The sequence below is a fragment of the Pelobates fuscus genome, chromosome 2 (genome assembly GCF_036172605.1).
Source record: "Pelobates fuscus isolate aPelFus1 chromosome 2, aPelFus1.pri, whole genome shotgun sequence".
Taxonomy (NCBI): domain Eukaryota; kingdom Metazoa; phylum Chordata; class Amphibia; order Anura; family Pelobatidae; genus Pelobates; species Pelobates fuscus.
Genome location: NC_086318.1, coordinates 3,088,428 through 3,160,516, shown reverse-complemented (window position 1 = coordinate 3,160,516; position 72,089 = coordinate 3,088,428). Strand labels below are relative to the sequence as shown.

Here is a 72,089-nt window from a genome sequence, read left to right as displayed (position 1 = left end):
GACAATAAAGTCCATGGCCAAACAGGACCATGGTTTTTCTGGAACCTCCAAGGGTTGCAGGAATCCACATGGAAGCGTATGGGGTTGTTTGGTTTTAGTACAAACTTCACATGCAGCGATGAACTCCTCAATGTCCCTCCGTAAAGCAGGCCACCAGAAGTCCTTAGAGATCAACGCGTAAGTTTTGCGGATACCAGGATGTCCCGCCATCTTGCTATTATGTAAACACTGTAAAAGTTCCAGTTGAAGAGCAGGAGGAACGAAATGACGGCCCGCAGGAGTCTGTTTAGGTGCTAGATGTTGCAACTTAATGATCTCGGCCAGTAATGGAGAATGAATCCTGAGATTCGTATTAGCAATGATATTGCATTTCGGAACTATAGAAGAAAGAACTGGTTCAGGTACAGTAGAAGGTTCATATTGGCGAGATAATGCATCGGCTTTAGAGTTTTTAGAACCAGGTCTGTAAGTCAGTACATAATTAAAGTGAGTCAGGAATAAGGACCAACGAGCTTGTCTAGAGGATAAGCGCTTAGCCTCCCCAATATAGGACAAGTTTTTGTGGTCCGTCAAAATCGTAATAGGGTGTAGGGTCCCCTCCAACAAATGTCTCCACTCCTTTAAGGCTTTAATGACTGCTAACAGTTCCCTTTCCCCGATGTCATATCTGCTCTCAGGCCCAGAAAATTTCTTAGAGAAGAAACCACAAGGGTGTAACGGTTTATCCACCCCTAACCTTTGAGACAGAACAGCCCCAACTGCTGTCTCAGAGGCATCGACCTCGAGCAAGAAAGGCAGAGTCGTATCAGGATGGACTAGAATGGGAGCCGAGGCAAAAAGTTCCTTGAGAGTCTTGAAAGCACCCAGAGCTTCCTTAGACCAGAACTTAGTATCAGCCCCTTGTTTGGTCATATTGGTAATAGGCGCAATGATAGAGGAGTATCCTTTAATGAAGCGCCTATAGTAGTTGGAAAAACCAATAAACCTTTGGATAGCCTTGAGTCCTTTGGGCAAGGGCCAGTCTAAAATAGATTGAAGTTTTACAGGATCCATTTTAAAACCCTCCCCAGAAATCACGTATCCAAGAAAGTCTACCTGAGACTGATCAAAACTGCACTTCTCCAATTTGCAATATAGACCATGTTGCAGCAGCTTGTGTAATACCTTTCTGACCTGTCTATGGTGAGTCTCAATCTCCTTAGAGTGTATTAGTATGTCGTCCAGGTAAACAATAACACAATCATGCTGAAACTCCCTAAGTACCTCATTAATCAAATCTTGAAATACTGCAGGAGCATTGCATAGTCCAAATGGCATAACAGTGTATTCGTAATGGCCATACCGGGTATTGAATGCCGTCATCCACTCGTGACCTTGCTGGATTCTCACCAAATTGTAAGCCCCTCTGAGATCTAACTTGGTGAAGATTTTGGAGCCCTTAAGACGATCAAATAACTCGGTAATCAGTGGGATAGGATAGGCATTTCTGACAGTTATTTTATTCAAGCCTCGGTAATCGATACAAGGTCTCAGCGTGCCATCCTTCTTCTTAATGAAAAAGAACCCAGCCCCGGCCGGAGAAGAAGACCTCCTGATGAATCCCTTTTCTAAATTCTCCCGAATATACTCCTCTAGAACCGAGTTTTCCTGAACAGACAAAGGATATACATGGCCCCTCGGAGGCATAGTGCCGGGTAGAAGCTTAATCTTACAGTCAAATGACCTGTGTGGAGGCAAAGAATCGGCATTCTTCTTGTCAAACACTGCCCTTAAGTCTAGGTAAAGGTCTGGTATTTGTCTTTCTGTGGACTGAGTAGGATTCTCCGGTATGTTAATATTAGCTAATGGAGAAACCTTGCACAAACACCGATCCTGGCAGCCCTGGCCCCACGAGAGTATCTCTCCTAACTCCCAATCGATAATAGGGTTATGTTTTTTCAACCATGGGTACCCCAGAACTATGGGAACGGAAGGAGACGAAATGAGCAGAAGAGATAAATTCTCCACGTGTAGGATACCCACATTTAAATTAATGGGTATGGTCTCACGAAAGATAACAGGGTCTAGTAGTGGTCTACCATCTATGGCCTCAATGGCCAAAGGTGTCTCCCTTAGCTGGGATGGGAAATTGTTCTTACTAGCAAAGGCTTGGTCGATAAAATTCTCAGCAGCACCGGAATCTATCAATGCCATAGCCCTTACTACTTCCTTCCCCCAAGTTAAGGAAACTGGTAGCAGAAGCCTGTGATCTTTATAATCAGGAGTAGAGGACAAAATAGAAACACCCAAGGCCTGTCCTCTAGAGAGACTTAGGTGCGAGCGTTTCCCGGGCGGTTAGAACAGTTCGAGAGTAAATGACCCTTGGCTCCACAATACATACACAAACCCTCTCTTCTCCTGTGCTGTCTTTCCTCCTCAGAGAGGCGGGTATACCCTATCTGCATAGGTTCAGTAAGCAAAGATATCGTGGAGTCAGGACTTGGAACAGCGGGAGCTAACCTAAAAGAAGGTCTCTGGTTCCCCTCTCGAGTGTTCTGTCTCTCTCTTAGACGTTCATCTATACGAGAGATGAACGAAATTAAATCCTCTAAATTCTCAGGGAGTTCTCTGGTAGCAACCTCATCAAGGATTACATCAGATAGGCCATTCAAAAATACATCCATATACGCCTGCTCATTCCACTTGATTTCTGCCGCCAGAGACCTGAACTCTAGTGCATAATCCACCAGTGTTCGGTTCTCCTGTCTCAGGCGCAACAGTAATCTGGCTGCATTAACCTTTCTACCTGGAGGGTCAAATGTTCTTCTAAAAGCAGCTACAAATGCGTTATAGTTATAAACTAATGGATTATCGTTCTCCCATAGTGGGTTGGCCCATCTCAGAGCTTTCTCAATGAGTAGGGTGATAATAAATCCTACTTTTGCCCTATCTGTAGGATAAGAGCGAGGTTGCAATTCAAAGTGGATACTAATTTGGTTTAAAAAACCACGACACTTCTCAGGAGCCCCACCATAGCGTACTGGGGGGGTAATGTGAGAAGAAGCACCCACTGTGGCTACCTCTAGACCTGAACCGACAGGAGAAACAGGGGTATTACGTATCTCCTCTGGTGGTTTATTGGCACAAGCTAATAGAGCCTGTAGCGCAAGAGCCATCTGATCCATTCTGTGATCCATGGCCTCAAACCTAGGATCAGGAGCAGCCAGCTGACTGTTTGTACTTGCAGGATCCATTGGCCCTGTCGTAATGTCAGGATCGGGACAGGGATCCAACACGCAGAGTACAAACAGTAGCCAGATACGTATACCGGACCTTAGAATGGCCGGACTAACGTAAGTAGTACAGTATAGAATGGTCAAAGACAAGCCGAGGTCGAGGGTAACAGAAGACAGGTAAGCGAGAGACAAGCCGAATCAAGGGTAACAGAGATAAGCAGAGTAAGGTAAACAAGCCGGGTCAAAACCAAAAGGGATAATAGAATACACAAGCACTGAGTGACTAGAACAAGCTAGAACCACGACAGGGCAATGAGCTAATGAAGGAAGCTCTGTTAAATACCCTGTTCAGAGCAGTAACCACGCCCCCAAGACGTCCTGATTGGTCCTGCAGCCATTGACTGACAGGTTGTTCCGGGGGAGTGTCCTGATGACTACTTCCTGCCTAGATGCTGTAAAAGGCAGTCACTCCCTCGCGGCCGGCCTAGCATGACCGGATAGACCGCGGGGAAGGGAGCCATCAGACCGTCTGGATGGAGGAACAGCTAAGTCTCTACCTCTTTCGGAGGTAGAGACCACAGGTACCCTGACAATACTTGAATGTAAGTCATTAAATTATATTTTTTATTATCCTCTGGAAGTGCACTACATTTTTGTATATATTCTTCTCTTTTGAGACATATATACATATTCGCTGATGAATATGTGAGGAGGGACAACATATTGAACACTGAAGGAAAATATACCACTCAAGGCTGTTTTAACTCTACAAATTTGTGAGTGACCAATTGTGATTGCATATCAGTGCCAGTCCCCACACAGTTATACGCTGTGGCGAAACCGACCTCGCCACGTGTCCTTGGAGGGGGCTGATTGCCCGCCTCTTGCCTTTGGACTATGGACCAGACTTTATGGGAATGTGATACCCCAGATAGCCATACCATGGAGCCTATTCATATAATGAAAGACTATGGGAAAGACTTTAGCTCCATGGCAATTGTACTGTGTGAGTAGGATCTGCGCGCTATTCGGTAGTTTTGTGCGCGCAGATCCCAGCTATCTGGGGATAGGTGAAATGTCTGTGTGTTATGTATAAATGTGACTTTATGTATTTTAAAGTGTTTTATGTCGTTTTGCAACCATGTGGTTAATGGAGTCTGCCTCTAGTCCTGGATAATTGGATTACTTCTCCAATTAACTCCAGGGCAGAAGGGAGGAAACCAGGGTGCATTGTGGGGATGTTTTTCTGCCAGACAGGAGGGACAAAAGATACTTTTAGTAACTTTTGAACCCCTGGTCGGATTCATGCCATTTTTTAATATGTTGTTCCCCTGAATGGATTGATTGTGGATATGTATTTTTATGTGAATGTGATGTATGGTTTTAAAGTTATGAAAGTTGTGTAAAAGTATATTTTACACTGTATGCATAATGGGATTATGTGTCACACTAAGGGGAGGGGATGTGTGGGAGGTAACATCTATGTCATTGGTTCTTTTATGCCTCCCCCTGGGTGTGGCCTGTATGTGTGAGTTGGAAATAAAAGCCAGGCTGGATGAGCCAGTCCAGAGTTCCTGTTTTACCCTCAAAGTGATGTGTCGTCTCATTATTGGGGGGAAGGATTTATTGCATGCTGTTCCAGTTGACTGCTAGGAGTACAAGCCTATTCGTATGGTTCCTATTCAATGGTCTACAGCATTCATATGCTTGGGAGAATTTAAAAGGTTTCTCGGATCCAGTGTTCGTGTGTCTCCAGTCGGGAGAGTGGTGTTTGCAGTAGCTGCCTGTGCATCTGGAAAGGGGGATATCGCCTAAACTGGGTTTTATCCTCTTGTAAGTGAAACGGTCCGTTACAATTGGTGGCAGCGGTGGGATCGTTCCTACAACCAGAGGGACAGCTACAGACAACACCATTCCTGGATTACAAAGTGAGGGCAACGCCAGTACCCGTACAGCGACCCTATCTACGAAGGATTTTGGGAAAATGGGCAACACGCACACCTGGGCAACACACACACCTGAGGAAGAGAGTGAATTAGAATGGAGAGATAATGCCCGGATAGAATTATGGTATGATGCCCTGGAAGAAGTCCAGTATCAACGGCAGCAGCGCTTTCCTGGTGCCGCATACCAGTTGGAGGAACAAATGGCCTGGCGGATGCCGCTTCTGGGGGACCAACCTGGAGGGGAGCGGGTAAGACAACTTGAGTACCTCGTGGAAAGGGAACTGAGCCTGGACGTCTCATACCGGGCACTGTGGTGGTGCACTGTCCAGCCAGAGACGTGGAGGGCAGAGGGCATCCAGCCGGAGGGGGATCACTACACTAGCCCTGGCCTGTTGTGGAAGGCCCTAACAGAAGACGTCGACTTCGGCAGTCCAGCAGAGTCACGGTACTGGGCTATCGTGCATTACCGGAGTGAGATGTTACAGGGCCCAAGATCTATTGGACTGGGACAAGACCTCCGCCGTTTCGCTGGCATGGAACAAGGGCTGGAGATGGACTATGTAGAACTATTAAATTCCGGCCAGCCGCAGAGCAGGGACGCAGACCGGGAAAACTGGGTGGCAGACCCAGACCTGCTAGCCTACAGCTGGGAAAATGGGGCCGAGGTACCTCCTGCTTCACTACCAGCTGCAGAAGTGGGGGACCTCATGGACTGGCCCTGGAGAGACCCACAGATGGCCGGGGGAGATGGGACCGAGATCTCTTTACCGGCCCTACAGGGATGCTGGGCAGTCGGCCCAGATCCCCAGCGGCAGTGTGTGTCCCAGGTAGCAGAAAGTGCAGTCCTTCCTCCCCAGCGGCAGTGTGTACCCCAGGGAGCTGATGGTGTCGTCCATCCTCCCCAGCGGCAGTGTGTGCTCCAGGGAGCAGAAGGTGCAGTCCTTCCTCCCCAGCGGCAGTGTGTACCCCAGGGAGCTGATGGTGTCGTCCATCCTCCCCAGCGGCAGTGTGTGTCCCAGGGAGCAGAAGGTGCCGTCCTTCCTCCCCAGCGGCAGTGTGTACCCCAGGGAGCTGATGGTGTCGTCCATCCTCCCCAGCGGCAGTGTGTGCCCCAGGGAGCAGAAGGTGCAGTCCTTCCTCCCCAGCGGCAGTGTGTACCCCAGGAAGCTGATGGTGTCGTCCATCCTCCCCAGCGGCAGTGTGTAACCCAGGGAGCGGATGGTGTCGTCCTCCCTCCCCAGCGGCAGGCTGAGTTACAGGGGGCAGAGGTTGTTGTTCCTGCCCCCCAGCAGCAAAGTGATATGCCAGGAAGGCAGTGTGAAGTGAAGGGAGAGGAGAGCAGCGTCCTCCCTCCCCAGCGGCAGGGGTGTCCCAGGGAGCAGAAGGTGCCGTCCTTCCTCCCCAGCGGCCGTGTGTACCCCAGGGAGCTGATGGTGTCGTCCATCCTCCCCAGCGGCAGTGTGTCCTGCAGGGAGCAGAGACAGTCAGTCTCACACCCCAGCAGCAGGACAAGAGAAGGAAAGGGGAGACAGCTGGTCTCCCTTTCCACCAGCAGAGAGAATGGCAGGGAGAGGAGCCTGCTAGCCTCTCTCCCCAGCGGCAGTTTACCGTCCCGAGAGAGGAGCTTGTAACACCCTCTCTCCAGCGGCAGCCTAACCCACCAAGGGGAGATGTTAAGCCCCGCATCCGTGCAGATGGTCCTGTCCCCCAGCCACAGAGCGATATATCCAAAGTGGAGACAGTCAATCTCCAGCAACCAGGCTCCAACAAGGCTACTCCCGGGGTAGTGCTGGCACCAGGACAGAGTACCGCTGGTCTCTGCACCCTCAGCAACCCACCAAGGCAGCCTACCAGTCCCCCACACAGCCGTGGTAAGGCACCTGGACATGGACAAGATTCTCCCTTACCCAGGTGTAGTAATGGTTTATTGTGGGTGGGCTGTACTGCTGTTTCTGTCTTGTGGGTGGGCTGCTGGACTAACAAGGGCACTGACCGGCAGGAGGTCAAGTACCCTGTTAGTCTGGGGGGTAAAGGGGAGAAGTGTGGCGAAACCGACCTCGCCACGTGTCCTTGGAGGGGGCTGATTGCCCGCCTCTTGCCTTTGGACTATGGACCAGACTTTATGGGAATGTGATACCCCAGATAGCCATACCATGGAGCCTATTCATATAATGAAAGACTATGGGAAAGACTTTAGCTCCATGGCAATTGTACTGTGTGAGTAGGATCTGCGCGCTATTCGGTAGTTTTGTGCGCGCAGATCCCAGCTATCTGGGGATAGGTGAAATGTCTGTGTGTTATGTATAAATGTGACTTTATGTATTTTAAAGTGTTTTATGTCGTTTTGCAACCATGTGGTTAATGGAGTCTGCCTCTAGTCCTGGATAATTGGATTACTTCTCCAATTAACTCCAGGGCAGAAGGGAGGAAACCAGGGTGCATTGTGGGGATGTTTTTCTGCCAGACAGGAGGGACAAAAGATACTTTTAGTAACTTTTGAACCCCTGGTCGGATTCATGCCATTTTTTAATATGTTGTTCCCCTGAATGGATTGATTGTGGATATGTATTTTTATGTGAATGTGATGTATGGTTTTAAAGTTATGAAAGTTGTGTAAAAGTATATTTTACACTGTATGCATAATGGGATTATGTGTCACACTAAGGGGAGGGGATGTGTGGGAGGTAACATCTATGTCATTGGTTCTTTTATGCCTCCCCCTGGGTGTGGCCTGTATGTGTGAGTTGGAAATAAAAGCCAGGCTGGATGAGCCAGTCCAGAGTTCCTGTTTTACCCTCAAAGTGATGTGTCGTCTCATTATTGGGGGGAAGGATTTATTGCATGCTGTTCCAGTTGACTGCTAGGAGTACAAGCCTATTCGTATGGTTCCTATTCAATGGTCTACAGCATTCATATGCTTGGGAGAATTTAAAAGGTTTCTCGGATCCAGTGTTCGTGTGTCTCCAGTCGGGAGAGTGGTGTTTGCAGTAGCTGCCTGTGCATCTGGAAAGGGGGATATCGCCTAAACTGGGTTTTATCCTCTTGTAAGTGAAACGGTCCGTTACATACGCTATGTTTTTTTTAATTTCATTTGTATTTAGCAGATTGTCCCCTTTTCTATTCGTATATCTGCATCAACTATGTAATTTTCCATGGGAGTTTTGCCATGGATCCCCCTCCGGCATGCCACAGTCCAGGTGTTAGTCCCCTTGAAACAACTTTTCCATCACTATTGTGGCCAGAAAGAGTCCCTGTGGGTTTTAAAATTCGCCTGCCTATTGAAGTCTATGGCGGTTCGCCGGGTTCGCCCGTTCGCGAACATTTGTGGAAGTTCGCGTTCGCTGATTGCGAACGGAAAATGTTATGTTCGCGACATCACTAATTACAATCTCTGTCTGGAAATGAGACCCGCAAGCTTAACGTCTGTGGTTGGGAAAGGATTTGAAGGGTCGTTAGACAGGGGCAGATCCAAAGCTCGCCCTGATGGCTGAGCATATGTGACTTTCAGTTCTGAAATCCCTGGGGTTCAGCCTCTTAGGCTATCCTCCCTGTTCCAGAAATATTAAATTAAAACCCCTTATCGCCATCAATATTTAGAGGCGAAGGTGGAAAACCAGATCATTTAATACATTTTATTAAAAATAGAGCATAGATACATTACACTAAGGGGAGTATATGTGCCCCCTATAAACACTAATTGTTCCCCCCCCCCCATATCACAGAGCAGCAGGCAGCAGTGAGCTCACTAGGGAATTACCTCCGCTCGCACTTTGGGTGCCGGTGCCTGGAGTTACCAGTCTGGAAGACTTTGTACAGAATCGTGGATGGAGTCTGCTTCAATTCTGCTTTACGTCGCTTTCTGCTAAGCTGGTGGCTGCTTTTCAGAATCCCTGGGATGTTTGGTCACATATTCCTCAACTATGGCTTAGTGCAGGACTAGGCAACCATCAGCACTACATCTCACATAATGCTCCAATAATGCTGGGACACCATCAAGCATTGCCTACCCCTGGGGGACACTGTGACATTCATCGATTCTTCTTTTTAAAACAAGCTAGGAGGCAATGCTGTATATATTACATGGAATAAACAAAGAATGACAACAAAAAGTGTCCCTTAATATTTATTTTAACATTCATAGATTTCTATAAAATGTTGTCAAAGTGACCATTAAAACAGAATCAGGCACGGATACAGTGGAAGACAATGTACACAAACATTTCAATAGAATTCAAAATGGAATTCCATTCAGATAGAATAAGTGATCCAACAATATCCACACACCATAACCACCTACCGCACCTGCCCTAATAATAATAGTAATCGGGAATCAGATATTAAAAACATGAAAAACGTCTTTCTTTCACCAAAAAGATTGAATGAAAACTCATTATATCCCAGTGAAACTGTGCAGAATAAAATGGGATGCATTATAAAATATCCATGGGAATGAGCCTGTGATTGGCTGCCTGGTAACATGTTTGGATCAATCCTCTTCCATCAAGACTACAAATGTTACGTGTTACGTGTTACGTGTTACGTGTTCCATTTGTATTTTTTAGAAGGATTCTTTCATTGCATTCTTTGCCTCGCTACTATTAGTGGGAGTGAGAGAGGTAGGGGCGTATTTTAGGGGTGCCTTCAGTAGAATGGGAATCTCCTGGCCCTGAGCGGGCTGATTGAGTCGTTCCTATAATAGGATTCCCCATTTTTTACCGGCTATTTTCCCAGCGCTGGGTTTACTTACTGCTTACTCTGACACGTGATAGTAAACCTGACTTCCATGTGTTAGAGCTTTTAGTAGCCGCTCGGCTCTTTCTGTTGTCTAGTAAATCCAGGTGTCTTATTGTTCCAAATAAATGGAAAGATAAGTCGATATGAGTTTGGGGAAATCGAAATCGAGAATCTGAAGCGCAGTAGAACTAATCATGGGGGAGTCGATGTAGCTTGCATTATTATCATTATTATTATTATTATTATTATTATTATTATTATTGGTATTATTATTATTATTATTATTATTGGTATTATTATTATTATTATTGGTATTATTATTATTGGTATTATTATTATTATTGGTATTATTATTATTATTATTATTATTATTGGTATTGGTATTATTATTATTATTATTATTATTATTGGTATTATTATTATTATTGGTATTATTATTATTATTATTATTATTGGTATTATTATTATTGGTATTGGTATTGGTATTATTATTATTATTATTATTGGTATTATTATTATTATTATTATTATTATTAGTATTGGTATTGGTATTATTATTGGTATTATTATTATTATTGGTATTATTATTATTATTGGTATTATTATTATTATTATTGGTATTATTATTATTGGTATTATTATTATTGGTATTGGTATTGTTATTATTATTATTATTATTATTATTATTATTGGTATTATTATTATTATTATTGGTATTATTATTGGTATTATTATTATTATTATTGGTATTATTATTATTGGTATTATTATTATTATTATTGGTATTATTATTATTATTGGTATTGGTATTATTATTATTATTATTATTATTATTATTATTGGCATTATTATTATTGGTATTATTATTGGTATTATTATTATTATTATTATTGGTATTATTATTATTGGTATTATTATTATTATTATTGGTATTATTATTATTATTGGCATTATTATTGGTATTATTATTGGTATTATTATTGGTATTATTATTATTATTATTGGCATTATTATTATTATTATTATTATTATTATTGGTATTATTATTATTATTGGTATTATTATTATTATTATTATTGGTATTATTATTATTATTGGTATTATTATTATTATTATTATTATTATTATTATTGGCATTATTATTATTATTGGCATTATTATTATTATTATTATTATTATTATTATTATTATTGGCATTATTATTATTATTATTATTATTATTATTATTATTATTATTATTATTGGCATTATTATTATTATTATTATTATTATTATTATTATTATTATTATTATTATTATTATTATCATTATTATTATTGGTATTATTGGTATTTAGAAAGTTCCAGCATTTCCCCCAGCGCTTTACAATTGGCGAAAAGTGTAACATACACAGACCGACACACAAGGTAAAGAAGGCACTGCCGGTGAGCTGAGAGCTAGCTACTAAATATCTTTATACAAAGTAGCCCAGGAGCTTACAATCTACAAGTTTAAAGCGTTCCCCTGTTTAGAAGTGTACCTAGATAACTAATCTAGCCTTCACTTAAATGCTATATTATCAAGAGCTGTTTCAAAGTGAAATGAAAGTGTTATTCAGCTCACACCCTGAGAGGGAGACAGGGAGACAGGGAGGGAGGGAGGGATTGGCAGACATTCCTTTGTGTCCCAGAGCTGACAGTTTGTGTACAGTTACTAAGTAACTCAGGAAGAGGAACTGAGAGGACAGCTTGTTAAATCATCTCTATAGCACCGACATTATCTGGATCTGGTAATATGAAATCCCTAGAAATAGAGTTACTCAGGGACACATTGATGGGCAGCACATTGTGTATGAGATTAGACAGTATATGCATTATACATACTGCAGGGCAGAACCATTAATACCATTTCAGAAATATAATAAAATGATATCGTTCCCTGAAAACATGGGGGTTCTGATCACCTGCATGTAAAAAATTAGGTTTCTATGGTTCTTACTCAATCAGCTTCAATCTAGAGTTAATGGCAACATTACTGAATATCCAGAGCACAATGTGATCTCATCGACTCTAATATCGAATAATATTACATGCACCGTAATAGCTTATATTACATACTGTGTGATATTAACTGTTATTACATGCACCGTAATAGCTTATATTACATACTGTGTGATATGAGCTATTATTACGTGCACCGTAATATCTTATATTACATACTGTGTGGTATTAGCTATTATTACATGCACCGTAATAGCTTATATTGCATACTGTGTGATATTAACTATTATTACATGCACCGTAATATCTTATATTACATACGGTGTGATATTAACTATTATTACATGCACCGTAATAGCTTATATTGCATACTGTGTGATATTAACTACTATTACATGCACCGTAATATCTTATATTACATACTGTGTGATATTAACTATTATTACATGCACCGTAATATCTTATATTACATACTGTGTGATATTAGCTATTATTACATGCACCGTAATAGCTTATATTGCATACTGTGTGATATTAACTATTATTACATGCACCATAATAGCTTATATTACATACTGTGTGATATTAGCTATTATTACAGGCACCGTAATAGCTTATATTACATACTGTGTGATATTAGCTATTATTACATGCACCATAATAGCTTATATTACATACTGTGATATTAGCTGTTATTATTACATGCACCGTAATAGCTTATATTGCATACTGTGTGATATTAGCTATTATTACAGGCACCGTAATAGCTTATATTACATACTGTGTGATATTAGCTATTATTACATGCACCATAATAGCTTATATTACATACTGTGATATTAGCTGTTATTATTACATGCACCGTAATAGCTTATATTGCATACTGTGTGATATTAACTATTATTACATGCACCATAATAGCTTATATTACATACTGTGATATTAGCTGTTATTATTACATGCACCGTAATAGCTTATATTGCATACTGTGTGATATTAACTATTATTACATGCACCATAATAGCTTATATTACATACTGTGTGATATTAGCTATTATTACATGCACCATAATAGCTTATATTACATACTGTGATATTAGCTGTTATTATTACATGCACCGTAATAGCTTATATTGCATACTGTGTGATATTAACTATTATTACATGCACCATAATAGCGTATATTACATACTGTGTGATATTAGCTATTATTACATACACCATATTATCTCATATTACATACTGTGTGATATTAGCTATTATTACATGCACCATAATAGCTTATATTACATACTGTGATATTAGCTGTTATTATTACATGCACCGTAATAGCTTATATTGCATACTGTGTGATATTAACTATTATTACATGCACTGTAATATCTTATATTACATACTGTGTGATATGAGCTATTATTACATGCACCGTAACATCTTATATTACATACTGTGTGATATTAACTATTATTACATGCGCCGTAATATCTTATATTACATACTGTGTGGTATTAGCTATTATTACATGCGCCGTAATAGCTTATATTACATACTGTGTGGTATTAACTACTATTACATGCACCGTAATATCTTATATTACATACTGTGTGATATTAGCTATTATTACATGCACCGTAATATCTTATATTACATACTGTGTGAAATGAGCTATTATTACATGCACCGTAATATCTTATATTACATACTGTGTGGTATTAGCTATTATTACATGCACCGTAATAGCTTATATTACATACTGTGTGATATTAGCTATTATTACATGCACCGTAATATCTTATATTAAATACTGTGTGGTATTAGTTGTTATTACCGTTTCAGCATAAAAGGGGAAAAATCCGTTTAGGCGATAATCACCTTTTCACAAAAAGGCACAGCTACTATAAAAGCACCAAAACTCACGAATTCGGATATAAATGAATGCACCAAACTCCCGAACTGCATACAAGGGAATAAGGTAGCACTCCAGCTGGAACCTCACGAATAGCTGCTAGCAGATGAATAGGAAAAGCAGATATCAGCTTACACTCCTAGCAATCGATCTCCAACAGCATACAGTGAATCCCCCCAAGAACGAGACAAGGCTCCGTGTTGAAGGTCAAGCAGTGGTCTGTTTATTCAGGGCTACCTGCCCCTGTATTTATGCAGGTCTCCCACCTGGTGGACACTCCCCTAGGGGACCAGATGGAAGACTGAAACAGCAGACAGACATGTATCAGATTAGTACATACAGCCACAATACTGTCCCATAATGCATCTTGGTTTCCTCCTCCCTGCCCTGGAGATAATTAATGAAGTAATTCAATTATCTCCTAAGACAAAGGCCAGACTCCATTATGCACATGGTGACACAGAAACAGACTATCACTTTAAAATACATACAGACACATTTTATACATAAAACACAGACATGTAACATATCCCCAGATAGCTCAGGTCTGGGTGCACATTATTAGGTGAATGGCACCCAGACCACACAAATACATTTTAATTGCCATGGAGCCAAAGTCTTTAATTATACGAACAGGCTCCATGGCATTGCTATCTGGGTTAAAGCATTCACATAAAACATAAAATACAGAATTTCCCTGCATTCACCAAATCCATACGAATTAGAACCAGGGGCTGGAGGTTCAGCGGTGCCTGTACGTAAAAGTGTCCGATTTTGGTGCATGAAAGCCGGGCAGAAAAGTGCTGGCTGCTCGGGGAGCTCCAGAACAGCGCCACCTAGCGGCCGCTAAGTGTAACAGCGGCCACACAGTTAACAGGCAATTAAGCTGCGGTTAACCACAGCTTCAGGGAGGTAAATTGGCAGCACACTCCAGCTTCTGGGTGGCCAATTAACAACGCCGGCCGGCTTCCCACGGCTCTGGGGAGGTTGGTGAACGGCTGTTTGTTCGGTAGATGAAATCTACCGAACTGCTGTGCAGAAAGGGAGAAATAAATCCTTCTACACAGTAAAATTAACCCTTTAGCTGCCGGTCCATAGTCCAGAGGCAGCAGGAGGGCAACCAGGCTCCTCCAATACAATGTGGCGAGATTGGTTTCGTCACATTGCATACTGTGTGATATTAACTATTATTACATGCACCGTAATATTTTATATTAAATACTGTGTGGTATTAGTTGTTATTACATGTACCGTAATATCTTATATTACATACTGTGTGCTATTAGCAGTTATTACATGCTCCATAAAATTTTTATTACATACTCTGTGATATTAGCTATTATTACATGTATCGTAATATCTTATATTACATACTGTGTGGTATTAGCTGTTAGTACATGCAACGTAATATTTTTATTACATACTGTGTGATATGAGCTATTATTACATGCACCGTAATATCTTATATCACATACTGTGTGTTATTAACAATTATTACATGCCTGTAATAGCTTATATTACATACTATGTGATATTAACTATTATTACATGCACCGTAATATCTTATATTACATACTGTGTGGTATTAGCTGTTATTACATGCACCGTAATATCTTATATCACATACTGTGTGATATTAACTATTATTACATGCACCGTAATATCTTATATTACATACTGTGTGATATAAGTTATTACGGTGCATGTAATAATAGCTACTATTACATACTGTGTGATATTAGCTATTATTACATGCACCGTAATAGCTCATATGACATACTGTGTGGTATTACTTGTTATTAAATGCACCGTGATATTTTTATTACATGCTATGTGATATTAGCTATTATTACATGCACCGTAATATCTTATATTACATACTGTGTGCTATTAACTATTATTACATACACCATATTATCTTATATTACATACTGTGTGATATTAGCTATTATTACATGTACCGTGATAGCTTATATTGCATACTGTGTGCTATTAACTATTATTACATACACCATATTATCTTATATTACATACTGTAATATTAGCTGTTATTAATACATACACCGTAATATCTTATATTACATACTGTGTGGTATTAGCTGTTATTACATGCATCGTAATATCTTATATTACATACTGTGTGGTATTAGCTATTATTACATGCACCGTAATATTTTTATTACATACTGTTTGATATTAACTATTATTACATGCATTGTAATATCTTATATTACATACTGTTTGAAATTAACTATTATTACATACAACATATTATCTTATATTACATACTGTGTGATATTAGCTATTATTACATGCTCCGTAATAGCTTATAATACATACTGTGTGGTATTAGCTATTATTAAATGCACCGTCATATTTTTATTGCATACTGTGTGATATTACCTATTATTACATACACTGTAATAGCTGATATTACATACTGTGTGCTATTAACTATTATTACATACACCATATTATCTCATATTACATACTGTGTGATATTAGCTATTATTACATGCACCGTAATAGCTTATATTACATACTGTGTGGTATTTTTTTTTTTTGTTTAATATCTTTTTATTGTTTTCATCAAAGATCAGAATGAAAAGGGGTACAGAATAAAAATAGGGATAATCACAAGTATAACATAGTGGGGATCGGTAACATGCCATTTAACATTTAAACCTTACAAGTCCTTCGGTATTACCGTATTGTGTTACCAATGCTGCACTTGTGGCTTAAGGTTCTGGATAGGAGTGGTAGGACAGGGAGGTATAGAGGAAGGCGGGAGGGGGTGGGGGGGGGGGTTGTCCTGCTGTATACTAAGTCGTGTGGAAATTGATCTCCTTCAGCGGAGACATTAAGAATACTCTCATGGCTATATACGGTTGTCTTATGTTCCTTAAGTTCGGTTGACCAAGGGTGGTATTCCCCATGTGGGGGTTTTCCAGAAATCGAGCCATGGGTCCCAGGTCTTGAGATATCTATCCCTCTTCCCCAGAGTCGACCAGTGGATCTCCTCTAGTTCCCTCGTCCTTTCTACCCTCTGCACCCATTGTTCCCTATATGGTACACTGGTTTGTCTCCAGTACATAGGGATGAGGGCATTGGCTTCCCCCATGAGTGTGTTCAGGAGTTGCTGTTTGGAAGTTTCTTTGAATGTAGCACCTGGGAGGGGGACGGCCGCGATGACATAAGCATTATGTTTTAAATGTCTGTCAATATTTGCGTCCAGTAGGGCGCAATGAACCTACAACCCCACCAAATGTGCTCCATGTCCCCCCGTGCTTCCTCACATCCCCAGCAGGAGTCACTGACTGTAGGCCAGTAGGTGTGTAGCTGTTCTGGAGTTCTATACCATCTAGTGGCTCTCTTGTAAAAGGTCTCTTTGCGAGCTATGCTAATCGGGGTTTTCATCCCTGAGGTCATAATGTGTGACCAATCCTCATTGGTCATGTGAATCTGGAGACCTCTCATCCACTTGCGTTGGAATGAGGGTCTAGGTTTTTTCCCCGTGTCTGCCTGTAGAATGGCATAAATGGTAGATAATGGTCGTTTGGTAGTGTTTCCCTGTGAGCATAGTTGTTCAAACGGAGTCTTGTCTCTCTTGCGCCAAATCGGGACGACTAAATGGGTCAGGAAGTTGGTCAGTTGTGCCTTGCCCATAGTGTCTAGGAGTGTCTCCTGTCTATTTGGGGAAGGCTTTTAATTTTGGTGGGATGTCCTCTGTTGTGATTTCCGCAATTGCAGGGCTGGGGGTCCCAAACAATCGGGCTAGGATGGTGCTACCCTGTCCATGTTGGAAGTCTGGATTGTCCGCTATTGGGAAGTACGGAGACACACCAGGGGACAAGCCCCGGTCCTCCTTGTGCCTTCTCCAGATTCAAAGTATGTTGTGTATGAATGGGTGATGTGTGGGGGAGATCTTGTTAATTTGGCACGTCTGCCAGGGTAGGGTGCGGAGTGGCACTGTTGCGAAGTTCTTTTCTAGGCCATACCATGACTTTGTCTTAACCGACCCCGTCCATTCCTTAATGCGTGTGAATAGAACCGCAGCATAATACTTGTATAGGTGGGGTAGACCCAGCCCTCCCATCCCAGGTGTGGACGTTAGGGTGGAATAAGCTAGTCTCGCATGTTTATGGCCCCATATGTAGTTCGTTATCATGGATTTCATGCGTCTGAAAAATTCTTCCAGGAGGGGGACAGGTAGTGCTTGGAATAAGTACAACACTCTCGGTAGTACCATCATTTTTATTATATTAACCCGGCCCATTAGGGAGAACTTGGGTAGGTCCCATTTTTGGAGGTCCCGACCAATATGTTCAACGAGGGACGGGTAATTCCGAGTGTATAGGCCTTTGAGTGTGGAGGTTAGGCGAGTCTCTAAGTATGTTAGTCCCGTCTTTGTCCAGGTGAATTTGTGGAGCTGTCGAATGCGAGCCTGTAATGAGGGGGGGGGGGGGTTGGAGATCCCCAGGATCTCGCATTTCCCAGTATTAATTTTGAAGTTTGATAAGGCTCCAAAGGTCTCAATTTCCTCCTGTATGTGAGGGAGTGTGTGGAGTGGGTCCGTAATAGAGAAGAGGACATCATCCGCAAATGCAGAGATTTTTACCTCACCTCCAGGGTGTTGGTGGCCTCTAATTTTGGAATTACCTCGGACTGCTGTTAGGAATAGCTCTACCGCCAGAACAAATAAGAGGGGCGATAACGGGCAGCCTTGTCTGGTTCCATTGCTTATTTGGAAGGGGGCAGATGAGTAGCCGTTTACCCTGACGGTGGCTGTGGGTCCTCTATACAGTGTGTGTATCCAATTCCTGAGTTCGGGGCCAAATCCCAGACCTTCCAGCACTCTGAATAGATAGGTCCAATCTACCCTATCAAATGCTTTTTCAGCATCTATGCCTAGCAGCAGCAGCAGTAATGTCATTTATTATTCTTGTGGTATTGTCCCTGGTCTCGCGGCCGGGCACAAAGCCTGCCTGGTCTGGGTGGATCATATCTGGCAGTAGGGGTTTGATGCGGTTGGTGATTAGTTTGGCTATCAATTTTAGGTCAAGATTGATAAGGGATATGGGCCTGTAGTTGCCGCATGCCCCAGGGTCCTTTCCCGGTTTGGGGATAATAGTGATTGATGCTTGTAGCATGGGGGGGGGGGGGGGGGAGGGGGGGTAAGGGGGAGTTTTGTCCCAATTCATTTAGCATTTTAAGAAAATGTGGTTCTAATTCCCCTGATAGTGTCTGATAATACCTTGCTGTCAGTCCGTCTGGGCCGGGGCTCTTGCCTTTTGCCTTTTGGCATTGTTTTAATCGCCAAGGTGAACTCCTCATAGGAGAATGGCTCATCCATGGTATGTGCGGTCTCTTCTGTGATTTTGGAGGTGAGATTGGTGGTCAGGTATTCTTGGATGTTAAGGGGAGTTCGTTCTGGAGGTGGAAGATTATAGAGAGTATGATAGAATTTGCGGAATGCTTCGGCTATCTTGTTAGTGGTGTTACATTGTTTCCCCGTGTTGTCCGTTATATTGGCTAGAAAGGATTTTTGCAATTTGGCTTTCAGCGCACGTGCCAACAGCTTCCCACTCTTATTACCATGCGCGTAAAAGGAGCTTCTCGTCAATTGGGCCGATCTATGTGCTTTCAGGGACAACAGGGACTTGAGCTCGACTTTGAGGGCTGTCAGTTTTCGGAAAGTTTCCTGGGTGGGATTTTGTTTGTGTAGGGTTTCCTGCACGTGTATGGCGTTAGATAAAGTGACCTGTCTATGTAAACGTTCTTTCTTAATTCTAGAGCCCCATTTTATCAGGATCCCTCTAATAACGCCTTTGTGCACTTCCCAAACCCAGGGGTCTGAGATGTCAGCTGTGGCATTGTCAATGAAATAGTCATGTAGCGTCTTCTTTAGGTCCTCAACCACTCTGGGATCATCCAGAAGGGTCTCATTGAATCTCCAATGTGTTCTGTGTTCAGCGGCGTTCGTTAGTGTTATAGTCAGAAATATTGGGGCGTGGTCAGACCAGGTGACATTGCCTATGGATGCGTCTTGTAGCATAGGGAGATGTCTATGGCTCATGAATAACATGTCAATTCTAGAGTAGCTTTTTGCAACCGGGGAGTAATAGGTGTAGTCCCTATCTTGTGGATGTGCCAGACGCCAGCAGTCCATGAGCTGGTGGGAGAAGAGTGCATTCGCCAGCATGGTACGTTGGTGGCGCCTAGCGTCTGTGGTGTGGGATGAACTGTCTACTGAGTGGTCGAGTACCATGTTCCAATCCCCCTCCTACAATCACTATTCCCTCAGCAAAGCTCTCCAATTTGCTCAGACAGGACCGAGCAAAGGATCCTTGATCTGAGTTCGGTGCATATATGTTAGCGAGCGTTAGCAGGAATCCTTGACAATTCCCCTTAACAAATATAAATCTCCGCCCCGCGTCTGTTTTAACGCTAGTATTTGTGAGGGCGGCCTGTGAGATAAGTAATATCGCTACTCCTCTGGATTTGCTCTTACCGTAATTGCTGTAATATGTGTGTTGGATATGTCGAGACCTGAGTTTTGGTCGGAAATCACCTCTGTAGTGCGTCTCCTGAATGAATGTAATGTCGGCTCTCTGTCTATCAATTTCCTGCGCTAGTATATTACGTTTTTCTGGGGTGTTGAGGCCCCTCACATTTAGGGACATTATTTTAATATGTGCCATCATCGGTTGGTCGTATGTCTTGCCGCTGAAGAGAATGGTGGTGCTGCAGGACTTTGCAGGCAAGAACTGGGGGGGGGGGGTATGGGTAGGTAAAAACTATGTACATGTATATGATGCAAGGGCGTCATATAGGCAGTGAGTTGGCGCTGCACTTGCAGGAGACTAAGTCGTGTCCCCAAGTAATTTACTAAGCGCCTCTCTGGTGGGGGGGGGGGGGGGGGGAGGTGGAGGTCGGTCTGCTGTGACAGGGCCCTAGTGGGTTAGTTTAATGGATGAATAGATCGCGGTACTGTAATTCTTTAAAGGGTGCTTCCTGTAGTGGGGTCTATAATAGTGTCCCGGTGGGTGGACCCAATACCGGGTTGTCTAAAGACCCTTAAATCTAAGTTGAGGATTATTACATCAGAATATGAGGGCCGTGGGAGCCCGGTTGGCATTTGTTCAAATGCCAACCGGCAATTCGAATAGGTGGCCACTAAGCCTAATATAGTGCAGTAAGGTAATACATCCCTTATATGCCCTCCACAGATCAGTTCTTCAAGACCAGTTGGTCACGGTCAAGTGACCACATCGCGAAGTACAAGGGCTGTAAAGAACCATTCGGCCCATCTAGTCTGTCCAGTCTTCTAAATACTTTCATTAGTCCCTGGCCTTATCTTATAGTTAGGATAGCCTTATGCCTATCCCACGCATGCTTAAACTCATTTACTGTGTTAACCTCTACCACTTCAGCTAGAAGGCTATTCCATGCATCCACTACCCTCTCAGTAAAGTAATACTTCCTGATATAATTTTTAAACCTTTGCCCCTCTAATTTAAGACTATGTCCTCTTGTTGTGGTAGTTTTTCTTCTTTTAAATATAGTCTCCTCCTTTACTGTGTTGATTCCCTTTATGTATTTAAATGTTTCTATCATATCCCCCCTGTCTCGTCTTTCCTCCAAGCTATACATGTTAAGATCCTTTAACCTTTCCTGGTAAGTTTTACATACTGTGATATTAGCTGTTATTAATACATACATCATAATATCTTACATTACATACTGTGTCATATTAGCTGTTATTGCATGCACCGTAATATCTTATATTACATACTGTGTGATTTTAGCTGTTATTAATACATACATCGTAATATATTACATTACATACTGTGTGATATTAGCTATTATTACATGCACCGTAATAGCTTATATTATATACTGTGTGATATTAGCTGTTATTACATGCACCGTAACAGCTTATATTACATACTGTGTGGTATTAGCTGTTATTAAATGCACCATAATATTTTTATTACATACTGTGTGATATTAACTATTATTACATGCATCGTAATATCTTATGTTACATACTGTTTGATATTACCTTTTATTATTACATACACCGTAAAATGTTATATTACATACTGCGTAATACTAGCTGATATTACTACATACATTGTAATATCTTATATCATATTCTGTGTGATATAACTGATATTATTACATACACTGTAATATCTTATTCTGTATTCTTTGTGATATTAGCTGATATTATTACATACATTACATTATCTTATATTACATACTGTAGATATTAGATGATATTATTAGATACTCCGAATTGTCTTATATTACATACTGTGTGATATTAGCTCATATTATTACATACAACTTAATATCTTACATTACATACTGTGTGATATTAGCTGATTTTATTACATATACTTAATTATCTTATATTACATACTGCATGATATTAGCCAAATGAGCCAACATAACCCCAATTGAGACTCTCATAAGTACAAGTTAATGACCCCCACTAATAACAGTATATACCTCGACTCACTGACACTCCCACTATAAATACCCATATAATACCAGCATGTACCTCGACTCACTGACACTCCCACTATAAATACCCATATAATACCAGCATGCACCTCGACTCAGTGACACTCCCACTATAAATACCCATATAATACCAGCATATACCTCGACTCAGTGACACTCCCTCTATAAATACCCATATAATACCAGCATGCACCTCGACTCACTGACACTCCCACTATAAATACCCATATAATACCAGCATGTACCTCGACTCACTGACACTCCCACTATAAATACCCATATAATACCAGCATGTACCTCGACTCACTGACACTCCCACTATAAATACCCATATAATACCAGCATGTACCTCGACTCAGTGACACTCCCACTATAAATACCCATATAATACCAGCATGTACCTGGACTCACTGACACTCCCACTATAAATACCCATATAATACCAGCATGTACCTCGACTCAGTGACACTCCCACTATAAATACCCATATAATACCAGCATGCGCCTCGACTCACTGACACTCCCTCTATAAATACCCATATAATACCAGCATGCACCTCGACTCAGTGACACTCCCACTATAAATACCCATATAATACCAGCATGCACCTCGACTCAGTGACACTCCCACTATAAATACCCATATAATACCAGCATGTACCTCGACTCACTGACACTCCCACTATAAATACCCATATAATACCAGCATGTACCTCGACTCACTGACACTCCCACTATAAATACCCATATAATACCAGCATGTACCTCAACTCACTGACACTCCCTCTATAAATACCCATATAATACCAGCATGTACCTCGACTCAGTGACACTCCCACTATAAATACCCATATAATATCAGCATGTACCTCGACTCAGTGACACTCCCACTATAAATAGCCATATAATACCAGCATGTACCTCGACTCAGTGACACTCCCACTATAAATACCCATATAATACCAGCATGCACCTCGACTCACTGACACTCTCACTATAAATACCCATATAATACCAGCATGTACCTCGACTCACTGACACTCCCTCTATAAATACCCATATAATACCAGCATGTACCTCGACTCACTGACACTCTCACTATAAATACCCATATAATACCAGCATGTACCTCGACTCACTGACACTCCCACTATAAATACCCATATAATACCAGCATGTACCTCGACTCACTGACACTCCCACTATAAATACCCATATAATACCAGCATGCACCTCGACTCAGTGACACTCCCACTATAAATACCCATATAATACCAGCATGTACCTCGACTCAGTGACACTCCCACTATAAATACCCATATAATACCAGCATGTACCTCGACTCAGTGACACTCCCACTATAAATACCCATATAATACCAGCATGCACCTTGACTCAGTGACATTCCCACTATAAATACCCATATAATACCAGCATGCACCTCGACTCACTGACACTCCCACTATAAATACCCATATAATACCAGCATGTACCTCGACTCAGTGACACTCCCACTATAAATACCCATATAATACCAGCATGCACCTTGACTCAGTGACATTCTCACTATAAATACCCATATAATACCAGCATGCACCTCGACTCACTGACACTCCCACTATAAATACCCATATAATACCAGCATGTACCTCGACTCACTGACACTCCCTCTATAAATACCCATATAATACCAGCATGTACCTCGACTCACTGACACTCTCACTATAAATACCCATATAATACCAGCATGTACCTCGACTCACTGACACTCCCACTATAAATACCCATATAATACCAGCATGTACCTCGACTCACTGACACTCCCACTATAAATACCCATATAATACCAGCATGCACCTTGACTCAGTGACATTCTCACTATAAATACCCATATAATACCAGCATGCACCTCGACTCACTGACACTCCCACTATAAATACCCATATAATACCAGCATGTACCTCGACTCAGTGACACTCCCACTATAAATACCCATATAATACCAGCATGTACCTCGACTCACTGACACTCCCACTATAAATACCCATATAATACCAGCATGTACCTCGACTCAGTGACACTCCCACTATAAATACCCATATAATACCAGCATGTACCTCGACTCACTGACACTCCCACTATAAATACCCATATAATACCAGCATGCGCCTCGACTCACTGACACTCCCACTATAAATACCCATATAATACCAGCATGCACCTCGACTCACTGACACTCCCACTATAAATACCCATATAATACCAGCATGCACCTCGACTCACTGACACTCCCACTATAAATACCCATATAATACCAGCATATACCTCGACTCACTGACACTCCCACTATAAATACCCATATAATACCAGCATATACCTCGACTCACTGACACTCCCACTATAAATACCCATATAATACCAGCATATACCTCGACTCACCGACACTCCCACTATAAATACCCATATAATACCAGCATGCACCTCGACTCAGTGACACTCCCACTATAAATACCCATATAATGCCAGCATGCACCTCGACTCACTGACACTCCCACTATAAATACCCATATAATACCAGCATGTACCTCGACTCAGTGACACTCCCACTATAAATACCCATATAATACCAGCATGTACCTCGACTCAGTGACACTCCCACTATAAATACCCATATAATACCAGCATGCACCTCGACTCAGTGACACTCCCACTATAAATACCCATATAATACCAGCATGTAACTGGACTCACTGACACTCCCACTATAAATACCCATATAATACCAGCATGCACCTCGACTCAGTGACACTCCCACTATAAATACCCATATAATAACAGCATGTACCTCGACTCAGTGACACTCCCACTATAAATATCCATATAATACCAGCATATACCTCGACTCAGTGACACTCCCACTATAAATACCCATATAATACCAGCATGTACCTCGACTCACTGACACTCCCACTATAAATATCCATATAATACCAGCATGTACCTCGACTCACTGACACTCCCACTATAAATACCCATATAATACCAGGATGCACCTCGACTCAGTGACACTCCCACTATAAATACCCATATAATACCAGCATGCACCTCGACTCAGTGACACTCCCACTATAAATACCCATATAATACCAGCATGTACCTCGACTCACTGACACTCCCACTATAAATACCCATATAATACCAGCATGTACCTTGACTCACTGACACTCCCACTATAAATACCCATATAATACCAGCATGCACCTCGACTCAGTGACACTCCCACTATAAATACCCATATAATACCAGCATGCACCTCGACTCAGTGACACTCCCACTATAAATACCCATATAATACCAGCATGCACCTCGACTCACTGACACTCCCACTATAAATACCCATATAATACCAGCATGCACCTCGACTCACTGACACTCCCACTATAAATACCCATATAATACCAGCATGTACCTCGACTCACTGACACTCCCTCTATAAATACCCATATAATACCAGCATGTACCTCGACTCACTGACACTCCCACTATAAATACCTGTGGCGAAACCAACTTCGCCACTGTGAACTGGAGAAGCCTGGTTGCTAGCCTCCTGCCCGCTGACTATGGCCCCTGGACATATTGCACTTTAAAGACTATATTTGGGCATGTAATAATTTACATTGCTGCTACTGGCCCTTTAAAATCAGCGATGGACATTTTGGGACTACTGTCCCTTTAAGACTGTGAAGCATATTCTATTGTACTGCCTGTATATTGTATATGTATTTATGTATGCAGTTAACCTGGGTTATATATATATGCAGCCTTCATCTGATTGTTCGGTAGAATCACTCCATTCCTTGTATTGAGGAAACTACCGAACAACCAGACCACCCAGGACTAAGTGTGCCTCCAATTACCGTTTGCAACAATGTTGCAAACGGGTAATTGGCAATCAGTGCAGTGTGGTCTTTGTCCTCTGGGTGGCCGCCATTCAGGAAACTAACACGTGGCGGCGGCCATCTTTAACTACCGAACAGCGGTGTTTTGCCGTCGAGTGTCTGGAACTGAAATCGGACACTCGACTAGGCAAACACCGCTGAGACCTCCAGACTTCCAGGATTTCGTGGGGAAACTACCGAACGGCCCGCCGTTCGGTAGAAAGAAACGTACGAACTAGGGGATTCATACGAATCCCCCTTAGTCTCTATAACACCAGGAATTCGTATGTTTCATTCACCTGTTTGTGACCGACCGCAGGGCCAAAATGCATGTGTGACGAAGTGCCCTTCGCCACTTTGTCCTGGAGAGGCCTGCTTGCCTGCCTCCTCCCCTGCGACTATGGTCCTGGACTATATTGCACTGTAAACCCTGTATTCAGGCATATGGACTTGTATTAGACTGTCTTTTACCCTTTATCTATGCTGTAGGTTTGGACTGCTAATATAACCTAACAGCCAGGGGATTTAGGCGAATATATTGCATGAGAATACCATTGCTGGAGAATACAGCCGTTCGTATGATTTCATGCGAATTCTTTGTGCTCTGAATAGGTGGCCGCCATTTCGGGACTTTTACACGTGTTCGCGGCCATCTTGCGTGCGAACAGCGGTGTTTGCCTGTGAACGCATGGAACTGAAATCGGAAGCGCAAACAGGCGAATACCGCTAAGACCTCCAGACATCCAGAACTACGTACGGAAACTACCGAACGACCGGCCGTTCGGTAGTTATACTTAACTTAGTATGGGGATTCTAGCGACCACAAAGATGCGAATGGATGGCAAGAATTTCGTCTATTTTACCGTGCGAACGGAGACCGACCGCAAGGCCAAAACTCATGGAACTATTTTCGGCTAGTTGGTCTGTGCGGTCGGTCAAAACTTTGGAGCTCTGTATCTCCCGAACCATCCATCCGAATGGGCTGATTTTTGGACAGACTGTTCCCCTGAACAAGGGCTATTTGGGGATACCAGATTTAAAGCTGTACCCCCTGTTTTTGGGGTACATCCAGAACTTGGGTAAAATAATGTATGTTTTAATTGGGTTATGTGTTTATCTGAGGGGAGGAGACGTGGGGGTGTTACCATGCATGTGATTGGTCAATTTCATCCTCCCCCTGGGAGTGTCCTGTATGTACCTGATCCTAATAAAAAGCAGGCTGGGTGTTCCAGTCCTCAGACCTCTTCTGACCCTCAATACGTAGCCTCGTCTCGTTATTGGAGGGAACTGCTATATCACACTGGGGATTGCTATGCGCTGCATATTCCCCTGAGCTCTTAATCACTTAGCTCTTTTAAGAGCTTGTTCCTGTTACGCTCTCCTGGAGGAGAGGTCTTCCCCACACGGTCCTGGAGGACAGAAGCCGATCCAGGGTGGAAGGAAGTCGGCGCGGCTCCAGTTAAGCTACGGCGGTTGTGGAGCCTGCGGTGGTTGTGGTGTCGTCTGCAGTGCTTGGAGTCCTCTGAGAGCGCTAGGAGCATCCATCAACGGAGGGTACTCGGTCGGGGTACACGGAGCTCCGTTACATTGGTGGCAGCGGTGGGATGGCGTCCTAGTGCGAGGAGAAGCAGCTCAGAGACACTGGTAACGTTTGGAGTTACAATTGAGGGCAACGCTAGCCATTGGGCAGCGCCCCTGGCTACAACAGGATGGCTTCCCTAGTGCGAGGAACAGCATCCTGGGAACACCAAGCAAAACTGGACTATTGGTATAGTCACGTACAGTTTGACGCTATGCTGAAGCGGCGGTTGGCTGTCTACGGACCCCTCCTAACAGAGGAAATTGTACCGAGAGTGAGGAGAGAACTGGCGGAGTATCTGCAGATGGAAGCAGAATATCGGGCAGTGAGGGCAAAGTATTCCGTCCCTGCGCCCCAACAACAGCGTGAGTTACAGGGGGCCGAAGGGGCCGTCCTTCCCCCCCAGCAGCCGTGTGTCCTACAGAGAGCAGAGACAGTTGGTCCCTCTCTACAGCAACAGGACCATGGTAAGGGAGTGGAGACAGGCGGTCTCCCTCTACAGCGGCAGTGTGTACCCCAGGGGGCCGAAGGTGCCGTCCTTCCCCCCCAACAGCAGTGTGTCCTACAGAGAGCAGAGACAGTTGGTCCCTCTCTACAGCAACAGGACAATGGTAAGGGAGTGGAGACAGGCGGTCTCCCTCTCCAGCGGCAGCCTGTGTTTCCGGGAAAGGAGCACAGCACCCCCTCTCCCCAGCGGCAGCCTCCACTAACAAGGGGAGACACCAATCCTCCAGACGGCGCAGATGGGACCGTGGTCTCTGTGCCTGACCTACAGGGATGCTGGACAGCCTTTCCAGATCCCCAACTACCCTCACCGGGACACCCAGAGGAGGGGGTAAGTACAAATTCCCCTCCCCAGCTAACTCCTAGCGTGGCACCAGGGTTAACGGAGGCGATGCTAACCCCTCCTGACGTCCATGTTCCCTTGACTACTGAGCCGGACTATGGTCTCAGTACCCCAGCGGAAGAGCTGGCAGCTGGACAGAGCGCAGTCGGCCTCTGCCCTACCTTTGTCCCTGGTCCAGAGCCTGATGTCCTGCAGGCTACCCCAGCGGAAGAGCTGGCCGCTGGACAGAGCGCAGTCGGCCTCTGCCCTACCTTTGTCCCTGGTCCAGAGCCTGATGTCCTGCAGGCTACCCCAGCAGAAGAGCTGGCATCTGGGCAGAGTGCAGTTGGCCTCTGCCCTTCAAGTACCCTCGGCATGTGGCCTCATTACCACAGCCAAATACCCAGGTGCAGTAACTGTGTGTTGTGGGTGGGCTGTTCCTGTACTTTGATGTTGTGGGGGGGCTACTCGGACATCTGTTTATTGTGGGTTGGTGGATCGACTAACGGAGGCACTGACCGACAGAAGGTCAGGTGCCTGGTTAGTCTTCCCCCCAAAGGGGAGATGTGTGACGAAGTGCCCTTCGCCACTTTGTCCTGGAGAGGCCTGCTTGCCTGCCTCCTCCCCTGCGACTATGGTCCTGGACTATATTGCACTGTAAACCCTGTATTCAGGCATATGGACTTGTATTAGACTGTCTTTTACCCTTTATCTATGCTGTAGGTTTGGACTGCTAATATAACCTAACAGCCAGGGGATTTAGGCGAATATATTGCATGAGAATACCATTGCTGGAGAATACAGCCGTTCGTATGATTTCATGCGAATTCTTTGTGCTCTGAATAGGTGGCCGCCATTTCGGGACTTTTACACGTGTTCGCGGCCATCTTGCGTGCGAACAGCGGTGTTTGCCTGTGAACGCATGGAACTGAAATCGGAAGCGCAAACAGGCGAATACCGCTAAGACCTCCAGACATCCAGAACTACGTACGGAAACTACCGAACGACCGGCCGTTCGGTAGTTATACTTAACTTAGTATGGGGATTCTAGCGACCACAAAGATGCGAATGGATGGCAAGAATTTCGTCTATTTTACCGTGCGAACGGAGACCGACCGCAAGGCCAAAACTCATGGAACTATTTTCGGCTAGTTGGTCTGTGCGGTTGGTCAAAACTTTGGAGCTCTGTATCTCCCGAACCATCCATCCGAATGGGCTGATTTTTGGACAGACTGTTCCCCTGAACAAGGGCTATTTGGGGATACCAGATTTAAAGCTGTACCCCCTGTTTTTGGGGTACATCCAGAACTTGGGTAAAATAATGTATGTTTTAATTGGGTTATGTGTTTATCTGAGGGGAGGAGACGTGGGGGTGTTACCATGCATGTGATTGGTCAATTTCATCCTCCCCCTGGGAGTGTCCTGTATGTACCTGATCCTAATAAAAAGCAGGCTGGGTGTTCCAGTCCTCAGACCTCTTCTGACCCTCAATACGTAGCCTCGTCTCGTTATTGGAGGGAACTGCTATATCACACTGGGGATTGCTATGCGCTGCATATTCCCCTGAGCTCTTAATCACTTAGCTCTTTTAAGAGCTTGTTCCTGTTACGCTCTCCTGGAGGAGAGGTCTTCCCCACACGGTCCTGGAGGACAGAAGCCGATCCAGGGTGGAAGGAAGTCGGCGCGGCTCCAGTTAAGCTACGGCGGTTGTGGAGCCTGCGGTGGTTGTGGTGTCGTCTGCAGTGCTTGGAGTCCTCTGAGAGCGCTAGGAGCATCCATCAACGGAGGGTACTCGGTCGGGTTACACGGAGCTCCGTTACAGCATGGAACTGTTTTCGGATACTTTACCCATGCGGTCGGTCAATACTTTAAAGTCCCATAACTCCCGAACCGTTTATCCGAATGGGCTGATTTTAACATATGTTGTTCCTCCAGACTAGGGCTATCTGGAGATATTGGATTTGTGGATGTACCCCAAGTATTTAGGGTACATCCAAAACTTGGGTAAAACTATGTCCCTGTTAATTGTGTTAACAGATATGTTGGAGGGAGGAGATGTGTGGGTTGTACCTTAAACTGGATTGGTGTACTGTAAACCCCTCCCTTGCATGGGAGAATCTCATATAAGCCTGTGTGTGAATAAATCAGTGTTGTTGCTGTTTAACCCTGAAGCTGGAGTGTGTCTCTTTCTTGGGGGGAAAGGGGACTGTATGCCGACTGCCAGGAGTGTAAGCTGTTCATATTGCTTTTCCTGTTCGGGTGCTTCCAGGGTTAGTGTGTCTGCTGTTCGAGAGTTGGTGAATTCGTGCAGTTTGGGAGTTCGGGAAGTTGGTGCTTATGGTAGCTGCTGGTCCATCTAAAGGGGATTATCGCCTAAACGGATCTTTCCCCTTTTATGCTGAAACGGTCCGTTACAATTGGTGGCAAGCGGTGGGATCAGTCCTACAACCAGAGGGACAGCTACAGACAACACCATTCCTGGATTACTAATTGAGGGCAACGCTAGTACCCGTACAGCGACCCTATCTACAAGGAACCAACTGCAGCAGAGCAAGCATGGCACCCAGCTACACGCAGGAGGAGTTTGACAAAGAGCTGAGATCACAACTGATTTTCTTCGGACCCAACCCCCCGGAGAAATACGTGCAGCTCGTGAGTAGACAGGTAGATGAGTACCTGCGGTTCATGGCAGATCCAGCCAAGGGTATCGGTCGCCCTATCCGGCGGCAGAGTGCGTTTCGGGGACTCAAAGGTGTACCCCAGGGAGCTGATGGTGTCGTCCATCCTCCCCAGCGGCCGTGTGTGCCCCAGGGAGCCGAAGGTGCAGTCCTTCCTCCCCAGCGGCAGGCCGAGTTACAGGGGGCAGAGGTAGTTGTTCCTGCCCCCCAGCAGCAAAGTGATATGCCAAGAAGGCAGTGTGAAGCGAAGGGAGAGGAGAGCAGCGTCCTCCCTCCCCAGCGGCAGTGTGTGCCCCAGGGAGCTGATGGTGTCGTCCATCCTCCCCAGCAGCCGTGTGTGTCCCAGGGAGCCGAAGGTGCAGTCCTTCCTCCCCAGCGGCAGGCTGAGTTACAGGGGGCAGAGGTTGTTGTTCCTGCCCCCCAGCAGCAAAGTGATATGCCAAGAAGGCAGTGTGAAGTGAAGGGAGAGGAGAGCAGCGTCCTCCCTCCCCAGCGGCAGTGTGTGCCTCAGGGAGCTGATGGTGTCGTCCATCCTCCCCAGCAGCCGTGTGTGCCCCAGGGAGCTGATGGTGTCGTCCATCCTCCCCAGCAGCCGTGTGTGTCCCAGGGAGCCGAAGGTGCAGTCCTTCCTCCCCAGCGGCAGGCTGAGTTACAGGGGGCAGAGGTTGTTGTTCCTGCCCCCCAGCAGCCAAGTGATATGCCAAGAAGGCAGTGTGAAGTGAAGGGAGAGGAGAGCAGCGTCCTCCCTCCCCAGCGGCAGTGTGTGCCCCAGGGAGCTGATGGTGTCGTCCATCCTCCCCAGCAGCCGTGTGTGCCCCAGGGAGCTGATGGTGTCGTCCATCCTCCCCAGCAGCCGTGTGTGTCCCAGGGAGCCGAAGGTGCAGTCCTTCCTCCCCAGCGGCAGGCTGAGTTACAGGGGGCAGAGGTTGTTGTTCCTGCCCCCCAGCAGCAAAGTGATATGCCAAGAAGGCAGTGTGAAGTGAAGGGAGAGGAGAGCAGCATCCTCCCTCCCCAGCGGCAGTGTGTGCCCCAGGGAGCTGATGGTGTCGTCCATCCTCCCCAGCGGCAGTGTGTCCTGCAGGGAGCAGAGACAGTCAGTCTCGCACCCCAGCAGCCGGACAAGAGAATGAAAGGGGAGACAGCTGGTCCCCCTTTCCACCAGCAGAGAGAGTGGCAGGGAGAGGAGCCTGCTAACCCCCCTCCCCAGCGGCAGTTTACCGTCCAGAGAGAGGAGCTTGTTACACCCTCTCTCCAGCGGCAGCCTAACCCACCAAGGGGAGATGTTAAGCCCCACATCCGTGCAGATGGGACCGTAGTCTCTGCACTTACAGCACCAGGGGTAGGGACGGTCGGTCCTGTCCCCCAGACACAGAGCGATATATCTAAAGGGGAGACAGTCGGTCTCCAGCAACCAGGCTCCCACCAGACTACTCCCATGGTAGTGCTGGCAACAGGACAGAATACTGCTGGTCTCGGCCCCCTCAGCAACCCACCAAGGCAGCCTACCAGTCCCCCTCACAGCCGTGGTGAGGCACCTGAACCCAGACCAGATTCTCCCTCACCCAGAGGTAGTAACTGTTTATTATGGGTGGGCTGCTCTACTACTTCTGTTTTGTGGGTGGGTTGCTGGACTAACCAGGGCACTGACCGGCAGGAGGTCAGATACCCTGTTAGTCTAATTGGTAAAGGGGAGAATTGTGGCGAAACCAACTTCGCCACTGTGAACTGGAGAAGCCTGGTTGCTAGCCTCCTGCCCGCTGACTATGGCCCCTGGACATATTGCACTTTAAAGACTATATTTGGGCATGTAATAATTTATATTGCTGCTACTGGCCCTTTAAAATCAGCGATGGACATTTTGGGACTACTGTCCCTTTAAGACTGTGAAGCATATTCTATTGTACTGCCTGTATATTGTATATGTATTTATGTATGCAGTTAACCTGGGTTATATATATATGCAGCCTTCATCTGATTGTTCGGTAGAATCACTCCATTCCTTGTATTGAGGAAACTACCGAACAACCAGACCACCCAGGACTAAGTGTGCCTCCAATTACCGTTTGCAACAATGTTGCAAACGGGTAATTGGCAATCAGTGCAGTGTGGTCTTTGTCCTCTGGGTGGCCGCCATTCAGGAAACTAACACGTGGCGGCGGCCATCTTTAACTACCGAACAGCGGTGTTTTGCCGTCGAGTGTCTGGAACTGAAATCGGACACTCGACTAGGCAAACACCGCTGAGACCTCCAGACTTCCAGGATTTCGTGGGGAAACTACCGAACGGCCCGCCGTTCGGTAGAAAGAAACGTACGAACTAGGGGATTCATACGAACTCCCCTTAGTCTCTATAACACCAGTAATTCGTATGTTTCATTCACCTGTTTGTGACCGACCGCAGGGCCAAAATGCATGGAACTGTTTTCGGATACTTTACCCCTGCGGTCGGTCAATACTTTAAAGTCCCATAACTCCCGAACCGTTTATCCGAATGGGCTGATTTTAACATATGTTGTTCCTCCAGACTAGGGCTATCTGGAGATATTGGATTTGTGGATGTACCCCAAGTATTTAGGGTACATCCAAAACTTGGGTAAAACTATGTCCCTGTTAATTGTGTTAACAGATATGTTGGAGGGAGGAGATGTGTGGGTTGTACCTTAAACTGGATTGGTGTACTGTAAACCCCTCCCTTGCATGGGAGAATCTCATATAAGCCTGTGTGTGAATAAATCAGTGTTGTTGCTGTTTAACCCTGAAGCTGGAGTGTGTCTCTTTCTTGGGGGGAAAGGGGACTGTATGCCGACTGCCAGGAGTGTAAGCTGTTCATATTGCTTTTCCTGTTCGGCTGCTTCCAGGGTTAGTGTGTCTGCTGTTCGAGAGTTGGTGAATTCGTGCAGTTTGGGAGTTCGGGAAGTTGGTGCTTATGGTAGCTGCTGGTCCATCTAAAGGGGATTATCGCCTAAACGGATTTTTCCCTTTTTATGCTGAAACGGTCCGTTACAATACCCATATAATACCAGCATGCACCTCGACTCACTGACACTCCCACTATAAATACCCATATAATACCAGCATGTACCTTGACTCACTGACACTCCCACTATAAATACCCATATAATACCAGCATGCACCTCGACTCAGTGACACTCCCACTATAAATACCCATATAATACCAGCATGCACCTCGACTCAGTGACACTCCCACTATAAATACCCATATAATACCAGCATGCACCTCGACTCAGTGACACTCCCACTATAAATACCCATATAATACCAGCATGCACCTCGACTCAGTGACACTCCCACTATAAATACCCATATAATACCAGCATGCACCTCGACTCACTGACACTCCCACTATAAATACCCATATAATACCAGCATGTACCTCGACTCACTGACACTCCCATTATAAATACCCATATAATACCAGCATGTACCTCGACTCACTGACACTCCCTCTATAAATACCCATATAATACCAGCATGCACCTCGACTCAGTGACACTCCCACTATAAATACCCATATAATACCAGCATGTACCTCGACTCACTGACACTCCCACTATAAATACCCATATAATACCAGCATGCACCTCGACTCAGTGACACTCCCACTATAAATACCCATATAATACCAGCATGCACCTCGACTCACTGACACTCCCACTATAAATACCCATATAATACCAGCATGTACCTGCACTCACTGACACTCCCACTATAAATACCCATATAATACCAGCATATACCTCGACTCACTGACACTCCCACTATAAATACCCATATAATACCAGCATGTACCTCGACTCACTGACACTCCCACTATAAATACCCATATAATACCAGCATGCACTTCGACTCAGTGACACTCCCACTATAAATACCCATATAATACCAGCATGTACCTGCACTCACTGACACTCCCACTATAAATACCCATATAATACCAGCATGTACCTCGACTCAGTGACACTCCCACTATAAATACCCATATAATACCAGCATGTACCTCGACTCACTGACACTCCCACTATAAATACCCATATAATACCAGCATGTACCTCGACTCAGTGACACTCCCACTATAAATATCCATATAATACCAGCATATACCTCGACTCACTGACACTCCTACTATAAATACCCATATAATACCAGCATATACCTCGACTCACTAACACTCCCTCTATAAATACCCATATAATACCAGCATGCACCTCGACTCACTGACACTCCCACTATAAATACCCATATAATACCAGCATATACCTCGACTCACTGACACTCCCACTATAAATACCCATATAATACCAGCATGTACCTCGACTCACTGACACTCCCACTATAAATACCCATATAATACCAGCATGTACCTCGACTCAGTGACACTCCCACTATAAATATCCATATAATACCAGCATGTACCTCGACTCAGTGACACTCCCACTATAAATACCCATATAATACCAGCATATACCTCGACTCACTAACACTCCCTCTATAAATACCCATATAATACCAGCATGCACCTCGACTCACTGACACTCCCACTATAAATACCCATATAATACCAGCATATACCTCGACTCACTGACACTCCCACTATAAATACCCATATAATACCAGCATGTACCTCGACTCAGTGACACTCCCACTATAAATACCCATATAATACCAGCATGTACCTCGACTCACTGACACTCCCACTATAAATACCCATATAATACCAGCATGTACCTCGACTCACTGACACTCCCACTGTAACGGACCGTTTCACTTACAAGAGGATAAAACCCAGTTTAGGCGATATCCCCCTTTCCAGATGCACAGGCAGCTACGGCAAACACCATTCTCCCGACTGGAACCACACGAATACTGGGACAGCTGAACAAGAAAAGCAGACATCGGCTTACACTCCTGGCAGTCAGCAAACAATCCCATTTCCCCCAAAGAACGAGACGACACATCGCTTTGAGGGTTAAGCAAGAACTCTGGACTGGGACACCCAGTCTGGCTTTTATTACAACTAAGTACATACAGGACACTCCCAGGGGGAGGATGAATTTAACCAATCACATGGATGTACCTCCCACACATTTCCTCCCCTTAGATTAGCACTTAACATAATTATACCGTACACCTTTTTCCCCAATTCCTGGATGTACCCCAAATACATATGCTACACCTCCAAAACAGGTATCCCCTGATAGCCCTTATTCAGGGGGACAACATATCCAAGAATCAGGTCATTCGGATGAATGGTTCGGGAGATATGAAGTTCCAAAGATTTGACCGACCGCATGGGTAAAGTATCCGAAAACAGTTCCATGCATTTTGGCCCTGCGGTCGGTCACAAACAAGGGAATGAAAACAGACGAATTGCCTGTGTTATAGAGCCTGGAGAGGGTTTGAATGAATTCCCTTGTTTGTGGGGTTCTTTCTACCGAACGGCGGGTCATTCGGTAAGTTCCATACGAATTTCTGGAAGTATGGAGGTCTCAGCGGTGTTTGCCTAGTCAAGTGTCCGATTTTAGTTCCAGACACTCGACGGCAAAACACCGCTGTTCGGTAGTTTAAGATGGCCGCCGCCACGTGTTTGTTTCCCGAATGGCGGCCACCCAGAGGACAAAGAATACATTACATGGATTGCCAATTACCCGTTTGCAACATTGTTGCAAACGGTAATTGGAGGCACACTTATTCCTGGGTGGTCTGGTTGTTCGGTAGTTTCACTCAATATAATGAATGGAGTGATTCTACCGAACAATCAGGTGAATGCTGCATACATATCACCCAGGTTAAACTTAACACATGAATACATATATAATATTACAGGCAGTACACTAGAATATGCTTCACAGTCTTAAAGGGACAGTAGTCCCAAAAGTCCCAATCTGTTCATAGATGATTTTAAAGGGCCAGTAGCAGTCATATACATTATTACATGCCCAAATATAGTGTTTATAGAGCAATATGTCCATGGGCCGTAGTCGCAGGGCAGGAGGCTAGCAGCCAGGCCTCTCCAGTTCACAGTGGCGAAGCTGGTTTCGCCACACCCACTATAAATACCCATATAATACCAGCATATACCTCGACTCACTGACACTCCCACTATAAATACCCATATAATACCAGCATGTACCTCGACTCAGTGACACTCCCACTATAAATACCCATATAATACCAGCATGTACCTCGACTCAGTGACACTCCCACTATAAATACCCATATAATATCAGCATGTACCTCGACTCAGTGACACTCCCACTATAAATACCCATATAATACCAGCATGTACCTCGATTCACTGACACTCCCACAATAAATACCCATATAATACCAGCATGTACCTCGACTCACTGACACTCCCACTATAAATACCCATATAATACCAGCATGCGCCTCGACTCACTGACACTCCCACTATAAATACCCATATAATATCAGCATGTACCTCGACTCAGTGACACTCCCACTATAAATACCCATATAATACCAGCATGCGCCTCGACTCACTGACACTCCCACTATAAATACCCATATAATACCAGCATGCACCTCGACTCAGTGACACTCCCACTATAAATACCCATATAATACCAGCATGTACCTCGACTCACTGACACTCCCACAATAAATACCCATATAATACCAGCATGTACCTCGACTCAGTGACACTCCCACTATAAATACCCATATAATACCAGCATGTACCTCGACTCACTGACACTCCCACTATAAATACCAATATAATACCAGCATGCGCCTCGACTCACTGACACTCCCACTATAAATACCCATATAATACCAGCATGTACCTCGACTCAGTGACACTCCCACTATAAATACCCATATAATACCAGCATGTACCTCGACTCAGTGACACTCCCACTATAAATACCCATATAATACCAGCATGTACCTCGACTCACTGACACTCCCACTATAAATACCCATATAATACCAGCATGTACCTCGACTCAGTGACACTCCCACTATAAATACCCATATAATACCAGCATGCACCTCGACTCAGTGACACTCCCACTATAAATACCCATATAATACCAGCATGCACCTCGACTCAGTGACACTCCCACTATAAATACCCATATAATACCAGCATGTACCTCGACTCAGTGACACTCCCACTATAAATACCCATATAATACCAGCATGTACCTCGACTCACTGACACTCCCACTATAAATACCCATATAATAACAGTATCTCAACGGGGATAAGGCTGTGCCTATTTTACTGAGAATAAGTCCCAAAAATGACACTGGAGCAGCAAGGGAAGATCAGAGGCCCTTAGGTAGACTCTTCTTCAGGGGAGGAAACATCAGAGTGTTCGTATATATGTGGAGACAAGAAGGAGATGCGAGTGCAACCAATGGTGTAATAGGTCTGTAACGGACCGTTTCAGCATACAAGGGGAAAAATGCGTTTAGGCGATAATCCCCTTTTCCATAGACAGGCACAGCTACTGCAGAACATCAGAACTCACGAGCTGGATACGAAATAACACTCCGAACTGGAACAGCTGAACAAGAAAAGCAGACATCGGCTTACACTCTTGGCAGTCAGCATACAATCCCATTCCCCCAAAGACCGAGACGACACATCGCTTTGAGGGTTAAGCAAGAACTGTGGACTGGGACACCCAGTCTGCCTTTTATTACCAACAAGTACATACAGGACACTCCCAGGGGGAGGATGAAATTAACCAATCACATGGATGTACCTCCCACACATTTCCTCCCCTTAGATTAACACTTAACACAATTATACTGTACACCTTTTTCCCCAATTCCTGGATGTACCCCAAATACATATGCTACACCTCCAAAACAGGTATCCCCTGATAGCCCTTATTCAGGGGGACAACATATGCAAGAATCGGCCCATTCGGATAAATGGTTCAGGAGTTATGGAACTTTAAAGTATTGACCGACCGCATGGGTAAAGTATCCGAAATCAGTTCCATGCATTTTGGCCCTGCGGTCGGTCACAAACAAGGGAATGAAAACAGGCGAATTGCCTGTGTTATAGAGCCTGGAGAGGGTTTGAATGAATTCCCTTGTTTGTGGGGTTCTTTCTACCGAACGGGGGGTCATTCGGTAGTTTCCATACGAATTTCTGGAAGTATGGAGGTCTCAGCGGTGTTTGCCTAGTCAAGTGTCCGATTTCAGTTCCAGACACTCGACGGCAAAACACCGCTGTTCGGTAGTTAAAGATGGCCGCCGCCACGTGTTGGTTCCCTGAATGGCGGCCACCCAGAGGACAAAGACCACACTGCACTGATTGCCAATTACCTGTTTGCAACATTGTTGCAAACGGTAATTGGAGGCACACTTAGTCCTGGGTGGTCTGGTTGTTCGGTAGTTTCCTCCATACAATGAATGGAGTGATTCTACCGAACAATCAGATGAATGCTGACACATATATAACCCAGGTTAACTGCATACAAAAATACATACATGACATGACAGTATTAAAGGCAGGATTACTGTACTACGCTCCACAGTCTTAAAGGTACAGTAGTCCCAAAAGTTCCAATATGTCCATCGCTGCTTTTAAAGGGCCAGCAGCAGCAATATAAATTGTTACATGCCCAAATATAGTTTTTAAAGTGCAGCATGTCCAGGGGCCATAGTCAGCGGGCAGGAGGCTAGCAGCCAGGCCTCTCCAGTTCACAGTGGCGAAGCTGGTTTCGCCACATTTCTCCCCTTGGCCAATTAGACTAACAGGGTACCTGACTTTCTGCCGGTCAGTGCCCTGGTTAGTCCAGCAACCCACCCACAAAACAGAAATAACAGAGCAGCCCACCCACACGAACCGGTTACTACATCTGGGTGAGGAAGGATTGTGTCCAAGTTCTGGTGTTTCACCACTGCTGGGTGGGAGACGGGTAGGCTGCCTTGGTGGGTTGCTGAGGGGGCAGAGACCAGCGGTACTCTGTCCTGTTGCCAGCACTACCACGGGAGTAGTCTGGTGGGCGTCTGGTTGCTGGAGACTGGCTGTCTCCCCTTTAGGTGCGCAGCTCGACTGCCGGAGGGGGAGACCGACTGTCTCCCCTTTGGATCCATCACACTGAGGCTGGGGAACAGGACCGACCGTCCCTATCCCTTGTGCTGTAAGTGCAGAGACTACGGTCCCATCTGCACAGTTGTGGGGCTTAACATCTCCCCTTGGTGAGTTAGGCTGCCGCTGGAGAGAGGGTGTAACAAGCTCCTCTCTCTGGACGGTAAACTGCCGCTGGGGAGGGGGGTTAGCAGGCTCCTCTCCCTGCCACTCTCTCTGCTGGTGGAAAAGGGGACCAGCTGTCTCCCCGGTCATTCTCTTGTCCGGCTGCTGGGGTGCGAGACTGACTGTCTCTGCTCCCTGCAGGACACACTGCCGCTGGGGAGGATGGACGACACCATCAGCTCCCTGGGGCACACACTGCCGCTGGGGAGGGAGGACGCTGCTCTCCTCTCCCTTCGCTTCACACTGCCGTCTTGGCATCTCACTTTGCTGCTGGGGGGCAGGAACAACAACCTCTGCCCCCTGTAACTCAGCCTGCCGCTGGGGAGGAAGGACTGCACCTTCGGCTCCTTTGGACCCACACGGCTGCTGGGGAGGATGGACGACACCATCAGCTCCCTGGGGCACACATTGCCGCTGGGGAGGGAGGACGCTGCTCTCCTCTCCCTTCACTTCACACTGCCTTCTTGGCATCTCACTTTGCTGCTGGGGGGCAGGAACAACAACCTCTGCCCCCTGTAACTCAGCCTGCCGCTGGGGAGGGAGGACGACACCATCCGCTCCCTGGGTTACACACTGCCGCTGGGGAGGATGGACGACACCATCAGCTCCCTGGGGTACACACTGCCGCTGGGGAGGAAGGACTGCACCTTCTGCTCCCTGGGACACACACTGCCGCTGGGGAGGATGGACGACACCATCAGCTCCCTGGGGTACACACTGGCGCTGGGGAGGAAGGACGGCACCTTCTGCTCCCTGGGACACACACTGCCGCTGGGGAGGATGGACGACACCATCAGCTCCCTGGGGTACACACTGCCGCTGGGGAGGAAGGACTGCACCTTCTGCTCCCTGGGACACACACTGCCGCTGGGGATCTGGGCCGACTGCCCAGCATCCCTGTAGGGCCGGTAGAGAGATCTCGGTCCCATCTCCCCCGGCCATCTGTGGGTCTCTCCAGGGCCAGTCCATGAGGTCCCCCACTTCTGCAGCTGGTAGTGAAGCAGGAGGTACCTCGGCCCCGTTTTCCCAGCTGTAGGCTAGCAGGTCTGGGTCTGCCACCCCGTTTTCCCGGTCTGCGTCCCCTCTCTGCGGCTGGCCGGAATTTAATAGTTCTACATAGTCCATCTCCAGCCCTTGTTCCATGCCAGCGAAACGGCGGAGGTCTTGTCCCAGTCCAATAGATCTCGGGCCCTGTAACATCTCACTCCGGTAATGCACGATAGCCCAGTACCGTGACTCTGCTGGACTGCCGAAGTCGACGTCTTCTGTTAGGGCCTTCCACAACAGGCCAGGGCTAGTGTAGTGATCCCCCTCCGGCTGGATGCCCTCTGCCCTCCACGTCTCTGGCTGGACAGTGCACCACCACAGTGCCCGGTATGAGACGTCCAGGCTCAGTTCCCTTTCCACGAGGTACTCAAGTCGTCTTACCCGCTCCCCTCCGGGTTGGTCCCCCAGAAGCGGCATCCGCCAGGCCATTTGTTCCTCCAACTGGTATGCGGCACCAGGAAAGCGCTGCTGCCGTTGATACTGGACTTCTTCCAGGGCATCATCCCATAATTCTATCCGGGCATTATCTCTCCATTCTAATTCACTCTCTTCCTCAGGTGTGTGTGTTGCCCAGGTGTGCGTGTTGCCCATTTTCCCAAAATCCTTTGTAGATAGGGTCGCTGTACGGGTACTGGCGTTGCCCTCACTTTGTAATCCAGGAATGGTGTTGTCTGTAGCTGTCCCTCTGGTTGTAGGAACGATCCCGCCGCTTGCCACCAATTGTAACGGACCGTTTCAGCATACAAGGGGAAAAATGCGTTTAGGCGATAATCCCCTTTTCCATAGACAGGCACAGCTACTGCAGAACATCAGAACTCACGAGCTGGATACGAAATAACACTCCGAACTGGAACAGCTGAACAAGAAAAGCAGACATCGGCTTACACTCTTGGCAGTCAGCATACAATCCCATTCCCCCAAAGACCGAGACGACACATCGCTTTGAGGGTTAAGCAAGAACTGTGGACTGGGACACCCAGTCTGCCTTTTATTACCAACAAGTACATACAGGACACTCCCAGGGGGAGGATGAAATTAACCAATCACATGGATGTACCTCCCACACATTTCCTCCCCTTAGATTAACACTTAACACAATTATACTGTACACCTTTTTCCCCAATTCCTGGATGTACCCCAAATACATATGCTACACCTCCAAAACAGGTATCCCCTGATAGCCCTTATTCAGGGGGACAACATATGCAAGAATCGGCCCATTCGGATAAATGGTTCAGGAGTTATGGAACTTTAAAGTATTGACCGACCGCATGGGTAAAGTATCCGAAATCAGTTCCATGCATTTTGGCCCTGCGGTCGGTCACAAACAAGGGAATGAAAACAGGCGAATTGCCTGTGTTATAGAGCCTGGAGAGGGTTTGAATGAATTCCCTTGTTTGTGGGGTTCTTTCTACCGAACGGGGGGTCATTCGGTAGTTTCCATACGAATTTCTGGAAGTATGGAGGTCTCAGCGGTGTTTGCCTAGTCAAGTGTCCGATTTCAGTTCCAGACACTCGACGGCAAAACACCGCTGTTCGGTAGTTAAAGATGGCCGCCGCCACGTGTTGGTTCCCTGAATGGCGGCCACCCAGAGGACAAAGACCACACTGCACTGATTGCCAATTACCTGTTTGCAACATTGTTGCAAACGGTAATTGGAGGCACACTTATTCCTGGGTGGTCTGGTTGTTCGGTAGTTTCCTCCATACAATGAATGGAGTGATTCTACCGAACAATCAGATGAATGCTGACACATATATAACCCAGGTTAACTGCATACAAAAATACATACATGACATGAAAGTATTAAAGGCAGGATTACTGTACTACGCTCCACAGTCTTAAAGGGACAGTAGTCCCAAAAGTTCCAATATGTCCATCGCTGCTTTTAAAGGGCCAGCAGCAGCAATATAAATTGTTACATGCCCAAATATAGTTTTTAAAGTGCAGCATGTCCAGGGGCCATAGTCAGCGGGCAGGAGGCTAGCAGCCAGGCCTCTCCAGTTCACAGTGGCGAAGCTGGTTTCGCCACAAGGTCAAATCCAGAGGGTGATATATACAAAATGTGGTATTTTACTCACATTTAAAAGAGCTATGACCAGCTCTAGTGTAGATGGCATACAGCGGTATGATCCCCGCTCATGGGATGTACAGGAAAAGTGCATCCGTCTGTGCAGTCTAGTTTTTCAATGCTCCAAGAAATAGAATAATTTGGCACCTATAGTGCTCTCAATTTGATACAATACTGTATGAAATAAATAAGATAATACTCACAAGTCTAGAGCAGGAGATACTGCTCTATATATAAGGCGTTGGTGATATGATCCCTACCTCGGATTGCTGTGAGTACAGGAACAGTAAAATGCCAGGAAAGGATAAAAAAATATAAAATGCAATAAAAAGAAGATTGGCACAGCTAGTGACCAAAAAACTTTTATATAAAATAACCATAACGCGTTTCACCATATGTGGCTTCTTCAAATGGAATAAAAGTGGCAACCTGGCAGACTGTGTTTAAATAGGGATACAGTGTAATTAAAATTGTAATTGAATTGGCCAATAAGAAAAATAGATAGGAATGGACATATTAAACATAAATTAAAATAGAAGGTACAAATATATGGAAATACAGGATGTTATATATATATAAGCATGTACTAAAACCGAGCATTAGATATACAGTAATATAGGTTCAAAATAGGTCATGTGACACGCGAACTGAGTGTCAAGGGATCATGGGAATTGTGGTAAATCGGCCGGTAGGGGCTGACCTAGATAAGGGGCATGTATAGAGAGTAAGCACGTATGTCCGCCTAGCAGGCTGTGTAGGAGCCACGCACGGTCGGCATTGTGGGAGGGACATGCGCGCATGCGTGTCTGCTGCGTATGACGCGGGTATCAGTCGGCCGCCTACAGAGCGAGCGTGGTCGGCTGGCAGTTGTTTAAAGATACTTCTGCATATGACGCGGGTAACAGCTGGTTGCCTACAGAGCATGCGCGGTCGGCTGGATGGCATGTATATGAAGCCATCTTGTGGCTGGCGACAATTAGTATTAAAAAAACAGCTCAAACAAAAGGCGAGTCTGTAGAATGAGAAAAGAGGGAGAGGGCATAAAAAGTACACGAACAGCAGAATAAAATATAATGATAATCACAGATACATGAGTAATAAGTGCAGATGATAAAAGTATACATATTAAGAAATGTGAAATTAAACAAATCAAATTCTGCATTAAGACCATGTGGAATAAGAGTTTTTAGATGAAAGACCCATTCCATCTCGATTTTACCAAGGATATATTTAATATTGCCACCTCTCCAAGGGCTGACACATTTTTAATGCCTATACCGTTAAGTTGTTTTGTATCATTATTATGTATACAGAAATGTTTAGAGACTGGGTGATTTAAAAATCCTTTTTGAATATTCCTACAATGTTCACTCAGTCCAAGTTTCAAGCTTCTAGTGGTCATACCTATATATTGCAGGCCACAGGGACACTCCAGCAAGTAGATAACATTTTTGGTATCCCAGTTTATAAAGTCTTTAATTGGGTAAACGTAGCGGAGAGGTAGTATAATCCCCAGTATCTCCGCTGGTAGACAGATACAGCATACAATAATCCAGGTAGCGTGATAATAATCCCTTCTTCCCAAGAACTAGACGACACATAGGCTGGGAGTCAACTCAGCTTTTATTCACAGATCACAGTATTTATGCAATTCCCCATGCAAGAGGTTCCCAAAGTGACTTTGCAGGGGTTTTACAGTAGTGGACTATGTGGGGAACTTAGGTTACAAGGCAGCTTCCCAGCATCCATTGCTGTACAGGAGAGATAAGAGATAAGAATGCACTGTTAATCATCTTATCTCTCTGTACAGCCAAAGTTATATTTTTACATTAAATTATATAATAGTTGCAATATTGGTGTGAATGAGCTGAATGACCTCTTGTTGCATAGCTGGGATCTGAGCGCACCATCGGGGAAAGTACAGCTCAGATCCCTGCACATTTAGACGAATGCCATTCGAATTACTGTGTGAGAGGAACAGGCATTGAACGGCACGAACGGACTGGTTCCGTTAAAGTGTCGAAAGAATTATTGTCCCGAACGGTCTGGAAGTCCAGCGGTGTTCGTGCCGTTGAGTAGCCGATTTCAGTTCCAGGCACTCGACAACCAAACGCCACTGAGCTTGGGGAATCAAAGATCGGTACACGAACGGTGGCCACCTGGGAACACACTAACAAGTACATTGTTGCCAAACTTAATGGGAGACACAACCCTCTTTGTGTGGTCTCCCATTCGGTACTTTGTTCGTGCCGCCAGCATACGAATGCCATCTAACACATATAAGACAGGATATAACATGCAGTTATCACATATCGCTTGAAGACAACTCATACACATAAAATAACCGGTGGGCAACCCTTATACCTAACATAGTCTTAAGTGGCCAGGATTGCCACAGTAAATTTTATTAGTTACATTAGATTTGAATGAGGTTGTTTTAGATGGGGTAGAGGAATCAGTATTTTTGCATACAATGCATTTTTTACATTTGTAAAAACCACTGGCATTGGGAAAAAGAGGTAGTATTGGATTTGCCCACTTGAGTAAAATTTGTAGTTAAAATTGACTTAAAATTGGGGGCTCCTGTAAAAACGATGTTAGGTTTGTCTGGTATAATGCTGCTCAATATTTTGTCTCGTTTTAGCAAATGCCAGTGTTTTTTAATCACTTTTTTTGATGTGGCCAGTCTTATTGTTAAAATGAAAGATGACAGGAAGTGTCACGGTGTTAGTAGTCTTTTTTTGCTTGTATGTGAGAAGGTCGTTTCTCTCTTTATTCCTAACAGTTTCAATGGTGGTATTGAGATTCGTAGGTGAATAGTTTTTTACAATAAATTTATCTTTTTAAAAATCTGCTTTGTGTATTAAAATCTTCTCATTGAGAGCATTTTCTGTGAAGAGCATTCTCCAACCAGGGTTTACAGTGGCCACCAGATTATTCGATTGCTTTGTTAACGCATACTTTAAAAAAAAAAAAGGTTTTAGTGTGAATCTTATTATCTTTGATAAAAATATTAAGATCTAAAAAATGAATAGAGACTTTAAACACAGTCTGCCAGCTGTGCCAATCTTCTTTTTATTGCATTTTATATTTTTTTATCCTTTCCTGGCATTTTACTGTTCCTGTACTCACAGCAATCTGAGGTGGGGATCATATCACCAACGCCTTATATATAGAGCAGTATCTCCTGCTCTAGACTTGTGAGTATTATCTTATTTATTTCATACAGTATTGTATCAAATTGAGAGCACTATTGGTGCCAAATTATTCTATTTCTTGGAGCATTGAAAAACTGGACTGCACAGACGGAAGCACTTTTCCTGTACATCCCATGAGTGGGATCATACCGCTGTATGCCATCTACACTAGAGCTGGTCATAGCTCTTTTAAATGTGAGTAAAATACCACCTTTTGTATATATCACCCTCTGGATTTGACCTATTACACCATTGGTTGCACTCGCATCTCCTTCTTGTCTCCACATATATAAAAACACCCTGATATATCCTCACCTGAAGAAGAGTCTACTCTGATCTTCCCTTGCATGGGCAGCCACCCGAACCCCCTCCCCCCCCCCCCCCACCCGCGATTTTTCAGCTTGTGCTGCTATTTTTCGTGTGAGATTATAAATACAGTTCAATACTGGCACCAGCCAGTAGGTGGCGCTGTGTATGGAGAGAGACAGGGATAGGTAAGTTAGGGATGGGGGTAGAGAAAGCCTATAGATCAGGTAAGTGAGGAATGGGGAGAAAGCCTATAGATCAGGTAACTGAGGGATGGGGAGAAAGCCTATAGATCAGGTAACTGAGGGATGGGGAGAAAGCCTATAGATCAGGTAACTGAGGGATGGGGAGAAAGCCTATAGATCAGGTAAGTGAGGGATGGGGAGAAAGCCTATAGATCAGGTAAGTGAGAGATTGGAGGGTGCAGCATACAGATCAGGTAAATGAGAGATGGGGGGGATCCACCTACAGATCAGGCAAGTGAGGCATGGGGGGGAGACAGCCTATAGATCAGGTAAGTGAGGGATGGGGAGGAGACAGCCTACAGGAAGATCCAGCAAGGAGCAGGAAGGTAAAGTAAGAGAAGGAGCAGAAAGGAGAAGGAACAGAAATGAGCAGGAAGGGACATCAAGGAGCAGAAAGGGGCAGCAAGGAGCTGGAAGGGACAGCAAGGAGCACAAAGGTAATGTAGGAGAAGGAGCACAAAGGAACAGAAATGAGCATAAAGGGGCAGCAAGGAGCAGGAAGGAGTGCAAATAAAAAATAAAATAAGGTTAAAAATTAAGAATAAAGGTGCTACTATCACCTATGTGAGTCACTTATTCACATAAAACATAAACCATACAGTGAAAAAACTTTAAATGGTGAGAGCACTCTTAATAAAAATTGCACATTACCCTTATTGCACACTTAGGTATACAAATGCTTTAAAAATCCTGTGAATTAAAACAGAGAAAACCGCAGCATAGGGTAATAACGTACACATTTACAGTGTAACTAATTAAATAGCTGGTTGCACTCACATGGTCTTGGGCCACTTTATAAAAGCTGGCTCAGACTAGGCGTATATTAGGTGAATGCACGTGGAAATCAGACTCCAAACTGCTTCCCCTCCGTGGACCTTCAGAATGTTGTTGCTTTAAAATATTCCAGGATGCAGGAAAATATTGCAAACTATTTATTGGACACACTTTCTAAAGCAGCTTAATAAAAACAAATAAAATACAATTATGTCTGTAAAGTCCACTTGTGCAAATCAGACTTAACGCGTTTCGGCAAAGCCTTTATCAAAAGTCCTTCCTTCACCTTTTCTTCTGATGATTTAAATATCTTCAAATTTGGCGCCTTTTTTCCTCCGTCCTGACGTCATGAAACTTCCGTTCTAACTTCCGATGGCGTAGCCGCATCATCCCATTCGGCGTGCATCCTCGCGGCTTCCGTCTTTCTTTGATGACGTCATGACGCTACCTTCATCGTAACGTCGTGACGCATATACTGGGGGCCGGATCTTTCTCCGATCCTATTACTTTTGCCCACAGTAAATATGCATTTCCAACTGACCAAAAAGGGCAATTTAATATCTTCTGCATCTTTTAAACATTCTCAGGGAAACTTCATATACATATATAAATATATAGACTAAACATCAAATAATTAGACACATAATATTCTTAAGGCTATTCCTTTCTTTAAAAAAATATCCCTTTTTAGGCAAAGGCACCCAGAGACAAACAGAAATAAAAAGAAGGATATACACCCCCACCAAGAGAGGCAGCGAACTAGAAGAGGGGGAATTAGACAGCGTCAAAGAGGAGAAAAGAAAGAGAGAAGAGAAACATTGGAGGAGATAGGACCTAAAGAAAAAGATGGTGGGCTGAGAATTTTTAATTTGTCCAATAAAGTTCTAACTAGCTCACATATTCAAATTTTAAACAAAGGTTTTAAGTTTGCACCAAGTTGTGGAATTGACAAATTCGAAACCTTTATAGATTTACAAGGAAACTAGCACTATGCCCCTGAGGGACAATAATAAGGTGGAAGATAATTTTAAACACACAACCTTAAAAAATAAATCATCCTTTTATCCTAGTAATTTTAAAACAGATTCAATTAAAACATTCGAGAGATCATGTTTAAAGGAAATTAAGAAAATTAAACCCCTAAATAAATATCATAATAACCTCACAAATATGGTGTGACGAACCCTGCTGCATAGACCTGTATTGCTGGTTCATCTGTTTTCATTGGATTCGTGGATTTCCTGTCCGTACGCTGTTGTTCGTACGTTTCCTAAAGTACCGAGTAAAACTACCGAACATCGGCCACCCAGGAGAGGAGTGTGCGGCTCATTAACACCTTGACCACAAATTAGAACGTTGTGGTTAACCGCAAACACCTCTCCATTCCATCGTACGGGTGGTCGTCGTTCGTATGCCGACCACGAGGCGGCGGCCATTTTGGACACGAGGCGAATCAGCGGTGTTCGGTGCGAAACCCATGGATCTAAAAACGGACTCTTTATCTACCGAACACCGCTGGAGACGGCCGTCTCCCCTCCTATTCCCTTGGAGGCATACGAACCCTGTTCCGTTCGGGGGTTTCCTTCATCCGTAGGAACTTACCCAGATAGCCGTCCCATGGAGTCATTCGTGTACCGAAGGACTTATGAGAGACTTTGACTCCATGGCGATTGGACTGTGTACTTCGGATCTGAGCGCTATTCGGTAGGAATATGCCCTCAGATTCAGGCTATCTGGGGATACGTGACACGAACACTATGGAGTCGGTACTTCGGATTTTATGTATTTTATTGCATTTTTTTGTGTTTGTGTTTAAAATGGCGATGGTTCCTATCCTCGGAGTTAATTAGGTTTCTCCCTAATTATCTCCAGGATAGGAAGAGATGTATTATGGGTAAAATGGGGAGGGCTTGTGTTATAGCCACTGCGATTGGCTACTGTTTAATATATTTTACAGTCTTCCACCAGGTCCCCTAGGGGAGTGTCTACCTGGTGGAGACCTGCATAAATACTGGGCAGGTAGCCCCCATTAAACACATTCTGCTTGACCTTCAAAACGGAGCTTTGTCTCGTTTGTGGAGGGATTGACTATTGGGACAGCGTTTTCGTTTATTTATAGCTGTGGAAGGATTTCGGATGGATTGCTGATCGGGAGTTACCGTGTTCGTATGCTCCGGTCGGGAGTTTTATGATCGGTTATGCTGGAATTGCATTTCTGGAGAAAGGGGAATATCGACTAAACGGCGGCTTCACTCTCCAGGCGGTGAGTGTCGTAACATATGGAAAGGAAGGCACTAAAAGATCTACAGGAAGATAAGAGTGTCGTAGTGAAACCCGCCAATAAAGGGGGTGGAGTGATTATTTGGGAAAAAGAAAAATATATAAGAGAAATGTATAATCAACTAAAAGATGAAACTACATATGTAGAGCTGACACAGAACCCCTAACAGAGATTATGGAAGTATACCAGACTTTTATAAATAGAGGATTGGAGGATGGAATTTTAAATAAAAAGGAATTTGATTTTTTGAATGTTTAGTTCCCAAGAATCCCAGTGTTTTATATACTCCCTAAGATACACAAGGATGTTAATAATCCGCCGGGGAGACCCATAGTCTCAGGGATAGGGTCATTACTGGCACCATTGTCACAATATATTGACCAGTTTTTACAAGACCCTGTAAAGAAGTGTGAAGCATACCTTAAGGATACGATAAGTCTTTTAAACCTTTTAGATAACTTTGAGTGGGAAGAATCTTATGTAATGGCAACCGCAGATGTGAGCAGCCTCTACACCAACATTCAGCATAAGAGGGGATGTGAGGCTGCCACATATTTTTAAAAGAAATTTAGCGATTTATCTGAGACCCAAATTAATTTTATTATAGATGGGATCAATATAATTCTTAAGAATATTTTTTTTTGGTTTGAAGGGAGGTTTTATTTACAAATAAAGGGTACGACTATGGGGACCAGATTTGCCCCAAGTTATGCCAATCTGTTTATGGCACACTGGGAAGATCTTTTTATTTACCTTAATGACTAAATTGGGGCAAATCTGGTCCTCTATAAACGTTACATTGATGACGTATTTTTAATTTGGAAAGGGAGTGAGGAATCACTAAAAGTACTTTTTAATACCCTGAATGTTAATTATGGAACATTACTCTCAAATATGAAATTAGTCACCAGGAGATTAATTTCCTTGATCTATCTATATATGTAGAAGATCAAAAGATCAAAAGTAAAACCTATTTCAAGTCCGTAGATGTTAATAGTTTTATAGACTGCAATAGTTGCCATTTTAAACCATGGCTTAACAATATTCCAAAGGGACAAATGTTAAGACTCAGGAGAAATTGTACGGAGAATAAAGAGTTTGTTCAACAAGCAGAAAGGCGAAAAGAACAATTTCAAGAGAAATGGTACAAGAATGCCCCCTTGGAAAAAACTTTTAAAGAAATTGAAAGAATAGATAGAAAACAACTTTTACAGTATAAGAATAAAGGGGTCCTTCGAATTGAAGAAGAGAAAGTACCACTTATTTTTAATTTTTGTACAAATAATAAAAATGTGAGGAAAATCATTAATCGGAATTGGCATATTTTAAAAACAGAAGATAAATTTACCAATTTCATTGAAGAGAAGCCAAGAATTATTTTTAGGGGTGCCAAAAATGTAAAGCAAGTATTAACTAAAAGTTTTTTAGACATAGAAGAAAATAATTTTTTTAAACAAACGAAGGGTTTTTATTTTTGTGGGGAATGCAGGGGGTGCAAACAGAGGAAAGAGAAAAATAAAAAAGTTTTAAAATTTACGTCAAATGTCACAAAGAAAGATTATGAAATTAATTCCTTTATTTCCTGCAACAGTAAGGACGTTGTTCACATGTGGATTTGCCCATGCGGTCTACAGTACATAGGGAGAACCTCACGTCACCTTAAAATTAGAATTAGGGAACACATTTATAATATCAACCGTAAGTTTATGAACCATAGAGTTTCCAGACATTTTATGGAATGTCATAATAGTGACCCAAAAGGTCTGGAGTTTGTAGGGCTAGAGAAGGTAAAAGTGCATTGGAGAGGAGGGGGATAAAGAAAATCTTTTAAATAGGACAGAAATGAAATGGATTTTTAACATGGACACTTTAATGCCACAGGGACTAAATGTGGATTTTGAAATCACCCCATACATACGAATTGTTAATAAATATTTTTAATTAAGATATTTAATGTTTAATTATTTTTGATAATATTTTTAAAAATGTATATTTTTTTTTATTTTTTTAGATTTTGTAAGATTTTCAGATATCCTTTAAATAGGATTTATTGACATATTTATCCCAAGTATTAATATACCAGGGATATAATAAAGAGGTGATTTCAAAAGGTGGTTCCTCTTTTTATATATGTACACTTTTAAGCTGTTATAAGTTTTTATTAGTTTTTTATAAGATTTTAATATATGTTTTCTCTCCTCTCTCCTTAATGAATTTCGTGTTTGAAGTATTTGTATTAATGTATGCTATAGTGGGGATGTTAGATTTTTATTGCATAGATTATAGTATATTATACAATGTTTTCTAAGATATATTTTTTAAAGAAAGGAATAGCCTTAAGAATATTATGTGGCTAATTATTTGATGTTTAGTCTATATATTTATATATGTATACGAAGTTTCCCTGAGAATGTTTAAAAGATGCAGAAGATATTAAATTGCCCTTTTTGGTCAGTTGGAAATGCATATTTACTGTGGGCAAAAGTAATAGGATCGGAGAAAGATCCGTCCCCCAGTATATGCGTCACGACGTTACGATGAAGGTAGCGTCATGACGTCATCAAAGAAAGACGGAAGCCGCGAGGATGCACGCCGAATTGGATGATGCGGCTACGCCGTCGGAAGTTAGAACGGAAGTTTCATGACGTCGGGACGGAGGAAAAAAGGCGCCAAATTTGAAGATATTTAAATCATCAGAAGAAAAGGTGAAGGAAGGACTTTTGATAAAGGCTTTGCCGAAACGCGTTAAGTCTGATTTGCACAAGTGGACTTTACAGACATAATTGTATTTTATTTGTTTTTATTAAGCTGCTTTAGAAAGTGTGTCCAATAAATTGTTTGCAATATTTTCCTGCATCCTGGAATATTTTAAAGCAACAACATTCTGAAGGTCCGCGGAGGGGAAGCAGTTTGGAGTCTGATTTCCACGTGCATTCACCTAATATACGCCTAGTCTGAGCCAGCTTTTATAAAGTGGCCCAAGACCATGTGAGTGCAACCAGCTATTTAATTAGTTACACTGTAAATGTGTACGTTATTACCCTATGCTGCGGTTTTCTCTGTTTTAATTCACAGGATTTTTAAAGCATTTGTATACCTAAGTGTGCAATAAGGGTAATGTGCAATTTTTATTAAGAGTGCTCGAGTCTCACCATTTAAAGTTTTTTCACTGTAAGGAGCAGGACGGTAAAGCAGCACAAAGGTAAAGTAGAAGGGGCAGCAAGGAGCAGGAAGGGACAGAAGGAGCACAAAGGTAAAGTAGGAGAAAGAACACAAATTAGCAGAAAGGGACATCAAGGAGCAGAAAGGGTCAACAATGAGCTGGAAGGGGCAGAAGGAGCACAAACATAAAGTAGGGGAAGGAACAGAAATTAGCAGGAAGGGGCAGCAAGGAGCAGGAAGGGTCTGCAAGGAGAAGGAAGGATCTGCAAAGAGCAGAAAGGGACAGAAGGAGCACAAAGGTAAAGAAGGAGAAGGAGCAGAAAAGGGTAGCAATGAGCAGAAAGGGACAGCAAGGAGCACAAAGATTATCTAGAACGGTCAGCTGGCACTCTAAGACAATCAGTAGCTCCCCATTCATAAAAAACGTAAAACATTTTTATGAACCGGGAACTAGCGATTGGCTTAGAGCGTCATCTGACCACTCTAGCCAATCTGCAGCACCCATGCCTGACGTCAATCTGCACTTCCTGACACTCAGTTTCAGAAGCCGAATACCACTGAGCGACCTGGAGATCTGGAGCTGGAGGAAGCCTTTGGAGTTAAACCATTTGAGAGCGGTTTAACCCCGTAAAGAAAAGAGAGCACCCAGGGGCTTCCTGGCATCATAGCATTTTCATTTAGATGAAGTTGTAATGGTGACCAGAATGTTCCTTTAATTTGCTTAAAGAAACACTATAGTGTCTGGCATACAAACATGGATTCCTGACACCATAGTTGTGAAAACACTATTCACCCTGGCTTTATGTGATAATGACTATGCCCCTTCCCTTTCATGACACTGTCAAAAAGGGACCAAGCATGGATGTCATTACAATTATGCCCCCCCTGGAAAAATTCCTGCAGACGCCCATGTTCCCTTGTTGCTCCAGTGTCATTTTTGGGACTTATGCGTAGTAAAATAGGCGCATGCCTCTCCTCTTTGATGTATTTTTCTTCTCTGATTCATTGAAGGGCTTAGAGGGATTCCCTTCACTAGGGTTGCTGTCTGTTCATATATTGTTTATTGATTAGCGCTCACCTACTGTTGTATTGTGTATAATAACAGTATGTACCTCGACTCACTGATACTTCCATTATTTATGCTAGTGGAGCTGGTGGCTATGCGGGTTATGTTGAGGGCAGTACGTTTGCAGTTATGGAACTCTCAGCTAGGGTTATTATTATTATGTTATTTATATAGCGCCGTCAAATTCCGCAGCGCTTTACAATGGGTGGACGAACAGACATGTAGTTGTAACCAGACGAGTTGGACACACAGGAACAGAAGGGTTGAGGGACCTGCTCAATGAGCTTACATGCTAGAGGGAGTGGGGTATAGTGACAGTAACAGAGAGGTTGAGGGCCCTGCTCAATAAGCTTACATGCTAGAGGGAGTGGGGTAAAATGACACAAAAAGGTAAGGATAGTATTAGACAAGTGACAGTTGCAGAAGAGGAATCAGTCGGGAGCTATTAACCGTTTAATTGATACGCTTTTATGAAGAAGTGGGTTTTTAACGATTTTTTTGAAGGAGTGGAGACTGGATGAGCATCTAACAAAGGGAGGGAAGCGAGTTCCACAGGAACGGTGCAGCCCTCGAGAAATCTTGAAGGCGAGCATCAGAGGTGGGAGTACGGACAGAAAGTCTTCAGCAGATCGTAAGGGCCTAGATGGGAGGATAGATAGGTGGGAGCAGCATTATGTAGATATTTGAAAGTAAGAACCAGAATTTTAAATTGAGCTCTATATCTTATAGGATCTTAAGGGTGAGGCGTGGGAGATGCGGGCGGACAGGAAGATGAGTCTCGTCCCCGCATTCATTATGGACTGTAATGGCGCAAGTTGGGAGCACGTAAGACCACTGAGAAGCGGAATACAGTAGTCAAGGCGAGAAAGGACAGTGGCATGGGCCAGCACCTTAGTCGCATCTGGCGTTAAGTAGGGGCGGATGCGCACAATGTTTTTAAGATGGAAATAACAGGATTTGGCGATAGACTGAACATGAGTCTTGAAGGAGAGGTCAGAGTCAAGGAGAACACCTAGGCAGCGAGCCTGCGTGGTGGAGCTGATGGTAGCACCGTTGACTTGGAGGGAGACAGACACAGGAGTAACAACACTTGAGGGAGGAAAGACCAGAATTTCAGTTTTGGTCAAGTTTAGTTTAACCCCTTAAGGACCAAATTTCTGGAATAAAAGGGAATCATGACATGTCACACATGTCATGTGTCCTTAAGGGGTTAAGGAAGTGGGCAATCATCCATTTAGAAACAGCAGAGAGGCAGTAAGAGACACTAGACAAGAGGGACGGGGAGAGATCAGGAGAGGACTGGTAGATTTGCGTGTCATCTGCATAGAAATTATATTGGAAGCCAAAGGAGCTAATGAGTTTACCAAGGGAGGCAGTATAGATGGAGAACAGTAGGGGACCAAGGACTGAACCTGGGGGGACATCAACAGAGATGAGTTGGGGAGAATAAGCAGAGCCAGAGAAAGAAATACTGAAAGAGCGCTGGGAGAGGTAGGTGGAGCACCAGGAGTTATGTTTGGGCATAAGGTGGCTTTGGGTTCATTATGGCATGCACTGACGTAAGTTGGTGTTAGGATGCTTTTGATGTAATGAGGGTATCAGCTAGCTGTATCATTTCAATTAACCTATTAGATGTTTCTTGCAGATGCCACCCAAGAAGAAACCCATTAAGAATTCTGGTCTAGATATTCCTGCTGGAGAAGAAGATGAGAAAGAAGATGTAGTGAGCATGAGAGAGGCCATTCTCGAACAGGAGCACCACCGCTTGACAGAAGAGCATGAAAGACTGAGGAGTCAAATGGAGAAGCTTCACAGGGAGAATGAGTTTCTTCAGGAAGAGGCTGAGCAGGTCCGGGTGGAAAGCCAGGAGTATATGTCTTATATGAGTAAGAAAAGTCAGCGTCGCCAGGACACTATTGTCAGCCTGAGTGACCAGAACCAGAGGGACCTGGAGAACTTGAGACAGCAAAATAAAAATCTTCAGGCACATTTCCAGGAAGAAGAAGCAAAGCTAAGGGAGCAATTATTCCACAGAGAAAAAAAAATGGCAAAGCTGGCCAGCGAGATTCAAGAGTTGAGCCCATTGAAAGAGCTAAAGAGGGAACAGCTTTCACAAATAAAGAAGATGGAGGAGGAGGTGATGGCCACTCGGGGGGAACACGCAGAGACTCTGCTCAGGGTGAAGAGTGCCTTTCTACGGGAAAAGAAACAGTGCCAGTTGGACTCAGAACACCAACTGGTCCATTTGTCCCAGACTGCCCAGGCGGAGGCCAAGAAGGCATTGTTGAAAGTCAGTACAAAGATAAAAGAAGAAAACCAGCTTCTACGGCAGGAACTTCACCATCTCATTCATCGCGCCCGCATTCTACAGGCCCAGAAACAGAAATTAATGGATCAAAACCAGCAGCTACGAAGGGAGGAACAGTGCCGTGCGGACTTAGGAAACATTATGCTCCAAATGAAAATGCAGTAAATATATTTTCTCAGACTTACGGGAAGGAGATCACACATCTTCACAGACATTTTCTTACCACCACCCAAGCAGTTCTACAGATGCTTCTCTCACAACGAATCCAAGAGATGATAAACAATATAATGCTTGATACAATGTGATCAAACGTAAAATAAAGAGTCACAATTACACAGTGTCACTGTCCAGGATCACAAGGTTTCATATTAACATTGTGAATTAAAAATAGGAAAAACAATCATAGATTCAGGATTTGTGGATTAATATGCTGTATAAACAGCGTCAGCCCTGCTTCTATCTATCTATGGATTTATATAGTGTATAAACAGAGTGAGCCCTGCTTCTATCTATCTATGGATTTATATAGTGTATAAACAGAGTGAGCCCTGCTTCTATCTATCTATGGATTTATATAGTGTATAAACAGAGCGAGTCCTGCTTCTATCTATCTATGGATTTATATAGTGTATAAACAGAGCGAGTCCTGCTTCTATCTATGGACTTATATAGTGTATAAACAGAGCGAGCCCTGCTTCTATCTATCTATCTATGGATTTATATAGTGTATAAACAGAGGGAGCCCTGCTTCTATCTATCTATGGATTTATATAGTGTATAAACAGAGCGAGCCCTGCTTCTATCTATCTATGGATTTATATAGTGTATAAACAGAGCGAGCCCTGCTTCTATCTATCTATGGATTTATATAGTGTATAAACAGAGCGAGACCTGCTTCTATCTATCTATGGATTTATATAGTGTATAAACGGAGCGAGCCCTGCTTCTATCTATCTATGGATTTATATAGTGTATACACAGAGCGAGCCCTGCTTCTATCTATCTATGGATTTATATAGTGTATAAACAGAGCGAGCCCTGCTTCTATCTATGGATTTATATAGTGTATAAACAGAGCGAGTCCTGCTTCTATCTATCTATGGATTTATATAGTGTATAAACAGAGCGAGCCCTGCTTCTATCTATCTATGGATTTATATAGTGTATAAACAGAGTGAGCCCTGCTTCTATCTATCTATGGATTTATATAGTGTATAAACAGAGCGAGCCCTGCTTCTATCTATCTATGGATTTATATAGTGTATAAACAGAGCGAGTCCTGCTTCTATCTATGGATTTATATAGTGTATAAACAGAGCGAGCCCTGCTTCTATCTATGGATTTATATAGTGTATAAACAGAGTGAGTCCTGCTTCTATCTATGGATTTATATAGTGTATAAACAGAGCGAGCCCTGCTTCTATCTATCTATGGATTTATATAGTGTATAAACAGAGCGAGCCCTGCTTCTATCTATCTATGGATTTATATAGTGTATAAACAGAGCGAGCCCTGCTTCTATCTATTTATGGATTTATATAGCGTATAAACAGAGCGAGTCCTGCTTCTATCTATCTATGGATTTATATAGTGTATAAACAGCGTCAGCCCTGCTTCTATCTATCTATGGATTTATATAGTGTATAAACAGAGTGAGTCCTGCTTCTATCTATGGATTTATATAGTGTATAAACAGAGCGAGCCCTGCTTCTATCTATCTATGGATTTATATAGTGTATAAACAGAGCAAGCCCTGCTTCTATCTATCTATGGATTTATATAGTGTATAAACAGAGCCAGCCCTGCTTCTATCTATGGATTTATATAGTGTATAAACAGAGCGAGCCCTGCTTCTATCTATCTATGGATTTATATAGTGTATAAACAGAGCGAGCCCTGCTTCTATCTATCTATGGATTTATATAGTGTATAAACAGAGCGAGCCCTGCTTCTATCTATCTATGGATTTATATAGTGTATAAACAGAGCGAGCCCTGCTTCTATCTATCTATGGATTTATATAGTGTATAAACAGAGCGAGCCCTGCTTCTATCTATCTATGGATTTATATAGTGTATAGACAGAGCGAGCCCTGCTTCTATCTATGGATTTATATAGTGTATAAACAGAGCGAGCCCTGCTTCTATCTATGGATTTATATAGTGTATAAACAGAGCGAGCCCTGCTTCTATCTATGGATTTATATAGTGTATAAACAGAGCGAGCCCTGCTTCTATCTATCTATGGATTTATATAGTGTATAAACAGAGCGAGCCCTGCTTCTATCTATCTATGGATTTATATAGTGTATAAACAGAGCGAGCCCTGCTTCTATCTATCTATGGATTTATATAGTGTATAAACAGAGCGAGCCCTGCTTCTATCTATCTATGGATTTATATAGTGTATAAACAGAGTGAGCCCTGCTTCTATCTATCTATGGATTTATATAGTGTATAAACAGAGCGAGTCCTGCTTCTATCTATCTATGGATTTATATAGTGTATAAACAGAGCGAGTCCTGCTTCTATCTATCTATGGATTTATATAGTGTATAAACAGAGCGAGCCCTGCTTCTAACTATGGATTTATATAGTGTATAAACAGAGTGAGCCCTGCTTCTATCTATCTATGGATTTATATAGTGTATAAACAGAGCGAGCCCTGCTTCTATCTATGGATTTATATAGTGTATAAACAGAGCGAGTACTGCTTCTATCTATGGATTTATATAGTGTATAAACAGAGCGAGCCCTGCTTCTATCTATCTATGTATTTATATAGTGTATAAACAGAGCGAGCCCTGCTTCTATCTATGGATTTATATAGTGTATAAACAGAGCGAGCCCTGCTTCTATCTATAGATTGATATAGTGTATACACAGAGCGAGCCCTGCTTCTATCTATCTATGGATTTATATAGTGTATAAACAGAGCGAGCCCTGCTTCTATCTATCTATGGATTTATATAGTGTATAAACAGAGCGAGCCCTGCTTCTATCTATGGATTTATATAGTGTATAAACAGAGCGAGCCCTGCTTCTATCTATCTATGGATTTATATAGTGTATAAACAGAGCAAGTCCTGCTTCTATCTATCTATGGATTTATATAGTGTATAAACAGAGCGAGCCCTGCTTCTATCTATCTATGGATTTATATAGTGTATAAACAGAGCGAGCCCTGCTTCTATCTATCTATGGATTTATATAGTGTATAAACAGAGCGAGTCCTGCTTCTATCTATGGATTTATATAGTGTATAAACAGAGCGAGTCCTGCTTCTATCTATGGATTTATATAGTGTATAAACAGAGCGAGCTCTGCTTCTATCTATCTATGGATTTATATAGTGTATAAACAGAGCGAGCCCTGCTTCTATCTATCTATGGATTTATATAGTGTATAAACAGAGCGAGTCCTGCTTCTATCTATCTATGGATTTATATAGTGTATAAACAGAGTGAGCCCTGCTTCTATCTATCTATGGATTTATATAGTGTATAAACAGAGCGAGTCCTGCTTCTATCTATCTATGGATTTATATAGTGTATAAACAGAGCGAGTCCTGCTTCTATCTATGGATTTATATAGTGTATAAACAGAGCGAGCCCTGCTTCTATCTATCTATGGATTTATATAGTGTATAAACAGAGCGAGCCCTGCTTCTATCTATGGATTTATATAGTGTATAAACAGAGTGAGCCCTGCTTCTATCTATCTATGGATTTATATAGTGTATAAACAGAGTGAGCCCTGCTTCTATCTATCTATGGATTTATATAGAGTATAAACAGAGTGAGCCCTGCTTCTATCTATCTATGGATTTATATAGAGTATAAACAGAGTGAGCCCTGCTTCTATCTATCTATGGATTTATATAGTGTATAAACAGAGCGAGCCCTGCTTCTATCTATCTATGGATTTATATAGTGTATAAACAGAGGGAGTCCTGCTTCTATCTATCTATGGATTTATATAGTGTATAAACAGAGCGAGCCCTGCTTCTATCTATCTATGGATTTATATAGTGTATACACAGAGCGAGCCCTGCTTCTATCTATCTATGGATTTATATAGTGTATAAACAGAGCGAGCCATGCTTCTATCTATGGATTTATATAGTGTATAAACAGAGCGAGTCCTGCTTCTATCTATCTATCTATGGATTTATATAGTGTATAAACAGAGCGAGCCCTGCTTCTATCTATCTATGGATTTATATAGTGTATAAACAGAGCGAGCCCTGCTTCTATCTATCTATGGATTTATATAGTGTATAAACAGAGCGAGTCCTGCTTCTATCTATGGATTTATATAGTGTATAAACAGAGTGAGCCCTGCTTCTATCTATCTATGGATTTATATAGTGTATAAACAGAGCGAGTCCTGCTTCTATCTATCTATGGATTTATATAGTGTATAAACAGAGCGAGTCCTGCTTCTATCTATCTATGGATTTATATAGTGTATAAACAGAGCGAGCCCTGCTTCTATCTATCTATGGATTTATATAGTGTATAAACAGAGGGAGCCTTGCTTCTATCCATCTATGGGTTTATATAGTGTATAAACAGAGTGAGCCCTGCTTCTATATATCTATGGATTTATATAGTGTATAAACAGAGCGAGCCCTGCTTCTATCTATCTATGGATTTATATAGTGTATAAACAGAGCGAGCCCAGCTTCTATCTATGGATTTCTATAGTGTATAAACAGAGCGAGTCCTGCTTCTATCTATCTATGGATTTCTATAGTGTATAAACAGAGCGAGCCCTGCTTCTATCTATCTATGGATTTATATAGTGTATACACAGAGCGAGCCCTGCTTCTATCTATCTATGGATTTATATAGTGTATAAACAGAGCGAGCCCTGCTTCTATCTATCTATGGATTTATATAGTGTATAAACAGAGCGAGTCCTGCTTCTATCTATGGATTTATATAGTGTATAAACAGAGCGAGCCCTGCTTCTATCTATCTATGGATTTATATAGTGTATAAACAGAGCGAGCCCTGCTTCTATCTATCTATGGATTTATATAGTGTATAAACAGAGCGAGCCCTGCTTCTATCTATCTATGGATTTATATAGTGTATAAAAAGAGCGAGCCCTGCTTCTATCTATCTATGGATTTATATAGTGTATAAACAGAGCGAGCCCTGCTTCTATCTATCTATGGATTTATATAGTGTATAAAAAGAGCGAGCCCTGCTTCTATCTATCTATGGATTTATATAGTGTATAAACAGAGCGAGTCCTGCTTCTATCTATGGATTTATATAGTGTATAAACAGAGCGAGCCCTGCTTCTATCTATCTATGGATTTATATAGTGTATAAACAGAGCGAGCCCTGCTTCTATCTATCTATGGATTTATATAGTGTATAAAAAGAGCGAGCCCTGCTTCTATCTATCTATGGATTTATATAGTGTATGAACAGAGCGAGCCCTGCTTCTATCTATCTATGGATTTATATAGTGTATAAACAGAGCGAGCCCTGCTTCTATCTATCTATGGATTTATATAGTGTATAAACAGAGCGAGCCCTGCTTCTATCTATCTATGGATTTATATAGTGTATAAACAGAGCGAGCCCTGCTTCTATCTATCTATGGATTTATATAGTGTATAAACAGAGCGAGCCCTGCTTCTATCTATCTATGGATTTATATAGTGTATAAACAGAGCGAGCCCTGCTTCTATCTATGGATTTATATAGTGTATAAACAGAGCGATCCTTGCTTCTATCTATCTATGGATTTATATAGTGTATAAACAGAGCGAGCCCTGCTTCTATCTATCTATGGATTTATATAGTGTATAAACAGAGCGAGCCCTGCTTCTATCTATGCATTTATATAGTGTATAAACAGAGCGAGCCCTGCTTATATCCATCTATGGATTTATATAGTGTATAAACAGAGCGAGCCCTGCTTCTATCTATCTATGGATTTATATAGTGTATAAACATAGCGAGCCCTGCTTCTATCTATCTATGGATTTATATAGTGTATAAACAGAGCGAGCCCTGCTTCTATCTATCTATGGATTTATATAGTGTATAAACAGAGCGAGCCCTGCTTCTATCTATCTATGGATTTATATAGTGTATAAACAGAGCGAGTCCTGCTTCTATCTCTGGATTTATATAGTGTATAAACAGAGCGAGCCCTGCTTCTATCTATCTATGGATTTATATAGTGTATAAACAGAGCGAGTCCTGCTTCTATCTATGGATTTATATAGTGTATAAACAGAGTGAGCCCTGCTTCTATCTATCTATGGATTTATATAGTGTATAAACAGAGCGAGCCCTGCTTCTAACTATGGATTTATATAGTGTATAAACAGAGCGAGCCCTGCTTCTATCTATCTATGGATTTATATAGTGTATAAACAGAGCGAGCCCTGCTTCTATCTATCTATGGATTTATATAGTGTATAAACAGAGCGAGCCCTGCTTCTATCTATGGATTTATATAGTGTATAAACAGAGCGAGCCCTGCTTCTATCTATCTATGGATTTATATAGTGTATAAACAGAGCGAGCCCTGCTTCTATCTATCTATGGATTTATATAGTGTATAAACAGAGCGAGCCCTGCTTCTATCTATCTATGGATTTATATAGTGTATAAACAGAGCGAGCCCTGCTTCTATCTATGGATTTATATAGTGTATAAACAGAGCGAGTCCTGCTTCTATCTATGGATTTATATAGTGTATAAACAGAGCGAGCCCTGCTTCTATCTATGGATTTATATAGTGTATAAACAGAGCGAGTCCTGCTTCTATCTATCTATGTATTTATATAGTGTATAAACAGAGCGAGCCCTGCTTCTATCTATCTATGGATTTATATAGTGTATAAACAGAGCGAGTCCTGCTTCTATCTCTGGATTTATATAGTGTATAAACAGAGCGAGCCCTGCTTCTATCTATCTATGGATTTATATAGTGTATAAACAGAGCGAGTCCTGCTTCTATCTATGGATTTATATAGTGTATAAACAGAGTGAGCCCTGCTTCTATCTATCTATGGATTTATATAGTGTATAAACAGAGCGAGCCCTGCTTCTAACTATGGATTTATATAGTGTATAAACAGAGCGAGCCCTGCTTCTATCTATCTATGGATTTATATAGTGTATAAACAGAGCGAGCCCTGCTTCTATCTATCTATGGATTTATATAGTGTATAAACAGAGCGAGCCCTGCTTCTATCTATGGATTTATATAGTGTATAAACAGAGCGAGCCCTGCTTCTATCTATCTATGGATTTATATAGTGTATAAACAGAGTGAGCCCTGCTTCTATCTATCTATGGATTTATATAGAGTATAAACAGAGTGAGCCCTGCTTCTATCTATCTATGGATTTATATAGTGTATAAACAGAGGGAGTCCTGCTTCTATCTATCTATGGATTTATATAGTGTATAAACAGAGCGAGCCCTGCTTCTATCTATCTATGGATTTATATAGTGTATACACAGAGCGAGCCCTGCTTCTATCTATCTATGGATTTATATAGTGTATAAACAGAGCGAGCCATGCTTCTATCTATGGATTTATATAGTGTATAAACAGAGCGAGCCGTGCTATCTATCTATGGATTTATATAGTGTATAAACAGAGCGAGCCCTGCTTCTATCTATCTATGGATTTATATAGTGTATAAACAGAGCGAGCCCTGCTTCTATCTATCTATGGATTTATATAGTGTATAAACAGAGCGAGCCCTGCTTCTATCTATCTATGGCTTTATATAGTGTATAAACAGAGCGAGCCCTGCTTCTATCCATCTATGGATTTATATAGTGTATAAACAGAGCGAGTCCTGCTTCTATCTATGGATTTATATAGTGTATAAACAGAGCGAGCCCTGCTTCTATCTATGGATTTATATAGTGTATAAACAGAGCGAGCCCTGCTTCTATCTATCTATGGATTTATATAGTGTATAAACAGAGCGAGCCCTGCTTCTATCTATCTATGGATTTCTATAGTGTATAAACAGAGCGAGCCCTGCTTCTATCTATCTATGGATTTATATAGTGTATACACAGAGCGAGCCCTGCTTCTATCTATCTATGGATTTATATAGTGTATAAACAGAGCGAGCCCTGCTTCTATCTATGGATTTATATAGTGTATAAACAGAGCGAGTCCTGCTTCTATCTATGGATTTATATAGTGTATAAACAGAGCGAGCCCTGCTTCTATCTATCTATGGATTTATATAGTGTATAAACAGAGCGAGCCCTGCTTCTATCTATCTATGGATTTATATAGTGTATAAACAGAGCGAGCCCTGCTTCTATCTATCTATGGATTTATATAGTGTATAAAAAGAGCGAGCCCTGCTTCTATCTATCTATGGATTTATATAGTGTATAAACAGAGCGAGCCCTGCTTCTATCTATCTATGGATTTATATAGTGTATAAACAGAGCGAGCCCTGCTTCTATCTAACTGTGGATTTATATAGTGTATAAACAGAGAGAGCCCTGCTTCTATCTATCTATGGATTTATATAGTGTATAAACAGAGCGAGCCCTGCTTCTATCTATGGATTTATATAGTGTATAAACAGAGCGATCCTTGCTTCTATCTATCTATGGATTTATATAGTGTATAAACAGAGCGAGCCCTGCTTCTATCTATCTATGGATTTATATAGTGTATAAACAGAGCGAGCCCTGCTTCTATCTATGGATTTATATAGTGTATAAACAGAGCGAGCCCTGCTTCTATCCATCTATGGATTTATATTGTGTATAAACAGAGCGAGCCCTGCTTCTATCTATCTATGGATTTATATAGTGTATAAACATAGCGAGCCCTGCTTCTATCTATCTATGGATTTATATAGTGCATAAACAGAGCGAGCCCTGCTTCTATCTATGGTTTTATATAGTGTATAAACAGAGCGAGCCCTGCTTCTATCTATCTATGGATTTATATAGTGTATAAACAGAGCGAGCCCTGCTTCTATCTATCTATGGATTTATATAGTGTATAAACAGCGTCAGCCCTGCTTCTATCTATCTATGGATTTATATAGTGTATAAACAGAGCGAGCCATGCTTCTATCTATGGATTTATATAGTGTATAAACAGAGCGAGCCCTGCTTCTATCTATCTATGGATTTATATAGTGTATAAACAGAGCGAGCCCTGCTTCTATCTATCTATGGATTTATATAGTGTATACACAGAGCGAGCCCTGCTTCTATCTATCTATGGATTTATATAGTGTATAAACAGAGCGAGCCCTGCTTCTATCTATGGATTTATATAGTGTATAAACAGAGCGAGTCCTGCTTCTATCTATGGATTTATATAGTGTATAAACAGAGCGAGCCCTGCTTCTATCTATCTATGGATTTATATAGTGTATAAACAGAGCGAGCCCTGCTTCTATCTATCTATGGATTTATATAGTGTATAAACAGAGCGAGCCCTGCTTCTATCTATCTATGGATTTATATAGTGTATAAAAAGAGCGAGCCCTGCTTCTATCTATCTATGGATTTATATAGTGTATAAACAGAGCGAGCCCTGCTTCTATCTATCTATGGATTTATATAGTGTATAAACAGAGCGAGCCCTGCTTCTATCTATCTATGGATTTATATAGTGTATAAACAGAGCGAGCCCTGCTTCTATCTATCTATGGATTTATATAGTGTATAAACAGAGCGAGCCCTGCTTCTATCTATGGATTTATATAGTGTATAAACAGAGCGATCCTTGCTTCTATCTATCTATGGATTTATATAGTGTATAAACAGAGCGAGCCCTGCTTCTATCTATCTATGGATTTATATAGTGTATAAACAGAGCGAGCCCTGCTTCTATCTATGGATTTATATAGTGTATAAACAGAGCGAGCCCTGCTTCTATCCATCTATGGATTTATATAGTGTATAAACAGAGCGAGCCCTGCTTCTATCTATCTATGGATTTATATAGTGTATAAACATAGCGAGCCCTGCTTCTATCTATCTATGGATTTATATAGTGCATAAACAGAGCGAGCCCTGCTTCTATCTATGGTTTTATATAGTGTATAAACAGAGCGAGCCCTGCTTCTATCTATCTATGGATTTATATAGTGTATAAACAGAGCGAGCCCTGCTTCTATCTATCTATGGATTTATATAGTGTATAAACAGCGTCAGCCCTGCTTCTATCTATCTATGGATTTATATAGTGTATAAACAGAGCGAGCCCTGCTTCTATCTATCTATGGATTTCTATAGTGTATAAACAGAGCGAGCCCTGCTTCTATCTATCTATGGATTTATATAGTGTATAAACAGAGCGAGCCCTGCTTCTATCTATCTATGGATTTATATAGTGTATAAACAGAGCAAGCCCAGCTTCTATCTATGGATTTCTATAGTGTATAAACAGAGCGAGTTCTGCTTCTATCTATCTATGGATTTCTATAGTGTATAAACAGAGCGAGCCCTGCTTCTATCTATCTATGGATTTATATAGTGTATACACAGAGCGAGCCCTGCTTCTATCTATCTATGGATTTATATAGTGTATAAACAGAGCGAGCCCTGCTTCTATCTATGGATTTATATAGTGTATAAACAGAGCGAGTCCTGCTTCTATCTATGGATTTATATAGTGTATAAACAGAGCGAGCCCTGCTTCTATCTATCTATGGATTTATATAGTGTATAAACAGAGCGAGCCCTGCTTCTATCTATCTATGGATTTATATAGTGTATAAACAGAGCGAGCCCTGCTTCTATCTATCTATGGATTTATATAGTGTATAAAAAGAGCGAGCCCTGCTTCTGTCTATCTATGGATTTATATAGTGTATAAACAGAGCGCGCCCTGCTTCTATCTATCTATTGATTTATATAGTGTATAAACAGAGCGAGCCCTGCTTCTATCTATGGATTTATATAGTGTATAAACAGAGCGAGCCCTGCTTCTATCCATCTATGGATTTATATAGTGTATAAACAGAGCGAGCCCTGCTTCTATCTATGGATTTATATAGTGTATAAACAGAGCGAGCCCTGCTTCTATCCATCTATGGATTTATATAGTGTATAAACAGAGCGAGCCCTGCTTCTATCTATCTATGGATTTATATAGTGTATAAACATAGCGAGCCCTGCTTCTATCTATCTATGGATTTATATAGTGTATAAACAGAGCGAGCCCTGCTTCTATCTATGGATTTATATAGTGTATAAACAGAGCGTGTCCTGCTTCTATCTATCTATGGATTTATATAGTGTATAAACAGAGCGAGCCCTGCTTCTATCTATCTATGGATTTATATAGTGTATAAACAGAGCGAGTCCTGCTTCTATCTCTGGATTTATATAGTGTATAAACAGAGCGAGCCCTGCTTCTATCTATGGATTTATATAGTGTATAAACAGAGCGAGCCCTGCTTCTATCTATCTATGGATTTATATAGTTTATAAACAGAGCGAGCCCTGCTTCTATCTATGGATTTATATAGTGTATAAACAGAGCGAGCCCTGCTTCTATCTATCTATGGATTTATATAGTGTATAAACAGAGCGAGTCCTGCTTCTATCTATGGATTTATATAGTGTATAAACAGAGTGAGCCCTGCTTCTATCTATCTATGGATTTATATAGTGTATAAACAGAGCAAGCCCTGCTTCTATCTATGGATTTCTATAGTGTATAAACAGAGCGAGTTCTGCTTCTATCTATCTATGGATTTCTATAGTGTATAAACAGAGCGAGCCCTGCTTCTATCTATCTATGGATTTATATAGTGTATACACAGAGCGAGCCCTGCTTCTATCTATCTATGGATTTATATAGTGTATAAACAGAGCGAGCCCTGCTTCTATCTATGGATTTATATAGTGTATAAACAGAGCGAGTCCTGCTTCTATCTATGGATTTATATAGTGTATAAACAGAGCGAGCCCTGCTTCTATCTATCTATGGATTTATATAGTGTATAAACAGAGCGAGCCCTGCTTCTATCTATCTATGGATTTATATAGTGTATAAACAGAGCGAGCCCTGCTTCTATCTATCTATGGATTTATATAGTGTATAAACAGAGTGAGCCCTGCTTCTATCTATGGATTTATATAGTGTATAAAAAGAGCGAGCCCTGCTTCTATCTATCTATGGATTTATATAGTGTATAAACAGAGCGCGCCCTGCTTCTATCTATCTATTGATTTATATAGTGTATAAACAGAGCGAGCCCTGCTTCTATCTATGGATTTATATAGTGTATAAACAGAGCGAGCCCTGCTTCTATCCATCTATGGATTTATATAGTGTATAAACAGAGCGAGCCCTGCTTCTATCTATGGATTTATATAGTGTATAAACAGAGCGAGCCCTGCTTCTATCCATCTATGGATTTATATAGTGTATAAACAGAGCGAGCCCTGCTTCTATCTATCTATGGATTTATATAGTGTATAAACATAGCGAGCCCTGCTTCTATCTATCTATGGATTTATATAGTGTATAAACAGAGCGAGCCCTGCTTCTATCTATGGATTTATATAGTGTATAAACAGAGCGTGTCCTGCTTCTATCTATCTATGGATTTATATAGTGTATAAACAGAGCGAGCCCTGCTTCTATCTATCTATGGATTTATATAGTGTATAAACAGAGCGAGTCCTGCTTCTATCTCTGGATTTATATAGTGTATAAACAGAGCGAGCCCTGCTTCTATCTATGGATTTATATAGTGTATAAACAGAGCGAGCCCTGCTTCTATCTATCTATGGATTTATATAGTTTATAAACAGAGCGAGCCCTGCTTCTATCTATGGATTTATATAGTGTATAAACAGAGCGAGCCCTGCTTCTATCTATCTATGGATTTATATAGTGTATAAACAGAGCGAGTCCTGCTTCTATCTATGGATTTATATAGTGTATAAACAGAGTGAGCCCTGCTTCTATCTATCTATGGATTTATATAGTGTATAAACAGAGCGAGCCCTGCTTCTAACTATGGATTTATATAGTGTATAAACAGAGCGAGCCCTGCTTCTATCTATCTATGGATTTATATAGTGTATAAACAGAGCGAGCCCTGCTTCTATCTATCTATGGATTTATATAGTGTATAAACAGAGCGAGCCCTGCTTCTATCTATGGATTTATATAGTGTATAAACAGAGCGAGCCCTGCTTCTATCTATCTATGGATTTATATAGTGTATAAACAGAGCGAGCCCTGCTTCTATCTATCTATGGATTTATATAGAGTATAAACAGAGTGAGCCCTGCTTCTATCTATCTATGGATTTATATAGAGTATAAACAGAGTGAGCCCTGCTTCTATCTATCTATGGATTTATATAGTGTATAAACAGAGGGAGTCCTGCTTCTATCTATCTATGGATTTATATAGTGTATAAACAGCGTCAGCCCTGCTTCTATCTATCTATGGATTTATATAGTGTATAAACAGAGCGAGCCCTGCTTCTATCTATCTATGGATTTATATAGTGTATAAACAGAGCGAGCCATGCTTCTATCTATGGATTTATATAGTGTATAAACAGAGCGAGCCCTGCTTCTATCTATGGATTTATATAGTGTATAAACAGAGCGAGCCCTGCTTCTATCTATGGATTTATATAGTGTATAAACAGAGCGAGCCCTGCTTCTATCTATCTATGGATTTATATAGTGTATAAACAGAGCGAGCCCTGCTTCTATCTATCTATGGATTTCTATAGTGTATAAACAGAGCGAGCCCTGCTTCTATCTATCTATGGATTTATATAGTGTATACACAGAGCGAGCCCTGCTTCTATCTATCTATGGATTTATATAGTTATAAACAGAGCGAGCCCTGCTTCTATCTATGGATTTATATAGTGTATAAACAGAGCGAGTCCTGCTTCTATCTATGGATTTATATAGTGTATAAACAGAGCGAGCCCTGCTTCTATCTATGGATTTATATAGTGTATAAACAGAGCGAGCCCTGCTTCTATCTATCTATGGATTTATATAGTGTATAAACAGAGCGAGCCCTGCTTCTATCTATCTATGGATTTATATAGTGTATAAAAAGAGCGAGCCCTGCTTCTATCTATCTATGGATTTATATAGTGTATAAACAGAGCGAGCCCTGCTTCTATCTATCTATGGATTTATATAGTGTATAAACAGAGCGAGCCCTGCTTCTATCTATCTATGGATTTATATAGTGTATAAACAGAGCGAGCCCTGCTTCTATCTATCTATGGATTTATATAGTGTATAAACAGAGCGAGCCCTGCTTCTATCTATGGATTTATATAGTGTATAAACAGAGCGATCCTTGCTTCTATCTATCTATGGATTTATATAGTGTATAAACAGAGCGAGCCCTGCTTCTATCTATCTATGGATTTATATAGTGTATAAACAGAGCGAGCCCTGCTTCTATCTATGGATTTATATAGTGTATAAACAGAGCGAGTCCTGCTTCTATCTATCTATGGATTTATATAGTGTATAAACAGAGCGAGCCCTGCTTCTATCTATCTATGGATTTATATAGTGTATAAACAGAGCGAGCCCTGCTTCTATCTATCTATGGATTTATATAGTGTATAAACAGAGCGAGTCCTGCTTCTATCTATCTATGGATTTATATAGTGTATAAACAGAGCGAGTCCTGCTTCTATCTATGGATTTATATAGTGTATAAACAGAGCGAGCCCTGCTTCTATCTATCTATGGATTTATATAGTGTATAAACAGAGCGAGCCCTGCTTCTATCCATCTATGGATTTATATAGTGTATAAACAGAGCGAGCCCTGCTTCTATCTATGGATTTATATAGTGTATAAACAGAGCGAGCCCTGCTTCTATCTATGGATTTATATAGTGTATAAACAGAGCGAGCCCTGCTTCTATCTATCTATGGATTTATATAGTGTATAAACAGAGCGAGCCCTGCTTCTATCTATCTATGGATTTATATAGTGTATAAACAGAGCGAGCCCTGCTTCTATCTATGGATTTATATAGTGTATA

At 42.6% G+C, this 72,089-nt stretch overlaps 1 protein-coding gene across 1 annotated transcript; it reads left to right on the top strand.

The window, feature by feature from the left end:
• The first annotated feature begins 11,605 nt into the window (after positions 1–11,605).
• LOC134585352 (uncharacterized) lies at positions 11,606–57,217 on the top strand. The gene is made up of 2 exons (XM_063440758.1): positions 11,606–11,663; positions 56,389–57,217. Exon 2 carries the CDS (start codon positions 56,389–56,391, stop codon positions 57,214–57,216), a length of 828 nt encoding a protein of 275 aa, XP_063296828.1. The 5' UTR covers positions 11,606–11,663; the 3' UTR covers position 57,217.
• The last annotated feature ends 14,872 nt before the right edge of the window (positions 57,218–72,089 follow it).

What these genes read in the sequence shown, in the direction of transcription:
- LOC134585352 (XM_063440758.1), top strand. Translation starts at nt 56,389, where the DNA reads ATGCCACCCAAGAAGAAACCCATTAAGAATTCTGGTCTAGATATTCCT.